Source organism: Oncorhynchus kisutch, unplaced genomic scaffold (genome assembly GCF_002021735.2).
Source record: "Oncorhynchus kisutch isolate 150728-3 unplaced genomic scaffold, Okis_V2 scaffold4040, whole genome shotgun sequence".
Taxonomy (NCBI): Eukaryota; Metazoa; Chordata; class Actinopteri; order Salmoniformes; family Salmonidae; genus Oncorhynchus; species Oncorhynchus kisutch.
In genome coordinates this window covers 163,404-220,869 of record NW_022265985.1, presented here as the reverse complement: position 1 = coordinate 220,869, position 57,466 = coordinate 163,404, and the positions used below count along the sequence as shown (strand labels likewise).

Sequence of the window (57,466 nt, the reverse complement as noted above, 5' to 3'; positions counted from 1 at the left end):
TGTATAGGCTTGGCTGCCTGAGGCGGTTCTCAATCAGCTGTCAGGTGATTCTCGTTGCCTCTGATTGGGAACCGTATTTAGGTAGCCTGAGTTTCACTTTGTATTTCGTGGGTGATTGTTCCTGTCTCTGTGTAGTGTTCACCAGATAGGCTGTAATAGGTTTCACGTTCCGTTTGTTGTTTTCGTATTTATTTATTTATTTCATGTATCGCCGTTTTCTTTATTAAAGATCATGATTAACCACCACGCTGCATTTCGGTCCGACTCTCTTTCGACAAACGAAGAACGCCGTTACAGGGTGTGTAATCGGTGGCAGGGAAGTCAGACACAGGAGAGCAGAACTATAGCCGGAGCAGTTTAATAGCAAAACCCACGGCATAAAAATAACAAGAATAATTGGGTACAAAAACCCCTCGCGCACCAAACAACACGTGCACAAGCACTTACAATAAACAATCCCACACAAAGACATGGGGGGAACAGAGGGTTAAATACACAACAAGTGATTGAGGGGATTGAAACCAGGTGTGAGGAAAAACATGACGAAACACATGGAAAATGAAAAGTGGATCGATGATGGCTAGAAGACCGGCGACGCCGAGCGCCGTCCGTACATAGGAGAGGACCCGACGCCGAGCGCCGCCCGTACATAGGAGAGGACCCGACGCCGAGCGCCGTCCGTACATAGGAGAGGACCCGACGCCGAGCACCGCCCGTACATAGGAGAGGACCCGACGCCGAGCGCCGCCCGTACATAGGAGAGGACCCGACGCCGAGCGCCGTCCGTACATAGGAGAGGACCCGACGCCGAGCGCCGTCCGTACATAGGAGAGGACCCGACGCCGAGCGCCGTCCGTACATAGGAGAGGACCCGACGCCGAGTGCCGCCCGTACATAGGAGAGGACACGACGCCGAGCGCCGTCCGTACATAGGAGAGGACACAACGCCGAGCGCCGTCCGTACATAGGAGAGGACCCGACGCAGAGCGCCGCCCGTACATAGGAGAGGACCCGACGCCGAGCGGAAGCTGTGACAACTCCTGTGTTCCAAGGGCACGTTGTGTTTGCTCATCCAAGTTTATCATTTTAAAAGGCTAATTGATCATTAGAAAACCCTTTTGCAATTATGTTAGCACAGCTGAAAACTGTTGTTCTGATTAAAGATGCAATAAAACTGACCTTCTTGAAACTAGTTGAGTATCTGGAGCGTCAGCATTTGTGGGTTCGATTACAGGCTCAAAATGGCCAGAAACAAAGAACTTTCTTCTGAAACTCATCAGTCTATTCTTGTTCTGAGAAATTAAGGCTATTCAATGCGAGAAATTGCCAAGGAACTGAAGATCGCGTACAATGCTGTGTACTACTCCCTTCAAAGAAAGACGCAAACTGCCGTTGTGCACTGGGGCCTCCCACTCCCAACTGAGCAAGATGACAAGTACATTAGAGGGTCTAGTTTGAGAAACGGACACCTCACAAGTCCTCAACTGGCAGCTTCATTAAATAGTACCCGCAAAACACCAGTCTCAACGTCAACAGTGAAGAGGCGACTCCGGGATGCTTGCCTTCTAGGCAGGAACGCTGCTAAGATAAACACAATGCAAATGTACCTCTTGGTCAGATGGTTGACTGGGGTGCTGGGGCTGGCAGGGACGGGCTGGCAGGGACAGGCTGGCAGGGACGGGCTGGCAGGGACGGGCTGGCACAGCTCCGACTGCAGGCTGTGGTTAGCATTAAACAGACAGAGGGAGATGGATGTTAGAGAGAGAGAGAATTCTACCAAATTTGATATTGTCAAATCATTTAGATGTTTGACATTGGTAAACTTCTAACCATGGTGACAGTGTCAGTAGATTTGAGACAGCTCAGAACCTCTCCACACAGTGTGTGTGTGTGTGTCCCACTTACTCCACTAGCTCCTCCTCCTCCTCCATGCTGCGTCTGATCCAGCAGTTGTCTTTCAGCAGACTGGTCTTCTTCCTGCTGCTGTCAACGATGTTCTGACTGGCACTCATCTCCTGACTCCATCTGACAGGCTTCGACTTCTGACTGAAAACAGACATCGCAGAAAGCAGGCGAGGATGTTCCAGTCTGTGCTAGAAGAAACATGAAATGTAACAGAGATATTGGTGTGATGAACACTCACAACCTGGGTCACCTGCTACGTTTCAACATTCCAATGACCTGTCCTGAGGACATACCTGAATGTGGATGGATCTGTTTTATGACGAACACTTCCTGATGTGGTTAAGAATGGCATGCTAGATGGTATGTTTGATTACGCAATAATGTTCAACACAATCACAATGATTGAACAATCACAAACTTAAATGGTTGAGAACAGCAGACTTTGTTTCACTGTGGCTTAATAGTGTTGCTATGGCTTAATAGTGTTGTTATGGCTTAATAGTGTTGCTATGGCTTAATAGTGTTGTTGTGGCTTAATAGTGTTGTCAGGGCTTAATAGTGTTGTCATGGATTAATAGTGTTGTTGTGGCTTAATAGTGTTGCTATGGCTTAATAGTGTTGCTATGGCTTAATAGTGTTGTCATGGCTTAATAGTGTTGCTATGGCTTAATAGTGTTGCTATGGCTTAATAGTGTTGCTATGGCTTAATAGTGTTGCTATGGCTTAATAGTGTTGTCATGGATTAATAGTGTTGTTGTGGCTTAATAGTGTTGTTATGGCTTAATAGTGTTGCTATGGCTTAATAGTGTTGCTATGGCTTAATAGTGTTGTTGTGGCTTAATAGTGTTGTCATGGATTAATAGTGTTGTTGTGGCTTAATAGTGTTGCTATGGCTTAATAGTGTTGTCATGGATTAATAGTGTTGTTGTGGCTTAATAGTGTTGTTGTGGCTTAATAGTGTTGCTATGGCTTAATAGTGTTGTCAGGGCTTAATAGTGTTGCTATGGCTTAATAGTGTTGTTATGGATTAATAGTGTTGTTATGGCTTAATAGTGTTGTTATGGCTTAATAGTGTTGTTATGGCTTAATAGTGTTATGGCTTAATAGTGTTGCTATGGCTTAATAGTGTTGTCAGGGCTTCATAGTGTTGCTATGGCTTAATAGTGTTGCTATGGCTTAATAGTGTTGTCAGGGATTAATAGTGTTGTTAACGATTAATAGTGTTGTTATGGCTTAATAGTGTTGTTGTGGCTTAATAGTGTTGTTATGGCTTAATAGTGTTGCTATGGCTTAATAGTGTTGCTAGGGCTAAAAGGGTGTTATTAGGGCTTAATAGTGTTGTTAACGATTAATAGTGTTGTTATGGCTTAATAGTGTTGCTATGGCTTAATAGTGTTGTCAGGGCTTAATAGTGTTGTCAGGGTTAATAGTGTTGTTATGGCTTAATAGTGTTGTTGTGGCTTAATAGTGTTGTTATGGCTTAATAGTGTTGCTATGGCTTAATAGTGTTGTCAGGGCTTAATAGTGTTGTCAGGGATTAATAGTGTTGTCAGGGCTTAATAGTGTTGTTAGGGCTTAATAGTGTTGTTAGGGCTTACTGGTGTTGTCAGGGCTTACTAGTGTTGTCAGGGATTAATAGTGTAGTCAGGGCTTACTAGTGTTGTCAGGTCTTACTAGTGTTGTCAGGGCTTACTAGTGTTGTCAGGGCTTACTAGTGTTGTCAGGGCTTACTAGTGTTGTCAGGGCTTAATAGTGTTGTCAGGGCTTAATAGTGTTGTCAGGGCTTAATAGTGTTGCTAGGGCTAAAAGGGTGTTATAGGGCTTAATAGTGTTGTCATGGCTTAATGGTGTTGCTATGGCTTAATAGTGTTGCTATGGCTTAATAGTGTTGCTATAGCTTAATTGTGTTGCTAGGGCTAAAAGGGTGTTATTAGGGCTTAATTGTGTTGTCAGGGCTTAATAGTGTTGTCATGGCTTAATAGTGTTGCTATGGCTTAATAGTGTTGTCATGGCTTAATAGTGTTGCTATGGCTTAATAGTGTTGCTATGGCTTAATTGTGTTGCTATGGCATAATAGTGTTATGGCTTAATAGTGTTATGGCTTAATTGTTTTGCTAGGGCTAAAAGGGTGTTGCTAGGGCTTAATAGTGTTGCTATGGCATAATAGTGTTGCTATGGCATAATAGTGTTGTGGCTTGCAGCTTTTGAGAACTGTGGTAACAGAACACTGACCATGCCATAACCCATCCTTAACAAACAAAGTTAAACATCTCAGAAAAACACACAGGGATATGGAAATCCCAGCTACCAACTGCTCTTAATGATGCATCTCTCAATCAATATCATGTAGGATCATTTCAAACAGTGAAACTCAGCAACGATACGAGACCACTACCAAAGAGACCACTACCAAAGAGACCACTACCAAAGAGACCACTACCAAAGAGACCACTACCAAAGAGACCACTACCAAAGATGTGCCCTCTTTATAGAAAATGATAGATGTATCTGTTTAACTCACCGTGAAGAAGACCAGTGTTCACAATAGTGGCTGATGGTCGTGGAATAGAGGATTTTCTCTCTCTCTGTCTCTCTCTCTCTCTCTCTCTCTCTGTCTCTCTCTCTCTCTCTCTCTCTCTCTCTCTCTCTCTCTTTCTCTCTCTCTCTGTCTCTCTCTGTCTCTCTTTCTGTAACTCACTCTGTCTCTCTGTCTGTCTCTGTCTCTCTGTCTGTCTCTCTCTCTCTGACGCTACCCTTTCTGTCCTGAAGGGTAAGGATAGGGGTCAGGGAGGGAGGTGTGTCATGCTCTGAGCCAGAACAGTACACACATGTAAACCTGAAAGGTGAGTTACCTGAGTTGACTGTTATCAGTGAGACTAGAAAACCACTGGAGGATGATCATAAAGAACTGATCAGGACTAAACTCAATGAGCTGCTCTACAAAGCAACAACAGTGGTGATCATAAAGAACTGATCAGGACTAAACTCAATGAGCTGCTCTACAAAGCAACAACAGTGGTGATCATAAAGAACTGATCAGGACTAAACTCAATGAGCTGCTCTACAAAGCAACAACAGTGGTGATCATAAAGAACTGATCAGGACTAAACTCAATGAGCTGCTCTACAAAGCAACAACAGTGGTGATCATAAAGAATTGATCAGGACTAAACTCAATGAGCTGCTCTACAAAGCAACAACAGTGGTGATCGTGGATGTGTGGCTGCCATTATTAAGGGATGTAGTAATGGCTACATGTTTCTGTTTTGAATCCTGTGTATTGTGGCATTGCGACTGACCTGAGGCAACCTTGGCCTTTTCAGTATCTGTCAAGTGTGTGACACTTAATATACATGCCATTAAACAAAGAGAGTGATGTCATCTTTGATTGAAGTCATTACACTATTCGTGAAAAAAAAGTTACACACTTTGTCATAATCAACACATAATGTAATAACTAACTGTAGTAACTATTACATTATGCTCGAAAATGTTATTACGTTATGCGTTCAGCATATTTCTTACACATTATTGGCAATGTATTACATTATCAGCATTTATAAAATGTTCAATGTAAAAGTTATCACATTATTACCAGATATTCCATTATTGTCAGTTATTACATTATCTGTCGCTAGATGACGTATCCACCCTGATTATGCATGCAAGTGTTGTTGATGAGCACTTGCACTGTGTCTATCACACTCCAGCCCGCAACGGAGCTGAAATGCTTCTTGACGTTGGTTTGCACACCGCCATTCAAATGAAGAAGAAAAAGAAGATGGCCTTAAAAAGTTTTACACAGAGTTGGAAAATATTATATTATGACATATTTAATTATCTATCATAAAATTCCCCGTAAATTGTTTTTAAAATACACACATTTCATTGATATATGTATAAAAAGCACACAAAGTATCTGGTAACTTTCACAATAGAATATGAATCAGATATGATCCGTCACAAGAAACCCCGGGAATGTTTTTATCTTCCCTCCCCCCACGTGTGTACATCGGTCTCGGGTGGAATGTTTGTTGATGTACACCTATGAGTAGAAACGTATCAAAATTACTGTTGTAATATATATATATCGGAGTAATGTTGAAATCAAAAACTTTCGTAAAGAAAACCCGATCAGGCGGGATCATGAAAATAGTCCGTGAGCATTACCTGCGAGACGATATTTGGTGCGGAAGTGAAGTTTGTACAGAATGCAAGCAAGAAGAGACTGTGTTGCAGAAAGACACTTACATTGAAAGCAACTTGTGTTCTTTCCCACACTATTTACTCCCAGACACAAATATTGTGTTGAGCCAGGTAAGTTACTGTGCAATAATGTCTAACGTAAACGTTATTATTGACAACAAATCAATACAAAACAAGTACATGTCTAAAGTTAACGCTAGATTTTCCCACCGCATCACTACAGTTTTAGATGTCTGACACGCCTCTAGTGAAAGTGTGAACCCCACTTATCGAGCTCAGGGTTTCGCAAACTCGGTCCTGCCCCCGTCCCCCTGTGGCACGTTCTGTTTTTTTCCCTACCCAGCTGATTAAAATAATGAAAGCTTGATAATGAGTTGAATATTTGAGTCCGCTATGTAGTGCTGGGGCAAAAACCCAAACGTGCAGGATCAAGTTTAGGAAACCCTGATCTAGCTAACACTAATTTGACTAACTTTCAGGTGTGACATTCTACCACGCTGAGTCAGTATCCCTTTTAATGTCTGTAGATTGATATCCTGGAGGATCCCTTGATCAAGAACGTGATCATTCTGCAGACTGTACTCCAAGAGGTCCGCCACAGGAGCGCTCCCATCTACAAGCGGTTGAAAGACATCCTTCACGACAAGGAAAAACACTTTTACACTTTCACTAACGAACATCACAGGTAGAAAATAGATATACTGTTTGCCTTAGATAACTGACTGTTTTGTAGTGATTTAAGAGGGTGCAGCCTAACTTGGTTTTGAATCAGTGACCCTTGGGGTTATCCCACCACTGACGCCAATGTAGCAATTGACTGAAATAAGTTGGAGCAAGACTGAAGTCAGCATGTTTCCCAACCAAAACAGTTTGGGAGACTTTGCGTATATTAAACGACAAACAACATTTAGTTTGTTTTCGTTTGTTTTTTGGACTTTGGACTTTTTGAAAAATTGCGTGACTAAGATCTCCTAGGCAAAAAAGTAAATTTAGCTCAGGCTAGTCGCCAGCCGAACTGAAGCATGCTGACTCCTTAACTGTCCATCCATTTGTGATCAATGCTTTTCAAAGCGACGTATGGTTGTATTCTTCTGTTCCAGAGAAACGTATATAGAGAGAGAGCAGGGGGAAAGCGCCAACGATCGTAATGACAGAGCCATCCGCATATCTACCAAGTGGTACAGCGATCACCTGAACAACACCCCCACGGACAAGAGGTTAAAGGTTGTTTTGCTGACCAATGACCGGGGCAACAAGGAGAAAGCAGAGGAGTCCGGCCTGCTCACATACAGATGTAAGAAACAACACACCACAGTTACCTCAGTACCCCAAGATGAGACCGCTGTTCTTACCTCAGTACCCCAAGATGAGACCGCTGTTCTTGTCTTTAATATCACAATATCTGTTACCTCAGTACCCCAAGATGAGACCACTGTTCTTGTCTTTAAAAATCACGATATCTGTTACCTCAGTACCCCAAGATGAGACTGCTGTTCTTACCTCAGTACCCCAAGATGAGACCGCTGTTCTTGTCTTTAATATCACAATATCTGTTACCTCAGTACCCCAAGATGAGACCGCTGTTCTTGTCTTTAAAATCACAATATCTGTTACCTCAGTACCCCAAGATGAGACTGCTGTTCTTACTTCAGTACCCCAAGATGAGACCGCTGTTCTTGTCTTTAATATCACAATATCTGTTACCTCAGTACCCCAAGATGAGACCGCTGTTCTTGTCTTTAAAATCACAATATCTGTTACCTCAGTACCCCAAGATGAGACCGCTGTTCTTGTCTTTAACCTTAAACACAAGGTCACAATACTAGGTGTGTTCAACATGTCGACTACATGTTTACTCTAGTAGATGTGGACTACATGTTTACTCTAGAAGATGTGGACTACATGTTTACTCTAGTAGATGTGGACTACATGTTTACTCTAGTCGATGTGGACTACATGTTTACTATAGTAGATGTGGACTACATGTTTACTCTAGTAGATGTGGACTACATGTTTACTCTAGTAGATGTGGACTACATGTTTACTCTAGTCGATGTGGACTACATGTTTACTCTAGTCGATGTGGACTACATGTTTACTCTAGTAGATGTGGACTACATGTTTACTCTAGTAGATGTGGACTACATGTTTACTCTAGTAGATGTGGACTACATGTTTACTCTAGAAGATGCCATCTACATCCATCCTCTGTTCCACACAGGTGAGGAGTACGTCAAGAGTCTGATAGCCAACCCTGAGCTGGTGGATCGACTGGCTTTGACCAACGATGACAAGGTAGCTCATATCTACACAATATCACATTTACACATATGTACTTTCTACAGCAGCTATTTTATATTCCTATTCGGTTACGACAGAGCCTGGGCGCGAACCCAGGGACTCTGGTGGCACAGCTGGCGCTGCAGTACAGCGCCCTTAACCACTGCGCCACCCGGGAGGCTGCAGATCTGCATATTCATAGAGAAAGTTAGATCTGCATATTCATGGTTATTCCTGTAATTTATCCCTTTCATTTCTCTCTCCCTCCCCCAGAATGAGATCACCAGCAGTAAGGTGTTGTTCCCGGAGCACCTGCCCCTGTCTAGGATCCAGTCTGGGATTAAGAGTGGGACCTTCCAACAGGGAACGTTCCGGGCTAGCAGAGACAACTACCTGGAGGCTACTGTGTTTGTCCACGGAGAAGGAGATGACAGTACAGAGGTGAGTGCTGCTGAAGCATAGCTCATGGTCATTTGTGGATTCTGGCCGTGTAACCTGCCATAGAAGTATGGAACATTCTTTAAGTCCTCCAACAGTTGCTGAATATTTCCTCATGGTTAGTTAACTCCTCTGTTCATGTACCTGGTTAGTTAACTCCTCTGTTCATGTACCTGGTTAGTTAACTCCTCTGTTCATGTACCTGGTTAGTTAACTCCTCTGTTCCTGTACCTGGTTAGTTAACTCCTCTGTTCATGTACCTGGTTAGTTAACTCCTCTGTTCATGTACCTGGTTAGTTAACTCCTCTGTTCATGTACCTGGTTAGTTAACTCCTCTGTTCATGTACCTGGTTAGTTAACTCCTCTGTTCCTTTACCATTGGATGGGAGTGGAGAATATTTGATGCTGTTCTAAGTGCCAGCCGGCGAGATGGGGATGAGGGAGTGATTGGATGGGAAATGTGGGAAATGTAAACGAAGCAGTGTTGGTTACCATGGTAACACTTCCTCTTCCCGCCCCTCAGGTTCTGATCCAAGGCCTGCAGAACCTGAACAGGGCTGTCCATCAGGACCTGGTTGCTGTGGAGATCCTGCCTCTGAACCAATGGGTGGCTCCGTCCTCTGTGGTGCTGCAGGACGAGGGGCCCAAGGAGGATGATGTCACAGAGGAGGAGGAGGAGGCAGAGTTGAAGAGTGGTCCGTCTGGGGCGGCGTCACGGAAGCCCACAGGCAGGGTGGTGGGCATCATCAAGAGGAACTGGAGACCCTTCTGTGGCATGCTCTTCCTGTCCCAAATCAAAGAGGTAACTAGCATCACCTCGCTCTGCTCTGTCAATCAACACATCAATCAAATCAAACCCTTCAGAAATCCTACACGAGTATTTATCCATATGGATGCGTATACCACCATGCTTTGGTTTCTCTTGTGATTATTTTTGTCGTCTGTCGTACTTGTTTTGTGCTGACGAAGATATCTCATTGTTCCTGGTCTGTTATACCCCGTCCTCCCCTTCCCAGGCGACCCGTCACCTCTTCACTCCAGCCGACCGCCGTATCCCCAGGATCCGTATAGAGACGCGCCAGGCGGCCACGTTGGCAGGACAGAGGATCATGGTGGCCGTCGACGGCTGGCCCAAGCACTCCAGATACCCTAATGTATGTGTCTCTCAGGTCCTCTTGATTACAGTTGGGCTGCTCAGATGATCACGTATCATTATGGGATATCAATGCCTGGAGAAGTGTGTGATGTACATGAGATGTGCAGCTCGACTGCAATGAAGAGGACCTGGAACCCACCTCAATCATAACGGCTCATCTCTCCTCTTTCGGTCTTTGAGGAACTAGCAGAGACTAGACACCATTCTCTCCTCACCTTTCCTTTCTCCTTCTCTCCCTCTCTCCTCACCCACCCCTCTCTCCCTCTCTCCTCACCCACCCCTCTCTCCCTCTCTCCTCCTCTCCCTCTCTCCTCCTCTCCCTCTCTCCTCCTCTCCCTCTCTCCTCCTCACCCACCCCTCTCTCCTCCTCTCCCTCTCTCCTCCTCTCCCTCTCTCCTTCTCTCCCTCTCTCCTCCTCTCCTCCTCTCCTTCTCTCCCTCTCTCCTCCTCTCAGGGCCATTTTGTTCGTAGTCTGGGAAGTGCAGGGGACAAGGAGACGGAGACGGAGGTGCTACTGCTGGAGCATGATGTCCCTCACCAGGACTTCTCACAGGCCGTCCTCAGTTTCCTCCCCAAGATGCCCTGGAACATCACAGAGGAGGTAACTGCACCGCACAGGGGGGGTTCTGTTATGGCGGCCATTTTGTGTCAAGACATATATATCAATGGTTGTCAGCTGGTGGCTACATTGTTGTAGCTATACCAATCAACAATTTGGTAACACTACTTAAAGCCTGTTGGTATAATTGCATTATGGTGTGGTTATAATACTTTATAAAGGCTCATAACATGCTTATAACAGGTAATAATGCATCACTAAACCTTATTTGATCTCCTATCAGGACATGGCTGTGAGAGAGGACCTGAGGAACCTGACCGTCTGCAGTGTGGATCCTCCTGGCTGTACGGACATAGATGATGCTCTGCACTGTAGAGACCTGCCCAATGGAAACCAAGAGGTAGGACACTGAGGAACTAACACAGTTTACCACAGCATTTCATTGGGACGGGTGAATTTTTGGATGAGGTAACAGAATCTATTTTAATTGGTAATACGGTGGAACAGAATTGAAAGTTGAGAAGTCATCGTGTGTGTGTGTGTTTCTTTGTGGGTTGAAGGTTGGTGTCCACATTGCTGATGTGAGCCACTTCATCCGGCCAGGCAACGCTATGGACCTGGAGGCTGCTAACAGAGGAACTACAGTCTACCTGACTGGAAGGGTACAGACCATCTGTTTCATCACATAGTGACCTTGATGACCCCTAGCTAGCTCTTTTAGTTCGTCTTAAACGGCACCCTATTCACTATATAAGTGCACTACTTTCTTTCTTTCTTTTTTACCAGAGCCCGGGTCAAAAGTAGTCCGAAATATATTTTTATTTCACCTTTATTTAACCAGGTAGGCTAGTTGAGAACACCTTTATTTAACCAGGTAGGCTAGTTGAGAACACCTTTATTTAACCAGGTAGGCTAGTTGAGAACACCTTTATTTAACCAGGTAGGCTAGTTGAGAACACCTTTATTTAACCAGGTAGGCCAGTTGAGAACACCTTTATTTAACCAGGTAGGCTAGTTGAGAACACCTTTATTTAACCAGGTAGGCTAGTTGAGAACACCTTTATTTAACCAGGTAGGCTAGTTGAGAACACCTTTATTTAACCAGGTAGGCCAGTTGAGAACACCTTTATTTAACCAGGTAGGCTAGTTGAGAACACCTTTATTTAACCAGGTAGGCTAGTTGAGAACACCTTTATTTAACCAGGTAGGCTAGTTGAGAACACCTTTATTTAACCAGGTAGGGCTAGTTGAGAACACCTTTATTTAACCAGGAAGGCTAGTTGAGAACAAGTTCTCATTTACAACTGCGACCTGGTCAAGATAAAGCATAGCAGTGTGAACAGACAACAACACAGAGTTACACATGGAGTAAACAATAAACAAGTCAACAACACAGAGTTACACATGGAGTAAACAATAAACAAGTCAACAACACAGTTACACATGAAGTAAACAATAAACAAGTCAACAACACAGAGTTACACATGGAGTAAACAATAAACAAGTCAACAACACAGAGTTACACATGGAGTAAACAATTAACAAGTCAATAACACAGTAGAAGGGAAAAAAATAGTCTATATACATTTTGTGCAAAAGGCATGAGGAGGTAGGCGGATAATTACAATTTAGCAGATTGAAGTGGTAAATGATCAGATGGTCATGTGCAGGTAGATATAGGGAATAGGATTCCACTTCAGTGTTGTATTGCTAACACAGATGACTGTCTCCCACAGAGGATCGACATGGTTCCTGAACTGCTGAGCTCCAACCTGTGTTCTCTAAGGTCCAGTGTGGAGAGGTGACTTTAAGACTTCCTGAAGACATCATATATGTTGTTGTTGTTATTTACCGTTAGTGATGTTCATGGTGTCTTCTCTCTGTAGGCTGGCCTTCTCTTGTATATGGGAGATCAACGACAAGGCTGAGATAGTCAAGACCAGATTCACTAAAAGTGTCATCAACTCCAAGGTAGAGGGAGAGGAAACTCACACATTTGACAATGTAACAGTTGTGATTGAGACAATATAATAAATGCCCCTCAGGGATCAATAAAGTTTATTGAATTGAAAGACAATTCTTCCTCCAGGCCTCGCTGACGTACGCCGAGGCCCAGATGAGGATTGATGACGCCAACATGAATGATGACACCACCAAGAGCTTACGAGGCCTGAACAGACTAGCCAAGATCCTGAAGAAACGGAGGATAGAGAAAGGGTGAGGTTACTAGACCTGAACAGACTAGCCAGGACCCTGAAGAGACAGGATAGAGAAAGAGTAAGAGGTTACGAGGCCTGAACAGACTAGCCAGGACCCTGAAGAGACAGGATAGAGAAAGAGTAAGAGGTTACGAGGCCTGAACAGACTAGCCAGGATCCTGAAGAGACAGGATAGAGAAAGGGTGAGGTTACGAGGCCTGAACAGACTAGCCAGGATCCTGAAGAGACAGGATAGAGAAAGGGTGAGGTTACGAGGCCTGAACAGACTAGCCATGATCCTGAAGAGACAGGATAGAGAAAGGGTAAGAGGTTACGAGGCCTGAACAGACTAGCCAGGACTCTGAAGAGACAGGATAGAGAAAGGGTAAGAGATTACGAGACCTAAACAGACTAGCCAGGACCCTGAAGAGACCGAGAATAGAGGAAGGGTAAGAGGTTACGAGACCTGAACAGACTAGCCAGGATCCTGAAGAGACCGAGGATAGAGGAAGGGTAAGAGGTTACGAGGCCTGAACAGACTAGCCAGGACCCTGAAGAGATGATAGAGAAAGCGTAAGAGGTTACGAGGCCTGAACAGACTAGCCAGGACCCTGAAGAGACAGGATAGAGTAAGAGGTTACTAGACCTGAACAGACTAGCCAGGACCCTGAAGAGACAGGATAGAGAAAGGGTGAGGTTACGAGGCCTGAACAGACTAGCCAGGACCCTGAAGAGACAGGATAGAGAAAGAGTAAGAGGTTACGAGGCCTGAACAGACTAGCCAGGATCCTGAAGAGACAGGATAGAGAAAGGGTGAGGTTACGAGGCCTGAACAGACTAGCCAGGACCCTGAAGAGACAGGATAGAGTAAGAGGTTACGAGACCTGAACAGACTAGCCAGGACCCTGAAGAGACAGGATAGAGAAAGAGTAAGAGGTTACGAGGCCTGAACAGACTAGCCATGATCCTGAAGAGACAGGATAGAGAAAGGGTAAGAGGTTACGAGGCCTGAACAGACTAGCCAGGACCCTGAAGAGACCGAGAATAGAGGAAGGGTAAGAGGTTACGAGACCTGAACAGACTAGCCAGGATCCTGAAGAGACCGAGGATAGAGGAAGGGTAAGAGGTTACGAGGCCTGAACAGACTAGCCAGGACCCTGAAGAGACCGAGGATAGAGGAAGGGTAAGAGGTTACTAGACCTGAACAGACTAGCCAGGACCCTGAAGAGATGATAGAGAAAGCGTAAGAGGTTACGAGGCCTGAACAGACTAGCCAGGATCCTGAAGAGACCGAGGATAGAGGAAGGGTAAGAGGTTACTAGACCTGAACAGACTAGCCAGGACCCTGAAGAGAGGATAGAGAAAGGGTAAGAGGTTACGAGGCCTGAACAGACTAGCCAGGGATCTGAAGAGATGAAAGGATAAGAGGTTACGAGGCCTGAACAGACTAGCCAGGACCCAGAAGAGATGATAGAGAAAGGGTAAGAGGTTACGAGGCCTGAACAGACTAGCCAGGATCCTGAAGAGACCGAGGATAGAGGAAGGGTAAGAGGTTAGGAGGCCTGAACAGACTAGCCAGGACCCTGAAGAGACCGAGGATAGAGGAAGGGTAAGAGGTTAGGAGGCCTGAACAGACTAGCCAGGACCCTGAAGAGACAGGATAAAGGGTTTGTGACTATGTGATGTCAGTAGTTGATAACCATTTCCCTAACTGTTGAAAGAGACGGATCGTTAGAACTGTGGCAGATTGATGTATTCCCGAAGGTGATTAGTTGGTTGATGGATTGATTGTGTTTATTGATCTGGTTGCTGGTGTCATTAATCTATATGTTGTACTCTGTGTGGAATGTATAAATACATGTCTTTGTTGGTAATCTAACATGGTGGTTTTCCGTTGTGTGTTTCAGTGCGTTGACTCTCTCCTCGCCCGAGGTTCGCTTCCACATCGACAGTGAGACTCACGACCCCATAGACCTACAGACCAAGGAACTCAAGTACGTTGTTAGGCTTTTAGAATGTAGAATTTAAAATAAGGCTTTTAGAATACAGAATTTAAAATAAGGCTTTTAGAATGTAGAATTTAAAATAAGGCTTTTAGAATGTAGAATTTAAAATAAGGCTTTTAGAATACAGAATTTAAAATAAGGCTTTTAGAATGTAGAATTTAAAATAAGGCTTTTAGAATGTAGAATTTAAAATAAGGCTTTTAGAATGTAGAATTTAAAATAAGGCTTTTAGAATATAACATTGAAAATAAGGTTCTATTCATGGGGCTTGAAACTGTGCTGTCGTTTTGACCCTGACTAACGTGGTTTAAACTTCAACAAGTTCAGCTGAATTCACCTGAATATTGACAGGCTTTTTGTGGCCTGTCAAAGCATCCTGCTGTTTCCAGTTTTACCTTGTCACTGGGTTATAACACCCAGCAGTAGATCTCTGCTCAGAGACTTGATGTTCACGCTGTATCGGTGGGTTCAAATTCAAATAACTTTATTGTTCCTCAGGGAGACCAACTCGATGGTGGAGGAGTTCATGTTGCTGGCCAACATCTCAGTAGCTCAGAAGATTTATGATGAGTTCTCAGAGTGCGCTCTTCTCAGGAAGCACCCTGCCCCTCCTCCATCCAACTACGACATCCTCAACAAGGCTGCCAAGTCTAAGGTACATCTACGTATTCAGACTGACTAGACATCAACATCTAAAACCAGTCTAATGACATCTATATATTCAGACTGACTAGACATCAACATCTAAAACCAGTCTAATGACATCTATATATTCAGACTAGACTTCTAAAACCAGTCTAATGACATATATATATTCAGACAGACTAGACATCAACATCTAAAACCAGTCTAATGTACATCTATATATTCAGACTAGACATCTAAAACCAGTCTAATGACATATATATATTCAGACAGACTAGACATCAACATCTAAAACAAGTCTAATGTACATCTATATATTCAGACTAGACTTCTATAACCAGTCTAATGACATCTACATATTCAGACAGACTAGACATCTATAACCAGTCTAATGACAGGTACATCTATAGACAACACTTCTATCTATAACCAGTCTAATGACAGGTACATCTATAGACAACACTTCTATCTATAACCAGTCTAATGACAGGTACAATTGTTCCTTTCCGGGTCGAAGGACAACGAAATAGACGTAGGACCTTCAGTCTAATGTAGTCCTAACGTTGTTGTTTCTGACATCAGTCTAATGTAGTCCTCACGTTGTTGTTTCTGACATCAGTCTAATGTAGTCCTAATGTTGTTGTTTCTGACATCAGTCTAATGTCCTAACGTTGTTGTTTCTGACATCAGTCTAATGTAGTCCTCACGTTGTTGTTTCTGACAGTCTAATGTAGTCCTAATGTTGTTGTTTCTGACATCAGTCTAATGTAGTCCTAATGTTGTTGTTTCTGACATCAGTCTAATATAGTCCTAACGTTGTTGTTTCTGACATCAGTCTAATGTAGTCCTCACGTTGTTGTTTCTGACAGTCTAATGTAGTCCTAACGTTGTTGTTTCTGACATCAGTCTAATGTAGTCCTAACGTTGTTGTTTCTGACATCAGTCTAATGTAGTCCTAACGTTGTTGTTTCTGACATCAGTCTAATGTAGTCCTAACGTTGTTGTTTCTGACATCAGTCTAATGTAGTCCTAACATTGTTGTTTCTGACATCAGTCTAATGTAGTCCTAATGTTGTTGTTTCTGACATCAGTCTAATGTAGTCCTAACGTTGTTGTTTCTGACATCAGTCTAATGTAGTCCTAACGTTGTTGTTTCTGACATCAGTCTAATGTAGTCCTCACGTTGTTGTTTCTGACATCAGTCTAATGTAGTCCTAACGTTGTTGTTTCTGACATCAGTCTAACGTAGTCCTAACGTTGTTGTCCCTCCCCTCAGGACATGGTGATCCACACGGACTCGGCCAAGGCTCTAGCTGACTCTCTGGACGCGGCCCAGGTGGACGGCTTCCCTTACTTCAACACCTTGCTGCGTATCCTAGCAACACGCTGCATGATGCAGGCTGTGTACTTCTGCTCCGGGATGGACAGTGACTTCCACCACTATGGACTGGCCTCTCCCATCTACACACACTTCACCTCACCTATCAGACGGTGAGAACACACACTTCACCTCACCTATTGGACAGTGAGAACACACACTTCACCTAACCCATCTGTAGGTCCACACTCTCTCTCTACTGGTCCACCCCCCCCCCCCCCTCTCTACCTCTGACTGGACCACACCCCTCCTCTACTCCTGACTGGTCCGTCCACACCCCCCCTTCCTCTACCCTGACTGGTTCTGATGTGATTGTAACCTCTACAGATACTCTGACATCATCGTGCATCGGCTGCTGGCTGTAGCCATTGGAGCAGACAGCACTTACCCAGACCTGATGGACAAACACAAGCAGTCTGCCCTCTGCAACAACCTCAACTACAGACACAAGATGGCCCAGTACGCACAGCGAGCCTCTGTAGCCTACCACACACAGGTACTGGACTCACCCAACACACTGACCTGTTAGAGCCTCTAGCCTTCCACACACAGGTACTGGACTCACCCAACACACTGACCTGTTAGAGCCTCTAGCCTTCCACACACAGGTACTGGACTCACCCAACACACTGACCTGTTAGAGCCTCTAGCCTTCCACACACAGGTACTGGACTCACCCAACACACTGACCTGTTAGAGCCTCTAGCCTTCCACACACAGGTACTGGACTCACAACTATTTAACCAGGAAGTCCCATTGAAGACGAGGGACCCATTTTTACAAAAGGACAACTAGGTCATATTCATTAGTGCACTGTAGCAAAATGCTTTGCAACGGAAATTGAAAAATAACATTTCTTACTGGACATTTCCGGGCAGTCTCTCCCTGTTTCCATCTGTTTGACGAGATAATGTGTTGTTTCCTCCAGCTGTTCTTCAAGAGCAGAGGCATCCTGAACGAAGAGGGCTTCATCCTGTTTGTGAGGAAGAACGCCATCATCGTCCTCATCCCTAAGTTTGGTCTGGAGGGAACGGTGTTCTTTGAGAACAAAGATAAACCCAGCCCCAAACTGATCTTCAACGAAGAGGTACCCTCGCTGTGTGTCAGAGAAAATTAAAGCTTTTTTGGTGTGTGTATGGATCAACTGTAACTGTGTGTGTGTGTGTGTGTGTGTGCAGGCTCCTAGTCTGACGGTGGAGGGCCACTCCTTCAACATGTTTGACAAGGTCAAAGTGACCATCAGTCTGGATGCGTCCAACGTCCAGCACCAGAAGATAAGGATGTCCCTGGTCGAACCTGTGGTACGTTTGTTGTTTCAAACTGAATCTCTCTGTAATTACAGAGATCCTATAGTGGTAATTTCCATGAAGTTATGAACTAAAACCATGTTCAGGTAACAGTTTGTGTCCGACGAGGTAAAATAGCCTTCTGTCGTGTCAAATCACTCATTTCAGGCTTGGACATGTAACTAATATTGTTGTTTTCTAGATCTCTGGAGTGAGTGTGGCACCGTCTGAACCAGAACCAGAGGTCAAGAGAGCTAAACTGGACCGTTGAACAACACCATCCTCAGACTGAAACTTTTCTCCGAGCTCAGTTTAGAGTTATTTTAGCGTTTAGCGTTCTTTTTTCTACATTACAATCACAGAACATCCTGTGGTTAATATGTTTATGATTTTAAAACTTTTAGTCAGAAGCTTTTTTCCTTGAATGTCATCTTTCCAGGTAAATGTTAATGGGATGCCAGTAACCTATAGAATGTTAATGGGATGCCAGTAACCTGTAGAATGTCATCTTTCCAGGTAAATGTTAATGGGATGCCAGTAACCTATAGAATGTTAATGGGATGCCAGTAACCTATAGAATGTTAATGGGATGCCAGTAACCTGTAGAATGTCATCTTTCCAGGTAAATGTTAATGGGATGCCAGTAACCTGTAGAATGGGATGATATACTGTGGCAAGACATAATGATATATTGTATTTCTAGTCCTGACCCATGGGGTTTGTACGGTCTATTCTGGAAGGAATGTTACCTTGTACAACTCTCAATAAAGCTCTTGGTTTTAGCCAATATTCCTTTTCTCATCTCTTTGGCTAGTCTCTGTTTTGTGATTGGAGTAGGTGCCTTTAATTCACATGTAGCCAGGAAACTGAAGAGTAGCCCAGTTGTACAACATTTAATGTGTCTCAGTGGTCTAGTCAGAACATAGAGCCTCTAGCCTTCCAGTTGTACAACATTTAATGTGTCTCAGTGGTCTAGTCAGAACATAGAGCCTCTAGCCTTCTAGTTGTACAACATTTAATGTGTCTCAGTGGTCTAGTCAGAACGTTACACTCATTCAATAACACTTCCTCCATAAAACGCTTTGATTAAAGGGGAGCTCTGCAGTTATACAAATATTTATAACAATGTACAATAAAAACCCTTTATCACAATTCACATTCCTGTAATTGTTTAACTGATTAAAAATAATGCTAAATTCACAATCAACAAGAATATAAAATACATAACTGAAAGTCAAGTTTCATCTGTCCCTTGTTCATGTCAACACTAAGTTTTCCAAAACAGCACCTTATTCCCTATATAGTGCACTACTGACCAACGCCCACAGGGCTAGTGCACTATATAGGCTGCCATTTCAACTCCACTACGAGGGATAGCTAGCGCCAATAGGAATTCATTTCAAGGTTCATTTGTGCGAATGGCGGCATCTTAACATTGTCACTTAGCCGGGGTGTTATTCAGTACACGATTCACTCTAAATAAAAGTGTTTGGCAACAGTTTGTTTCTATTGGACAAATTCAGGTAGGTTCCATGTCTAGAGTAAAGGGTTTCCAACAGAATCCGACTAATGAATACACCCCGACACGGCCGCTTTAAAACATGGCAAAACATCATCATTAGCTTCAGCTGGGAGGTTGAAGGTGGGAGGGGCTTCCTTGTGTTCTCCTCCAATCAGCTCACTCAATGGGGTTGAGGAAAAACAGTCTGGAAAACAAAAAAGGATTGTCCATAAGCTGTACCACGACAAATCATGGTTGAGCAACGTGTAAACACACATTAAATACCATTAATTCTGGTGTCAGAGGAAAGACCTAAACATTGTCAAAGACTCCAGCAATCTAAGTTATTCTCTCTGCTACACAGCAAGAGGTACCGGAGTACCAAGTCTGGGACCAAAAGTCTCCTGAACAGCTTCTACCACCCAGGCCGTCAGACCGCTGAACAGCTTCTACCCCCAGGCCGTCAGACCGCTGAACAGCTTCTACCCCTCAGGCCGTCAGACTGCTGAACAGCTTCTACCCCCAGGCCGCCCGTCAGACTGCTGAACAGCTTCTACCCCCAGGCCGCCCGTCAGACTGCTGAACAGCTTCTACCCCTAGGCCGTCCGTCAGACTGCTGAACAGCTTCTACCCCCAGGCCGCCCGTCAGACTGCTGAACAGCTTCTACCCCCCCGGCCGCCAGACTGCTGAACAGCTTCTACCCCCAGTTACGTTACCTCGGTGTGTCTGCTGTGGGTTCCGTTACCTTGGTCTTAGTGTGTCTGCTGTGGGTTCCGTTACCTAGGTCTTAGTGTGTCTGCTGCGGGTTCCGTTACCTCAGTGTGTCTGCTGCGGGTTCCGTTACCTCAGTGTGTCTGCTGCGGGTTCCGTTACCCCAGTGTGTCTGCTGTGGGTTCCGTTACCCCAGTGTGTCTGCTGTGGGTTCCGTTACCCCAGTGTGTCTGCTGTGGGTTCCGTTACCCCAGTGTGTCTGCTGTGGGTTCCGTTACCCCAGTGTGTCTGCTGTGGGTTCCGTTACCCCAGTGTGTCTGCTGTGGGTTCCGTTACCCCAGTGTGTCTGCTGTGGGTTCCGTTACCTCAGTGTGTCTGCTGTGGGTTCCGTTACCTCAGTGTGTCTGCTGTGGGTTCCGTTACCTCAGTGTGTCTGCTGTGGGTTCCGTTACCTCAGTGTGTCTGCTGTGGGTTCCGTTACCTCAGTGTGTCTGCTGTGGGTTCCGTTACCTCAGTGTGTCTGCTGTGGGTTCCGTTACCTCAGTGTGTCTGCTGTGGGTTCCGTTACCTCAGTGTGTCTGCTGTGGGTTCCGTTACCTCAGTGTGTCTGCTGTGGGTTCCGTTACCTCAGTGTGTCTGCTGTGGGTTCCGTTACCTCAGTGTGTCTGCTGTGGGTTCCGTTACCTCAGTGTGTCTGCTGTGGGTTCCGTTACCTCAGTGTGTCTGCTGTGGGTTCCGTTACCTCAGTGTGTCTGCTGTGGGTTCCGTTACCCCAGTGTGTCTGCTGTGGGTTCCGTTACCCCAGTGTGTCTGCTGTGGGTTCCGTTACCTTGGTCTTAGTGTATCTGCTGTGGGTTCCGTTACCTTGGTCTTAGTGTATCTGCTGTGGGTTCCGTTACCTTGGTCTTAGTGTGGGTTCCGTTACCTTGGTCTCAGTGTGTCTGCTGTGGGTTCCGTTACCTTGGTCTCAGTGTGTCTGCTGTGGGTTCCGTTACCTTGGTCTCAGTGTGTCTGCTGTGGGTTCCGTTACCTTGGTCTCAGTGTGGGTTCCGTTACCTTGGTCTCAGTGTGGGTTCCGTTACCTTGGTCTCAGTGTGGGTTCCGTTACCTTGGTCTTAGTGTGGGTTCCGTTACCTTGGTCTTAGTGTGGGTTCCGTTACCTTGGTCTTAGTGTGGGTTCCGTTACCTTGGTCTTAGTGTGGGTTCCGTTACCTTGGTCTTAGTGTGGGTTCCGTTACCTTGGTCTTAGTGTGGGTTCCGTTACCTTGGTCTTAGTGTGTCTGCTGTGAGGGAAGACCTCGTCGGGGTTGTGTGCTGCGTCAAACGACTCCTTACTCTGGCTGTCTGAACTCATGGCATCTATCAGGCTGGCGGTGCCAGCGTATGTGTTGTACCCACTGTCCACCTACACAGAGCAAACAGGCAGTTCAAATCACTCCCATTAACATGGTCATCAAAAATAGAAGAATAATTCAAAGTACGTGATCCATCTGTGTACATTCAACCCAATAACATTTTAGTGCAAAATAATGTGTCAAAAACACAGTCATTGTAACATACATGTCAGTGTAACTCTTCCCCAAAAAATTATAAACATGAAAATGCCTTTTCTGAAATTTAAAATTGGTGTCCAGCTTGTCAGAGGTCTATTCTGTTGTGATTAGAGCGGTTTAGTCAGTAGACGGCCGTCAGGATACAGACCTGCATGCTGTTATCATAAGGGATGCTGCTTCCTTCAGCTAGCAGAGACACAAACAGATGAGACGCCTCCGCTGCCATCACGCTCGCCCCCACACGGGAGCTGGTCAACCGGACACCAACAGGAGTCACACCTCCTTCCTCCTCCTCCTCTTCCACAGGGATGTCCACTTCCACCTCGCCGTTCTCCTCCACCTCCTCCTCCATCTTCACTGAGTCCAACAGAGGCTGGTCCATCCCCGAACCCCCCTCACACAGCCTCTCCATCCCCAGCAGACCCCCACTGGTCCTGGGTACACACGGCACCGGAGAGGGGGAACAGGAGCCCATCTCCATGGGTGGTAGTGAAGTAGAAGGACATATATTGCCCTGGTCCAGGAGGGAAGGGTTGGGGGAGATGGTTGGGGGTGAGGCCCAGCAGTGGGCTCCGGGTCTGAGCTGAGGGTTGACCTGGGTCCGGCCCGGGGGCTGGAGGGAAGGGTTGGGGGAGATGGTTGGGGGTGAGGCCCAGCAGCGGGCTCCGGGTCTGAGCTGAGGGTTGACCTGGGTCCGGCCCGGGGGCTGGAGGGAGGAGCAGAAGCGGATGGGGGAACAGCCATCTACATAGGGGCTCTCTGTACAGGAGTTGATGTCCATGTCTAGGGGAACACCTTCAGGGGTCACGAAGCTCAGCTTCCTCCTCTCTCCTAGACGAGAAAGACAATCACGGCATCACTCAAATGACCAACAACATGGATATCTTTCCTCCTCTCTCCTAGACGAGAAAGACAATCACAGCATCACTCAAATGACCAACAACATGGATACCTTTTCACCTAATGACTTGACTCAACAGGTCGAGGTCCGTAAAAGATGACTGTGCAAATCTGCACAGACGTATTCAATCAGTTTCCATAGATACTGTCTCCAAAGCCGCATCAGATTTATGGTATAACAAGAACATTTAAGACACATTATGCCATTAAGGACGTAAAACACCTCTTTAACAGACTCGTATACCTGCTACGGGTGTCTGTGTGAACTGGGGCCCGATGGGGGACAGGGCAGGGGACTGGAAGCCAGCAGGAGAAGACCGCTCAGGGCACAGGGGGCTGGTGACACTTCCCAGGCTGTAGGTTCGGTAACGACCCTGGATAGGGCTGGACGAGAAAAGACCCTTTGAAACAAAGAGAGAGAGGAAACGAGTGGTTATGTCTTTATTTGAAATCCTTTGTGATTCTTCCTCACACAGATTCCCTCCTAGATGTTATACACAGTACCACTTTAGAAGGAATATAGCATCTGCTATAGCAGAGCTGTCCTGTTCCCGGAGAGCTACCCTCCTGTAGGTTTTAACTCCAACCCTGTTCCTGGAGAGCTACCCTCCTGTAGGTTTTCACTCCAACCCCGTTCCCGGAGAGCTACCCTCCTGTAGGTTTTCACTCCAACCCCGTTCCCGGAGAGCTACCCTCCTGTAGGTTTTCACTCCAACCCTGTTCCTGGAGAGCTACCCTCCTGTAGGTGTTCACTCCAACCCTGTTCCCGGAGCGCTACCCTCCTGTAGGTGTTCTCTCCAACCCTGTTCCTGGAGGGCTATCCTCCTGTAGGTGTTCACTCCAACCCTGTTCCTGGAGAGCTATCCTCCTGTAGGTGTTCACTCCAACCCTGTTCCTGGAGAGCTACCCTCCTGTAGGTTTTCACTCCAACCCCGTTCCTGGAGAGCTACCCTCCTGTAGGTGTTCACTCCAACCCTGTTCCTGGAGAGCTACCCTCCTGTAGGTTTTCACTCCAACCCTGTTCCTGGAGAGCTATCCTCCTGTAGGTTTTCACTCCAACCCTGTTCCTGGAGAGCTACCCTCCTGTAGGTTCACTCCAACCCTGTTCCTGGAGAGCTACCCTCCTGAAGGTTTTCACTCCAACCCCGTTCCCGGAGAGCTACCCTCCTGTAGGTTCACTCCAACCCTGTTCCTGGAGAGCTAACCTCCTGTAGGTTTTCACTCCAACCCTGTTCCTGGAGAGCTACCCTCCTGTAGGTTCACTCCAACCCTGTTCCTGGAGAGCTATCCTCCTGTAGGTTCTCACTCCAACCCCAGTTGTAACTAACCCGACCCAGTGAAAACCTTTTGGATGGCAGCTCTCCAGGAAAAGGATTGGGCAGCCCTGTGATAATAACAACCCATGCTTAGAACCAAAGCAACAAACCACATTTGCTGCATGTTTCCCTTAAACTGTAATTGTACACACTGGTCAGACACCATTCACATTGAATAGTGGCACACTTACAGTGGAGGGGGTCAGGGCAGACATGCCAGACAACGGGCAGGACAGAGGAGAGGCACTCATGGGTGAGAGGAAATCTCTATCCCCTCCCCCAGGGGGCTCTCCCTCCCCTCCTCCTCCTTCTGGGCTGGGGGGGTTAGAGGACTCCGAGCCACTCCCTTGGCCGTCCAGAAACAACTTCCGTCTCAGAGACGAGGAGCTCAGGGTCTCCTGAACCTGATCCTGCTGAGACACCTCCTTCAATCTGTAGTATTCTCCTGGGGTGGGCGAGGGACAGCCGAGAGAGACACAGACAGAGACACAAACAGAGACAGAGACACAAACAGAGACACAGACAGAGACACAAACAGAGACAAACAGAGACAGACAGACAGAGACACAAACAGACAGACAGACACACAAACAGAGACAGACAGACAGAGACAGACAGAGACAGACAGACAGAGACAGACAGAGACAGACAGAGACATAAACAGAGACAGACATAAACAGAGACAGACAGAGACATAAACAGAGACAGACAGAGACATAAACAGAGACAGACAGAGACATAAACAGAGACAGACAGAGACATAAACAGAGACAGACAGAGACACAAACAGAGACAGACAGAGAGGTTATTTGAGACCTGATAAGTTGTATCTGCACAGAGATAAATATGACGTGTATGGAGTGTTCACGGACGTGTAAAGGTTTACCTAATATTTTGTCCAGGTGGAAGTCCACAGGTAAGGACAGGACTGTCTGGCAGCCTACTGTGGTTTTTTTAGTTGGTAGTGGCTCTTCTAGTATCAGTGGGGACATGGAACCTGAAGATAGAAACATTTACACATTTTTAACATCCATAGAAATAGCTGAACATAACAGTTATTCAGGAAATAGAAAATAAAACACTATAATGTGTGTGTGTGTGTGTGTTGGTGAGTGAAAAGCGACTCAACTCCAACTCATTGGATTCACTTACTCTTCCCAAAGTGCATCTGTGCTGATTTCTGTTTGCTTGTTGGTTCGGTCCATGGTGAAGGCACAATGGCGCCTTTAGTGAAAAACTGCTCGATGGCATTCTGACGTTTCTCCTCGATGTCAGAATCCATCCTGGATGTTTTCAAAAAAACAAAGCTGTTACCAGACCAATAAACCAATACCCCCAACCTCTCAGCAGCGGTTCTATTTCAAAGTGCTCCCCATTTGTCTTGTGTGCATTGTGAACCTTAACCTGGTCAGAGTTCCTCACCTGGTCTGACTGCAGTACATGGACTGGTCCGACCTAGGTACAAGGACTGGTTACTAGTTCCTCACCTGGTCTGACCTAGGTACAAGGACTACTTACTAGTTCCTCACCTGGTCTGATTGCAGTACAAGGACTGGTTACTAGTTACTCACCTGGTCTGACTGAGGTACATGGACTGGTTACTAGTTCCTCACCTGGTCTGACTGCAGTACAAGGACTGGTTACTAGTTCCTCACCTGGTCTGACTGCAGTACAAGGACTGGTTACTAGTTCCTCACCTGGTCTGACTGCAGTACAAGGACTGGTTACTAGTTCCTCACCTGGTCTGACTGAGATACATGGACTGGTCCGACCTAGGTACAAGGACTGGTTACTAGTTCCTCACCTGGTCTGACTGCAGTACAAGGACTGGTTACTAGTTCCTCACCTGGTCTGACTGAGGTACATGGACTGGTTACTAGTTCCTCACCTGGTCTGACTGCAGTACAAGGACTGGTTACTAGTTCCTCACCTGGTCTGACTGCAGTACAAGGACTGGTTACTAGTTCCTCACCTGGTCTGACTGCAGTACATAGACTGGTTACTAGTTCCTCACCTGGTCTGACTACAGTACATAGACTGGTTACTAGTTCCTCACCTGGTCTGACTGCAGTACATGGACTGGTCCGACCTAGGTACAAGGACTGGTTACTAGTTCCTCACCTGGTCTGACTGCAGTACATGGACTGGTTACTAGTTCCTCAACAGGTCTGACTGCAGTACATAGACTGGTTACTAGTTACTCACCTGTTCTGACTACAGTACATAGACTGGTTACTAGTTCCTCACCTGGTCTGACTGCAGTACATGGACTGGTCCGACCTAGGTACAAGGACTGGTTACTAGTTCCTCACCTGGTCTGACTGCAGTACATGGACTGGTTACTAGTTCCTCACCTGGTCTGACTGCAGTACAAGGACTGGTTACTAGTTCCTCACCTGGTCTGACTGCAGTACAAGGACTGGTTACTAGTTCCTCACCTGGTCTGACTGCAGTACAAGGACTGGTTACTAGTTCCTCACCTGGTCTGACTGAGATACATGGACTGGTCCGACCTAGGTACAAGGACTGGTTACTAGTTCCTCACCTGGTCTGACTGCAGTACAAGGACTGGTTACTAGTTCCTCACCTGGTCTGACTGCAGTACAAGGACTGGTTACTAGTTCCTCACCTGGTCTGACTGCAGTACATAGACTGGTTACTAGTTCCTCACCTGGTCTGACTACAGTACATAGACTGGTTACTAGTTCCTCACCTGGTCTGACTGCAGTACATGGACTGGTCCGACCTAGGTACAAGGACTGGTTACTAGTTCCTCACCTGGTCTGACTGCAGTACATGGACTGGTTACTAGTTCCTCAACTGGTCTGACTGCAGTACATAGACTGGTTACTAGTTCCTCACCTGGTCTGACTGCAGTACATGGACTGGTCCGACCTAGGTACAAGGACTGGTTACTAGTTCCTCACCTGGTCTGACTGCAGTACATGGACTGGTTACTAGTTCCTCAACTGGTCTGACTGCAGTACAAGGACTGGTTACTAGTTCCTCACCTGGTCTGACCTAGGTACATGGACTGGTTACTAGTTCCTCACCTGGTCTGACTGAGGTACAAGGACTGGCGGTGGATATCCTCAGCGTCTATGTCCACAGGAAGCAGGCTAGACATCTCATCTATGTCCCATTTAAACTTGGCTGGTGTCTGAAAACAATGATCAAGAAAACATTGAAAATAACAATTCAGGTAGTGATTGAAGGAACGTCACCAGGTGGCTCTGTAAAACAGGTGATTACGTTCACAAGAGGACAATGACAGGACTTCTGAAGGAGACAAACATGTTAACTGACTTGCTGATCATGTCCTTCAGGCTATCGAAGTGGGTGAACTACACAAGATATGTATGAGACCAGACCATAAATGTGTACAAAATATTAGGATGACAGACTGACCAGGTGAAAGCTATGATATTTTATTGAAGTCTCTTTTTAAATCCACTTCAATCAGTGAAGATGGAGGGGAGGAGACGGTTAAATAAGGATTTGTAAGCCTTGAGACATGGATTGTGTATATGTGCCATTCAGAGGGTGAATGGGCAAGACAAAAGATTTAAGTGCCTTTGAACAGGGAATGCTAGCAGGTGCCAGGGGCACCTGTTTGAGGGTGGCCAGAACTGCACCACTGCTGGGTTTTTCACTCAACAGTTTCCCGTGTGGATCAATAATGGTCCACCAACCAAAGGACATCCAGCCAACTTGACACACCTGTGGGAAGCATTGTAAGTCAATATGGGCCAGCTTCCCTGTGGAACGCTTTCTACACCTTGTAGTCCATGCCCCCGACGAACTGAGGCTGTTCTGATGTCAAAAGGCAACTCAATGTTTTGTACACTCAGTGTAGGTTTACACCTACGGTTGCAGAGGTCTTGGAGGACTTGAAGACAGAGGGGCTGGGGACCACGGATTCTTGCAGGCGATGGTAGTCGTTGGGGCTCTCGAAGGGGTTACGGATAGCTGCCCTCCCTGGAGTCTCAGGAGTGATCTGGACATCTGGAAGATCTCCCATAGTATGGCCACAAACCTGAACCCATTGATGCAGGAATTCAAACATGAATCAGCTTTGATCCAGTATAAATAGTATGTTAATCTAAGTACTAGAGAAAGCCAAACAATTACTGTAATACTATCAAGAGAACAAACCTTACTTACGTGAAAGAGTAGCTAGCTAACGTTAGCTAAACTAGCTGGCTGTTGGTCCCACAATCTAGTACATACTAGCTATCCCAAACGTTTCGTTAAATGCCTGGCTAGCTAAGGCTTCGGCAACTATTCTGAGAGGTTCATTTGATAGATCTATTCGATATGTTATTTTATATTAGAGCCCTGATACTTACAGCAGCTGCAGAAGTTTTCAACACAACCAAAATAAGGTTCCAGAGTCAGTTGTTTCAAACGTTAATTTCAATTTTCCCACAACCCCCATTGACCAATAGAAATGAACAGGAAGTGCCTGATAACCAATCCGATTGAAGATTTCAGAACGCTCTAAATTTACATCAACGTCACTTCCTTTTGCTTGTGTGGTCGTTAGTAAGCTAACTAGCAAAGTATATACTCATGGTAGACTTTATCAACAAATGTACTATTTCTAATTTATCCAAATGACGGGGTTGTGATAGTAGAAGTATTTTTGTAAATCAGCTTGAACTGTTGAAGTTGCTGTTGAGTTACTCTCGGAGGTCCCACACGAATTGATCATGGCTAGCAGTGCTAATGCTAACAACATGAATGCTGTCCGAGAAACGATGGATGGTGAGTTAGCTAACGTTAGCTTGCTAGGTTATGATAATGTCTGTTGTAGAACCTAGATATGTGTTTTTACCAATGTGACACACTATTGATTGCAATGCCTCAAGATTGGCTTGACAGTAAGGTAGTTAGCTAGGTAACTTTAGCTAGCTAGCTATTTATCACATTTCGTTCTGTACCCATGGCAACAGTCCACCACACAACAGTATTAGTGAGGACACTTATCTTGAAAGGCGACATGGTTTAAACAATACAGCTCGTTATGTGCCAGACAATGGGTAGCTAGGGTACCAATTTCATGTTGTTATTTTCTCTCCTACTTTTCCCCACAAGTGCTGCTGGAGATCTCTAGGCTATTGAACACAGGACTGGACATGGAGTCTCTGTCTATCTGTGTCAGGCTGTGTGAGCAGGGCATCAACCCAGAGGCCCTGTCCTCTGTCATCAAGGAGCTACGTAAAGCCTCCGATTCACTAAAAGTAAGGCCATGTTCAGGGGACAGGGATAGGTACTTACAGAATGGAGTCAATAGAGACACAATAGAACAAGGTTGCCCACACTTTTGAGAACCAAATATTGTCTGGACCAAGTTTCTCCCGTGGGCCCTGCTATAGAGACTCAATGGGACTAGGACTAAATGGACTCTGCTCTGTACAGGACCGTAGCTCTCCAGGAACAGGGTTGGAGGGCCCTGTATTAGACTCTGCTCTGTACAGGACCGTAGCTCTCCAGGAACAGGGTTGGAGAGCCCTGTATTAGACTCTGCTCTGTACAGGACCGTAGCTCTCCAGGAACAGGGTTGGAGAGCCCTGTATTAGACTCTGCTCTGTACAGGACCGTAGCTCTCCAGGAACAGGGTTGGAGAGCCCTGTATTAGACTGCCCTGTACAGGACCGTAGCTCTCCAGGAACAGGGTTGGAGAGCCCTGTATTAGACTCTGCCCTGTACAGGACCGTAGCTCTCCAGGAACAGGGTTGGAGAGCCCTGTATTAGACTCTGCCCTGTACAGGACCGTAGCTCTCCAGGAACAGGGTCGGAGAGCCCTGTATTAGACTCTGCCCTGTACAGGACCGTAGCTCTCCAGGAACAGGGTCGGAGAGCCCTGTATTAGACTCTGCCCTGTACAGGACCGTAGCTCTCCAGGAACAGGGTCGGAGAGCCCTGTATTAGACTCTGCCCTGTACAGGACCGTAGCTCTCCAGGAACAGGGTCGGAGAGCCCTGTATTAGACTCTGCCCTGTACAGGACCGTAGCTCTCCAGGAACAGGGTCGGAGAGCCCTGTATTAGACTCTGCCCTGTACAGGACCGTAGCTCTCCATGAACAGGGTTGGAGAGCCCTGTATTAGACTCTGCCCTGTACAGGACCGTAGCTCTCCAGGAACAGGGTCGGAGAGCCCTGTATTAGACTCTGCCCTGTACAGGACCGTAGCTCTCCAGGAACAGGGTTGGAGAGCCCTGTATTAGACTCTGCCCTGTACAGGACCGTAGCTCTCCAGGAACAGGGTCGGAGAGCCCTGTATTAGACTCTGCCCTGTACAGGACCGTAGCTCTCCAGGAACAGGGTCGGAGAGCCCTGTATTAGACTCTGCCCTGTACAGGACCGTAGCTCTCCAGGAACAGGGTCGGAGAGCCCTGTATTAGACTCTGCCCTGTACAGGACCGTAGCTCTCCAGGAACAGGGTCGGAGAGCCCTGTATTAGACTCTGCCCTGTACAGGACCGTAGCTCTCCAGGAACAGGGTTGGAGAGCCCTGTATTAGACTCTGCCCTGTACAGGACTGTAGCTCTCCAGGAACAGGGTTGGAGAGCCCTGTATTAGACTCTGCTCTGTACAGGACCGTAGCTCTCCAGGAACAGGGTTGGAGAGCCCTGTATTAGACTGCCCTGTACAGGACTGTAGCTCTCCAGGAACAGGGTTGGAGAGCCCTGTATTAGACTCTGCCCTGTACAGGACCGTAGCTCTCCAGGAACAGGGTTGGAGAGCCCTGTATTAGACTCTGCCCTGTACAGGACCGTAGCTCTCCAGGAACAGGGTTGGAGAGCCCAGTATTAAACTCTGCCCTGTACAGGACCGTAGCTCTCCAGGAACAGGGTTGGAGAGCCCTGTATTAGACTCTGCCCTGTACAGGACTGTAGCTCTCCAGGAACAGGGTTGGAGAGCCCTGTATTAGACTCTGCCCTGTACAGGACAAGGTCAATTGCTGTGGTTATCCTTCACATAACTGGCACTGTTTTAATGAGTCCATTATGCTTCAATCTGATAGGCTAGGTGTTTTCTGACTGGATCTCAGTACCTCCATCTCTGCCTCACCACTGTGTTGCACCTGTAGTCACAAACTTAGTCACAAACTTCATGTGTAAAAAATCTGCCAATATTTGTCTGCCTTCTGTTCCAGGCCTCTGACAACTGAAGATCTGAGACGGATCCCAACAAAACAATTCTGCTGAGCGGAAGTCTTTTCACGCAGTCAAATTTCACAATATTGCCAAATAGTGAGCGTCTATTACCCTGACCTATTCCTCGTGCCTCTGGATTTGATCCCCGGCTTCATTTGAAGAAATATGGTGTGTGTTTTAACATTTGGTCTGGCAACATCAGTGGCCAATTCTCCTTGTGTTCCTGTCATCAGCTTGGTGTGCAATCTGACAATATTAATGACTGCAATGCCCTGATATCCAGTGTTTCAGTACCCCTCCCTCCCTCAATCATATAGGTTGTCAGTTCAGTCGTCTTTCTTCTGACTGAAGGAAGCCTAATGATTGGCACTCCCCATCACACAGTGCTACAATGATGGGTTGTTTTCGATTCCTTCATGGCTTTTTGGATGTGTAAAAAAAAAAGTCTTATTTATTGCGAATTGTGTGTAGTTTTATATTAATTTAATGTCAGTTTTTTTCCTTCAATGTCTGGCATGTCAAAGTTATTTTTTCTCTCTCTCGAAGTGTCCAGGATTGTCAATGATGGATGGAACTCAATATTAAAAGTAGTTGCATTTTATATCCACCAGGTGGCAGTGTTTCTTTACTTACTCATTAGATCATGATATGATAATTCAGAAGTACTACACAGTTTTCCAGTAGAAAAGTTTACCTAGTTAAATTAAAAAGAGTCATAAATAGGTGTAGATACTATATCCTCCAAGTCCTCTGTCTGCAATGTTCTTCTGTTGAGGAATTCTCTGAAAAGGACACCTGGACACCTGAGTGGCGCAACGGTCTAAGGCACTACATCTCAGTGTAAGAGGTGTCACTACAGACCCTGGTTCGATTCCAGGCTGTATCACAACTGGCTGTGATTGGGAGACCCATAGGGCAGCATCCACAATTGGCCCAGTGTCATTAGGGTTTGGCCGGGGTAGGCCGTCATTGTAAATAAGAATTTCCTCTTGACTTGCCTAGTTAAATATCTTTCAATTGGAGATCTCAGGAAAATGTCTCTGCACAAGTAATAAGAACAAAGAAGGTAGGGAACTAGCGGGTAACTAGCCCCCCCCCCCCTAAGAACGATGTCTAATTGCTGACACAAAAAAGCTACATTTGGAGAAAGCATTGTATGTGGATGAAGGTCATGCTTTGGTGAATTAACTAGAAAGGGAAATAAATGGCTATTGTTCACTTCTTTAGTTGAGTTATTTCATGAAATGTTTTTAGGAAAGGGGTGTTTTAAAGTGCCTGCGGTGCCAGTTACCCCGGTAGCAGATTGTGCCAGTTACCCCGGTAGCAGATTGTGCCAGTTACCCCGGTAGCAGATTGTGCCAGTTACCCCGGTAGCAGATTGTGCCAGTTACCCCGGTAGCAGTTTGTGCCATAGGGTTTCACACAAGAGTGTTAAAATCCATTTAATCAGTTTAATTTAGACATTCTTTAGTAAGTAATACTGGAAATCTAAGTCTAGTTGTTTTTATTTAAATTATTTAAATAAAATATGTGGGGGGGGGGGGGGGGGGATGGTGTCACCATTAATATTAAGTCCCTCTTTTTAACTCACCTGCACATTCATTTTCTTTGCTCTTTGTTCCTTTTCAATACAATCCATGATGTACAATTGCACTAAATATGATTTGAATAATGCAAGGTTTTAAATCCCAACCGTCTTTAACATTTCATTCAGGATCAAAAGGTTTTTCAATAGTTGTTTTTAATTAATACATTTTTTAAAAATTGGAATGAATATAACTAATAATATAAAATGACAATAGGGTATAACATTTAATAACTTAACTAATTAATTCAGTGTAACATTGATGTGGCAGCTTATGTTCTGCTATTGCATTTGTACATACAGTACCTGTCCAAAGTGTACATACAGTACCTGTCCAACGTGTACATACAGTACCTGTCCAACGTGTACATACAGTACCTGTCCAAAGTGTACATACAGTACCTGTCCAACGTGTACATACAGTACCTGTCCAACGTGTACATACAGTACCTGTCCAAAGTGTACATACAGTACCTGTCCAAAGTGTACATACAGTACCTGTCCAACGTGTACATACAGTACCTGTCCAACGTGTACATACAGTACCTGTCCAACGTGTACATACAGTACCTGTCCAAAGTGTACATACAGTACCTGTCCAAAGTGTACATACAGTACCTGTCCAACGTGTACATACAGTACCTGTCCAACGTGTACATACAGTACCTGTCCAAAGTGTACATACAGTACCTGTCCAACGTGTACATACAGTACCTGTCCAACGTGTACATACAGTACCTGTCCAAAGTGTACATACAGTACCTGTCCAAAGTGTACATACAGTACCTGTCCAAAGTGTACATACAGTACCTGTCCAACGTGTGGACACTCCGACTCATTCAACGGTTTTTCCTTTATATTCACTATTTTCTGCATTGTAGAATATTTTTTTTAAATTTATTTTACCTTTATTTAACCAGGCAAGTCAGTTAAGAACAAATTCTTATTTTCAATGACAGCCTAGGAACAGTGGGTAAACTGCCTGTTCAGGGGCAGAACGACAGATTTGTACCTTGTCAGCTCGGGGGTTTGAACTTGCAACCTTCCGGTTACTAGTCCAACGCTCTAACCACTAGGCTACCCTGCAAAGGGTGGCTACTTTGAATAATCTCAAATATAAAATATATTTTGATTTGTTTAACACTTTTTTGTTTACTACATGATTCCATATGTGTTAGTTCATAGTTCTGATGTCTTCACTATTATTCTACAATGTAGAAAATAGTCAAAATAAAGAAAAACCCTTGAATGAGGAGGTGTGTCCAAACTGTTGACTGGTAGTGTAGGTCACAAATAAAGCGATCCCCAGTCAAATTGGAGCACAACTCATGAGTCCAACTCCTGCACTGCTCAGACCTAATCCAGTCCCCACCTGTGACTGAAAACAGGGGGAGAGATGCCAATTTAAAAACTGCTGCAGTCATCCAACATATTACTACTTTACAAAAAAATTATCTACATGTTTCTCTCTTGATTATTTATCTTAAGGCTCTCCTACTTGTACATTTAAACAACAATTATAGATCTAACTATATTCATATATATCTACAACATTTCAAATAATTTAATCAACTTATCACAAAATCGTTTTGTTGAAATATCTCCAAAAGTTGCGATGAGGACATTTTTGTTGTTGAGTAAGAGCAGTGACAGACTAGGGAATGTGTTGGGGGGGCAGTTACCCCCTGCTGCCTTAATCTTGGGTGGGTGTTGTTGTTTTTTAAGGGTGCAGGATGAACTGTTAACAAGGCTACTGGTTGCAGGTAGTTGTTCCCTTCAGCAGGGCCCTTCCAAGGTGCCCTGCACAGTGGCTGAACATTTGTTTCCTGTGTTGTGGGAGCAGTAAGACACATGTGGTCTATCAAATACAGTCAGGCATTTAATAGATACATCTACCCAGGCAAACCGTATGTAGTGTATTGGCATCTCTGGGTTGGGGCCCCCAGTCTATCATCAAGACAAATGATGGGCATCACAGACTCGTTTTAATCTCCATAACAAGAGACTCACTGTGTTGGAAATTAATGAAAACAAGATTGTCTTTCATTTGAGTTGATGTGAAACGCGCAGGCAGCCAGCTGCTAAATGTGGAGGAATGAAGAAGAGAAGAAAAATCAACATTTAGCTTCGGTAGGTGAGAAAAGACTTCCATTTGTTCCCCGCCGCTGGCTCGGAGATAAATTAGCTTGTTTGTCTACCAGCCATCTGTTTGGTATTTGATATGTGCTGCGCACGGGACCCACGGTATCGAATACGGCGCGAGATGAACAGCATCATCATCATCTTGAGGCTGTAAATACGAGAGTTTATCATCATCATGTTGTAGGCTACAATAATAGTTGATGACCAATGGGGATGTTTGGATACAGCCAGCTGTGGCTGCTGAGACTAACCATATTACAATCAATGATGATTACATTACAAATATATTGTAGGCCTACAGTTAATGATGGAAATCAGACCTGTCTTTGTTATCATCACATTTCCAAATAGCTCAATCGTCTGCTTGTAAAGCGGCAATCAGCAGTAGAAACGATAACAAAGCGCCCCCCCCCCTGTTTCGGTAAAAGGCTGAGGGATGGGGCTGGAGAAATTTCACCGATCTACAGTTTATAGTTAGAGCTATTGATGCAAGGACTGACCATCCAGGATATCAACATGTTCATTTGAACCATGTTTCATATCGTGTTTGTTTACATGTACTTTGTTTATAAACACTGGAGTAAAACAGGCTTATATTTTGGGTTCTGACGGGGTACGACAGTTGAACTGAGTTCATGAGGCATTAATACTTTATATTCTTCAAGAATCAATGGGTACATATCATTAATTTATACAAATTAAGTCCAAAAATGGATGTAGCAACTGCTGATTTCCCCTTTAAACATTGTGACCTTAGTATCGGTTACTCAGTATACAGTGTACTTCCTAGAAGCCTTTTTCCATAGGCACAGTGAACGTTACAGCATTTACTTCAACCCTGGGCCTGTAGTCAGATCAACAACGAGTGACTCTTCCTCAGGAACACAGCCTAGCAACTCCGTTACCATTAGTTGACTGAAGAGGAGAGCAGTAAGGTCTGACAGCAGTTACTTCAGTCCTGGGCCTGTAGTCAGATCAACAACGAGTGACTCTTCCTCAGGAACACAGCCTAGCAACTCAGTTACCATTAGTTGACTGAAGAGGAGAGCAGTAAGGTCTGACAGCAGTTACTTCAGTCCTGGGCCTGTAGTCAGATCAACAACGAGTGACTCTTCCTCAGGAACACAGCCTAGCAACTCCATTACCATTAGTTGACTGAAGAGGCGAGCAGTAAGGTCTGACAGCAGTTACTTCAACCCTGGGCCTGTAGTCAGATCAACAACGAGTGACTCTTCCTCAGGAACACAGCCTAGCAACTCCGTTACCATTAGTTGACTGAAGAGGAGAGCAGTAAGGTCTGACAGCAGTTACTTCAACCCTGGACCTGTAGTCAGATCAACAACGAGTGACTCTTCCTCAGGAACACAGCCTAGCAACTCCATTACCATTAGTTGACTGAAGAGGAGAGCAGTAAGGTCTGACAGCAGTTACTACGACCCTGGGCCTGTAGTCAGATCAACAACGAGTGACTCTTCCTCAGAAACACAGCCTAGCAACTCCGTTACCATTAGTTGACTGAAAAGGAGAGCAGTAAGGTCTGACAGCAGTTACTTCAGTCCTGGGCCTGTAGTCAGATCAACAACGAGTGACTCTTCCTCAGGAACACAGCCTAGCAACTCCATTACCATTAGTTGACTGAAGAGGAGAGCAGTAAGGTCTGACAGCAATTACTTCAACCCTGGGCCTGTAGTCAGATCAACAACGAGTGACTCTTCCTCAGGAACACAGCCTAGCAACTCCGTTACCATTAGTTGACTGAAGAGGAGAGCAGTAAGGTCTGACAGCAGTTACTTCAACCCTGGGCCTGTAGTCAGATCAACAACGAGTGACTCTTCCTCAGGAACACAGCATAGCAACTCCGTTACCATTAGTTGACTGAAGAGGAGAGCAGTAAGGTCTGACAGCAGTTACTTCGACCCTGGGCCTGTAGTCAGATCAACAACGAGTGACTCCATTACCGTTAGTTGACTGAAGCGGAGAGCAGTAAGGTCTGACAGCAGTTACTTCAGTCCTGGGCCTGTAGTCAGATCAACAACGAGTGACTCTTCCTCAGGAACGCAGCCTAGCAACTCCATTACCGTTAGTTGACTGAAGCGGAGAGCAGTAAGGTCTGAAAGGTGTCCTTGCCTCTGTTTTTAATCAAGCCTAATACAATTAAAGTGTGTGTGTTTCTGTCAATAAAAAGAACCCGGGTTTGGAGCGGAGCTGAGCTGGCCTTGACTCCTGCTGTTTGCTTTGTTCATTAACAGGAGATGAGCAGATGGCTGCTGGTCTGACGGTCGTTCTGCCTCTCCTCTAACCTGTCTGTCTCCTCTCTCTACCCTGTCTGTCTCCTCTCTCTACCCTGTCTGTCTGTCTCCTCTCTCTACCCTGTCTGTCTGTCTGTCTGTCTGTCTGTCTGTCTGTCTGTCTGTCTGTCTGTCTGTCTGTCTGTCTGTCTGTCTGTCTGTCTGTCTGTCTGTCTGTCTGTCTGTCTCCTCTCTCTACCCTGTCTATCTGTCTCCTCCTCTTCTACCCTGTCTGACTCCTCTCCTTTCTCCTCTTTCCTGCCTCTCTCTAGCCCCGTTTATGACTGCCGCTTACATGTTTCCTTTGTTCTGATCTTGTCCTGATCTTATCCTGATCTTGCCAGTTTACACATGTAAAATCTGATCAAAATCAAAATCACAAAGGGCGCATGTTAGAACCAGCTATAAATGTGGCTAATGTCTCGGTCTGTCTGTCTCTCTCTCATTGCTGTCTCTCCCTCCCTCTCTCTCATTCCTGTCTCACCCTCCCTCTCTCTCATTCCTGTCTCTCCCTCCCTCTCTCTCATTCCTGTCTCACCCTCCCTCTCCTCCCTCCCTCCCTCCTCTCTCTCATTCCTGTCTCACCCTCCCTCTCTCTCATTCCTGTCTCACACTCCCTCCTCTCTCTCATTCCTGTCTCTCCCTCCCTCTCTCTCATTCCTGTCTCACCCTCCCTCTCTCCCTCCCTCCCTCTCTCTCATTCCTGTCTCACCCTCCCTCTCTCTCATTCCTGTCTCACCCTCCCTCTCTCTCATTCCTGTCTCACCCTCCCTCTCTCTCATTCCTGTCTCACCCTCCCTCTCTCTCATTCCTGTCTCTCCCTCCCTCTAGCTCATTCCTGTTTCACCTCCCCTCTCTCTCATGCCTGTCTCACACTCACCTCCCTCTCTCTCATTCCTGTCTCTCCCCCTCCTCTCTCATCTCAGTCCTCTCACCCTCCCTCTTTCTCATTCCTGTCTCACCCTCCCTCTCTCCCTCCCTCCCTCTCTCTCATTCTGTCTCACCCTCCCCTCTCTCATTCCTGTCTCTCACTCCTCTCTCTCATTCCTGTCTCTCCCCTCCCACTCTTCCCTCCCTCTCCTCATTCCTGTTCTCCCTCGCGCTCTCTTCTCATTCCTGTCTCAACCCTCCATCTCTCCCTCCCTCCCTCTCTCTCATTCCTGTCTCACCCTCCCTCTCTCTCATTCCTGTCTCACCCTCCTCTCTCTCATTCCTGTCTCTCCTCCCCCTCTCTCTCATTCCTGTCTCACCCTCCCTCTCTCCCTCCCTCCCTCTCTCCCTCATTCCTGTCGCACCCTCCCTCTCCTCTCATTCCTGTTCTCACCCTCCCTCATCTCTCATTCCTGTCCTCTCGCCTCCCTCTCTCTCATTCCTGGCTCTTCCCCTCCCTCTCTCTCATTCCTGTTTCACCCTCCTCTCCTCTCATTCCTCCCTCCCTCCCTCCCTCTCATTCCTGTCTCTCCCTCCCTCTCTCTCAATTCTGTCTCGTCTCCTCCCTCCCTCCCTCCTCCCTCCCTCCCTCCCTCCCTCCCTCCCCTCCCTCCCTCCCTCCCCCTCCCTCCCTCCCCTCCCTCCCTCCCTCCGCCCTCCCTCCCTCCCCCTCCCTCTCATTCCTGTCTCACCCTCCCTCTCTCTCATTCCTGTCTCTCCCTCCCTCTCTCTCATTCCTCTCACCCCTCCCTCTCTCTCATTCCTGTCTCACCCTCCCTCTCTCTCCCTCCCTCCCTCTCTCTCATTCCTCCCTCCCTCCCTCCCTCCTCTCATTCCTGTCTCTCCCTCCCTCTCTCTCATTCCTGTCTCTCCCTCCCTCCCTCCCTCCCTCCCTCCCTCCCTCCCTCCCTCCCTCCCTCCCTCCCTCCCTCCCTCCCTCCCTCCCTCCCTCCCTCCTCCCTCCCTCTCATTCCTGTCTCACCCTCCCTCTCTCTCATTCCTGTCTCTCCCTCCCTCTCTCTCATTCCTCTCACCCTCCCTCTCTCTCATTCCTGTCTCACCCTCCCTCTCTCCCTCCCTCCCTCTCTCTCATTCCTGTCTCACCCTCCCTCTCTCTCATTCCTGTCTCTCACTCCCTCTCTCTCATTCCTGTCTCTCCCTCCCGCTCTCTCATTCCTGTTTCTCCCTCCCTCTCTCTCATTCCTGTCTCACCCTCCCTCTATCCCCCATCGGTCTCTCTCTCTCCCTCCATTACACTTCTACAGCACAATGTGACCAGGCAGGCAGGGTGTGTGTGTGTGTGTGTCTGTGTGTGTGCGTGTGGATCCAGCTGTTCGGAGGGCCTGCCTGGACAGAGACGTCAGCCCCTTTCCCCTAAATACACACACACACACACACACACACACACACACACACACACACACACACACACACACACACACACACACACACACACACACACACACACACACACACACACACACACACACACACACACACACACACAACACACTGCGGCCCCTGCACCTGGGCCTTGTTAAAGAGGTAATGACGGTAGCTACAGGGTAAACAACTATAAAGTGCTGGTGCTGATTGGTGATTGGCTGAACAGGAGCAGGAAGTCTGACTGAAGTCTTGATACTTGTGTTTGTTCCTGGGGTTGTTTTGCTGTTTCTATGCCCCTTCGGGGACAATAAAGATATATTGAATTTAAATTAATTTAATTTAATGAGAGCTGTCAGTGTGGATGAAGTAGATTTAATATATATATTCTGAGCTTTGAATTGAGAAACGGCAGTATGAAAGTGGACAGTTTATTACCAAGACGTCTGTGTCATTGAGTGAATAGGATGGGCTGCAGTACAATGATATGTTTCAATAGAAAACCTTTATGAAAGGGTTGGATTTCACTGAGCCCAAGTCCAACATAATAACACTCCTCTCATTCTCTTTCTCCTATTCAACATTCTCTTTCTCCTATTCAACATTCTCTTTCTCCTATTCAACATTCTCTTTCTCCTATTCAACATTCTCTTTCTCCTATTCAACATTCTCTTTCTCCTATTCAACATTCTCTTTCTCCCTATTCAACATTCTCTTTCTCCTATTCAACATTCTCTTTCTCCTATTCAACATTCTCTTTCTCCTATTCAACATTCTCTTTCTCCTATTCAACATTCTTTCTCCTATTCAACATTCTCTTTCTCCTATTCAACATTCTCTTTCTCCTATTCAACATTCTCTTTCTCCTATTCAACATTCTCTTTCTCCTATTCAACATTCTCTTTCTCCTGTTCAACATTCTCTTACTCCTATTCAACATTCTCTTTCTCCTGTTCAACATTCTCTTTCTCCTATTCAACATTCTCTTTCTCCTATTCAACATTCTCTTTCTCCTGTTCAACATTCTCTATCTCCTATTCAACATTCTCTTTCTCCTATTCAACATTCTCTTTCTCCTGGCTTTGATTGACACTTTAACCTCATTCTGAATGTGTAAAATGCTATAGCTTACCATGTTTCACTGCTAAGGTGTGATAATGCTGTGTCAACATGTTTCACCGCTAGGGTGCGATAATGCTGTGTCACCATGTTTCACTGTCACGGCGCGATAATGCTGTGTCACTGCGTTTCACTGCCAGGGTGTGATAATGCTGTGTCAACATGTTTCACTGCTAGGGTGTGATAATGCTGTGTCACCATGTTTCACTGCTAGGGTGTGATAATGCTGTGTCAACATGTTTCACTACCAGGGTGTGATAATGCCGTGTCACCATGTTTCACTGCTAGGGTGTGATAATGCTGTGTCATGTTTCATTGCTTGGGTGTGATAATGCTGTGTCAAAATGTTTCAGTGCTAGGGTGTGATAATGCCGTGTCACCATGTTTCACTGCTAGGGTGTGATAATGCTGTGTCACCATGTTTCACTGCTAGGGTGTGATAATGCTGTGTCAACATGTTTCACTGCTAGGGTGTGATAATGCCGTGTCACCATGTTTCACTGCTAGGGTGTGATAATGCTGTGTCACCATGTTTCACTGCTAGGGTGTGATAATGCTGTGTCATCGTGTTTCACTGCTTGGGTGTGATAATGCTGTGGCATCATGTTTCACTGCTTGGGTGTGATAATGCTGTGTCATCATGTTTCACTGCTTGGGTGTGATAATGCTGTGTCACCATGTTTCACTGCTAGGGTGTGATAATGCTGTGTCACCATGTTTCACTGCTAGGGTGTGATAATGCTGTGTCATCATGTTTCACTGCTTGGGTGTGATAATGCTGTGTCATCATGTTTCACTGTGTGGGTGTGATAATGCTGTGTCATCATGTTTCACTGCTTGGGTGTGATAATGCTGTGTCACCATGTTTCACTGCTAGGGTGTGATAATGCTGTGTCACCATGTTTCACTGCCAGGGTGTGATAATGATGTGTCGCCATGTTTCACTGCTAGGGTGCGATAATGCTGTGTCACCATGTTTCATTGCTTGGGTGTGATAATGCTGTGTCATCATGTTTCACTGCTTGGGTGTGATAATGCTGTGTCATCATGTTTCACTGCTTGGGTGTGATAATGCCGTGTCATCATGTTTCACTGCTTGGGTGTGATAATGCTGTGTCACCATGTTTCACTGCTAGGGTGTGATAATGCTATGTCACCATGTTTCACTGCTAGGGTGTGATAATGATGTGTCGCCATGTTTCACTGCTAGGGTGTGATAATGCTGTGTCACCATGTTTCATTGCTTGGGTGTGATAATGCTGGTTCAGCATGTTTCATTGCTTGGGTGTGATAATGCTCGCTCTCTCTTGTTCTCTCTCTTTCTTTTTCTTTCTCTCTCACTCTGTTGATATCGTCTATGTGCTAGTTTTTAGAAACTGGGCACAAATCAATGGCCTGATCTCCACACCAATCCCCCCTTCATACAGAATAAGGCTCTGTGCTTTCAGAGGGATGTTAGAAATGGCATTAAAAAGAACAATAATGATACTGCTTTCATCTGAGTGTTGCATTCATGCTGCCAGTGATAGGTAACTTGTCCTTGACTTGTCATTCATGCTGTCAGTGATAGGTAACCTGTCCTTGACTTGTCATTCATGCTGTCAGTGATAGGTAACCTGTCCTTGACTTGTCATTCATGCTGCCAGTGATAGGTAACCTGTCCTTGACTTGTCATTCATGCTGCCAGTGATAGGTAACCTGTCCTTGACTTGTCATTCACGCTGCCAGTGATAGGTAACCTGTCCTTGACTTGTCATTCATGCTGCCAGTGATAGGTAACCTGTCCTTGACTTGTCATTCATGCTGTCGGTGGTAGGTAACCTGTCCTTGACTTGTCATTCATGCTGTCAGTGATAGGTAACCTGTCCTTGACTTGTCATTCATGCTGCCGGTGATAGGTAACCTGTCCTTGACTTGTCATTCATGCTGTCAGTGATAGGTAACCTGTCCTTGACTTGTCATTCATGCTACCAGTGATAGGTGACCTGTCCTTGACTTGTCATTCATGCTACCAGTGATAGGTAACCTGTCCTTGACTTGTCATTCATGCTACCAGTGATGGGTAACCTGTCCTTGACTTGTCATTCATGCTGCCAGTGATAGGTAACCTGTCCTTGACTTGTCATTCATGCTGCCAGTGATAGGTAACCTGTCCTTGACTTGTCATTCATGCTGCCAGTGATAGGTAACCTGTCCTTGACTTGTCATTCATGCTGTCAGTGATAGGTAACCTGTCCTTGACTTGTCATTCATGCTGCCAGTATTAGGTAACCTGTCCTTGACTTGTCATTCATGCTGCCAGTGATAAGTAACCTGTCCTTGACTTGTCATTCATGCTGCCAGTGATAAGTAACCTGTCCTTGACTTGTCATTCATGCTGCCAGTGATAGGTAACCTGTCCTTGACTTGTCATTCATGCTATCAGTGATAGGTAACCTGTCCTTGACTTGTCATTCATGCTGTCAGTGATAGGTAACCTGTCCTTGACTTGTCATTCATGCTGTCAGTGATAGGTAACCTGTCCTTGACTTGTCATTCATGCTGTCAGTTATAGGTAACCTGTCCTTGACTCATCATTCTCAGGAGCAATAAACTAACACGTGGTTGTTGTCATTCAAATGTATTGAGGGACTGATGGGTTTTGTAGGACTGATGGGTATTGAGGGACTGATGGGTTTTGTAGGACTGATGGGTATTGAGGGACTGATGGATATTGAGGGACTGATGGGTATTGAGGGACTGATGGGTATTGAGGGACTGATGGATATTGAGGGACTGATGGGTATTGAGGGACTGATGGGTATTGAGGGACTGGTGGGTATTGAGGGACTGATGGGTATTGAGGGACTGATGGTATTGAGGGACTGATGGGTATTGAGGGACTGATGGTATTGAGGGACTGATGGGTATTGAGGGACTGATGGGTGTTGAGGGACTGATGGGTATTGCGGGACTGATGGGTATTGAGGGACTGATGGGTATTGAGGGACTTATGGGTATTGAGGGACTGATGGATATTGAAGGACTGATGGGTATTGCGGGACTGATGGGTATTGAGGGACTGATGGATATTGAAGGACTGATTGGTATTGAGGGACTGATGGGTATTGCGGGACTGATGGTATTGAGGGACTGATGGGTATTGAGGGACTGATGGATATTGAAGGACTGATGGGTATTGAGGGACTGATGGATATTGAAGGACTGATTGGTATTGAGGGACTGATGGGTATTGAGGGACTGATGGGTGTTGAGGGACTGATGGGTATTGAGGGACTGATGGGTATTGAGGGACTGATGTGTATTGAGGGACTGATGGGTATTGAGGGACTGATGGGTATTGAGGGACTGATGGGTATTGAGGGACTGATGGGTGTTGAGGGACTGATGGTATTGAGGGACTGATGGGTATTGAGGGACTGATGGGTGTTGAGGGACTGATGGGTATTGAGGGACTGATGGGTATTGAGGGACTGATGTGTATTGAGGGACTGATGGGTATTGAGGGACTGATGGGTATTGAGGGACTGATGGGTGTTGAGGGACTGATGGGTATTGAGGGACTGATGGGTGTTGAGGGACTGATGGGTATTGAGGGACTGATGGGTGTTGAGGGACTGATGGGTATTGAGGGACTGATGGGTGTTGAGGGACTGATGGGTATTGCGGGACTGATGGGTATTGAGGGACTGATGGGTATTGAGGGACTTATGGGTATTGAGGGACTGATGGATATTGAAGGACTGATTGGTATTGAGGGACTTATGGGTATTGAGGGACTTATGGGTATTGAAGGACTGATTGGTATTGACCATTAGAAGACATAAGACTGAGACAGATGAGAATGTTTGTATTCTTTTTTCATCTAGCTGATCTACTGCATTACAATACACAATACAATCTCTTTACTTTATGTACATATCATTCCATGGGTCAGGAATCCTTTCCCTTTCATCTCATATACAACAATGGCCAAGGCCTAACTGTCATTTTTCATCACTAGAATAAACAGCAAAAACAAATATTGTAATGAAACATTGTATCAATTTATGTACAGAAATAACGTAATAAATTAACCTCTAGATTTACCGACCTTCGTGACATTATGCTTTAAAACGTTGAAATCTTATAAAACTTGAGACAGGAATACAAGTCAAACATTGGAAGTGGATTTGTCCTTCTCTGAGCATTCAGGCTGGTTTAAATCAAGTAGAAAAATCTCTCCTTCAGTTCCACTTTGCTGTGATTGTGTTTCTGTGAAAGACATTGGTATTGCACGGAACACTGTTATCACAATTCTTTGATTATTTGTTCTGTGTTGTGTATTGTCAGTCTTTTATGACAGTGACACGTCCATGATGTTGCTGCTGCAAGTCCCTGGAATCTCTTCAATGGTGCTCGAATCGATCTTCTCTTCTCTCCATGTTGTCTTCAATACATCACTGTGGTTTTCAGGAAGAGTCTTCCATCTGAGAAACAACAGGTGAAAATCAAATATGATGAGCAAAGATAGTAAACTAAGATGATGAGCAAAGATAGTAAACTAAGATGATGAGCAAAGATAGTAAACTAAGATGATGAGCAAAGATAGTAAACTAAGATGATGAGCAAAGATAGTAAACTAAGATGATAAGCAAAGATAGTAAACTAAGATGATAAGCAAAGATAGTAAACTAAGATGATAAGCAAAGATAGTATACTATAAGATGATAAGCAAAGATAGTATACTATAAGATGATAAGCAAAGATAGTAAACTAAGATGACCAAAGATAGTAAACTAAGATGACCAAAGATAGCAAACTAAAATACACAAGAGTATTGTTCTGTATATATAAATCCAACAAGTATGTTTTGTTTTCTAGGGCCTCTTGTCTGTTAAAAACGCTCTTTGGAAAGATTTATTACTGCATGTAAGTTATGCAAATGATGTCTATGCAAATACATCAGGAGGACAATTAAGACAGCCATTAATTACGGGGCCTTGCTCTTTTTTTTGCTTCACTGACATTAAATTAAATTTCCCTTTTAAACGGTTTAGATGTTTGATCTGCTAACAAAGAGGGAGCAAGTCCCTGTCGGGGAACTCTGCAGCAGAGAGAGAGGAGGGGTAGATGGGGACTGGAGCAGAGAGAGAGAGAGAGGGAGAGGGGGTAGATGGGGACTGGAGCAGAGAGAGAGGGGGAGAGGGGGTAGATGGGGACTGGAGCAGAGAGAGAGAGAGAGAGAGGGGGGGTAGATGGGGACTGGAGCAGAGAGAGAGAGAGAGGGAGAGGGGGTAGATGGGGACTGGAGCAGAGAGAGAGAGAGAGGGAGAGGGGGTAGATGGGGTCTGGAGCAGAGAGAGAGAGAGAGGGAGAGGGGGTAGATGGGGTCTGGAGCAGAGAGAGAGAGAGAGGGAGAGGGGGTAGATGGGGTCTGGAGCAGAGAGAGAGAGAGAGAGAGAGAGAGGGAGAGGGGGTAGGGTCTGGAGCAGAGAGAGAGAGAGAGGGAGAGGGGGTAGATGGGGACTGGAGCAGAGAGAGAGAGAGAGGGAGAGGGGGTAGATGGGGACTGGAGCAGAGAGGGAGAGGGGGTAGATGGGGTCTGGAGCAGAGAGAGAGAGAGAGGGAGAGGGGGTAGATGGGGACTGGAGCAGGAGAGAGAGAGGGAGAGGGGGTAGATGGGGACTGGAGCAGAGAGAGAGAGAGAGGGAGAGGGGGTAGATGGGGACTGGAGCAGAGAGAGAGAGAGAGGGAGAGGGGGTAGATGGGGACTGGAGCAGAGAGAGAGAGAGAGGGAGAGGGGGTAGATGGGGTCTGGAGCAGAGAGAGAGAGAGAGGGAGAGGGGGTAGATGGGGACTGGAGCAGGAGAGAGAGGGGGGGGTAGATGGGGACTGGAGCAGAGAGAGAGGGAGAGAGAGAGAGAGAGGGGGTAGATGGGGACTGGAGCAGAGAGAGAGAGAGAGGGGGTAGATGGGGTCTGGAGCAGAGAGAGAGAGAGAGGGAGAGGGGGTAGATGGGGTCTGGAGCAGAGAGAGAGAGAGAGAGAGAGGGAGAGGGGGTAGATGGGGACTGGAGCAGGAGAGAGAGAGTGGGGGTAGATGGGGACTGGAGCAGAGAGAGAGGGAGAGAGAGAGAGAGAGGGGGTAGATGGGGACTGGAGCAGAGAGAGAGAGAGAGGGGGTAGATGGGGACTGGAGCAGGAGAGAGAGAGAGGGGGTAGATGGAGACTGGAGCAAAGAGAGAGAAGGGGTAGATGGGGACTGGAGCAGAGAGAGAGGGAGAGAGAGAGAGAGAGGGGGTAGATGGGGACTGGAGCAGAGAGAGAGAGAGGGGGTAGATGGGGACTGGAGCAGAGAGAGAGAGAGAGGGGGTAGATGGGGACTGGAGCAGAGAGAGAGAGAGAGGGGGTAGATGGGGACTGGAGCAGAGAGAGAGAGAGAGAGAGAGAGGGTAGATGGGGACTGGAGCAGAGAGAGAGAGAGAGAGAGAGAGAGGGGGTAGATGGGGACTGGATCAGAGAGAGAGGGAGAGAGGGGGTAGATGGGGACTGGAGCAGAGAGAGAGAGAGAGAGAGAGGGGGTAGATGGGGACTGGAGCAGGAGAGAGAGAGAGGGGGTAGATGGAGACTGGAGCAGAGAGAGAGGGAGAGAGAGAGGGTAGATGGGGACTGGAGCAGAGAGAGAGAGAGAGGGGGTAGATGGGGACTGGAGCAGAGAGAGAGAGAGGGGGTAGATGGAGACTGGAGCAGAGAGAGAGAGGGGGTATATGGAGACTGGAGCAGAGAGAGAGGGGGTAGATGGGGTCTGTGGGGGGACTGCAGCAGAGAGAGAGAGGGGGTAGATGGGGACTGGAGTAGAGAGAGAGAGAGAGGGGGTAGATGGAGACTGGAGCAGAGAGAGAGAGAGAGAGAGAGAGAGAGAGAGGGGGTAGATGGGGTCTGTGGGGGGACTGCAGCAGGAGAGAGAGAGAGAGAGAGAGAGAGAGAGGGGGTAGATGGAGACTGGAGCAGAGAGAGAGAGAGAGAGAGAGAGAGAGGGGGTAGATGGGGTCTGTGGGGGGACTGCAGCAGAGAGAGAGAGGGGGTAGATGGGGACTGGAGTAGAGAGAGAGAGAGAGAGAGAGAGAGAGGGTGTAGATGGGGTCTGTGGGGGGACTGCAGCAGAGAGAGAGAGGGGGTAGATGGGGACTGGAGTAGAGAGAGAGGGAGTAGATGGAGACTGGAGCAGAGAGAGAGAGAGGGGGTAGATGGGGTCTGTGGGGGGACTGCAGCAGAGAGAGAGAGGGGGTAGATGGGGACTGGAGTAGAGAGAGTGAGAGAGAGAGAGAGAGGGTGTAGATGGGGTCTGTGGGGGGACTGCAGCAGAGAGAGAGAGGGGGTAGATGGGGACTGGAGTAGAGAGAGAGGGAGTAGATGGAGACTGGAGCAGAGAGAGAGAGAGGGGGTAGATGGGGTCTGTGGGGGGACTGCAGCAGAGAGAGAGGGGGGTAGATGGGGACTGGAGTAGAGAGAGAGGGGGTAGATGGAGACTGGAGCAGAGAGAGGGGGGGTAGATTGGGGTCTGTGAGGGGGACTGGAGCAGGAGAGAGGGGGTAGATGGGGTCTGTCGGGGAACTCTGCAGCAGGAGAGAGAGAGAGAGAGAGAGAGAGAGAGAGAGAGGGGGTAGATGGGGACTGGAGCAGAGAGAGAGAGAGGGGGTAGATGGGGTCTGTGGGGGGACTGCAGCAGAGAGAGAGAGGGGGTAGATGGGGACTGGAGTAGAGAGAGAGAGAGAGAGGGGGTAGATGGAGACTGGAGCAGAGAGAGAGAGAGAGAGAGAGAGAGAGGGGGTAGATGGAGACTGGAGTAGAGAGAGAGAGAGAGAGTGGGTAGATGAAGACTGGAGCAGAGAGAGAGGGGGTAGATGGGGTCAGTGAGGGGGACTGGAGCAGGAGAGAGGGGGTAGATGGGGTCTGTTGGGGAACTCTGCAGCAGGAGAGAGAGGGGGGTAGATGGGGTCTGTGGGGGGACTCTGCAGCAGGAGAGAGAGGGGGTAGATGGGGTCTGTGGGGGGACTCTGCAGCAGGAGAGAGAGGGGGTAGATGGGGTCTGTGGGGGACTCTGCAGCAGGAGAGAGAGGGGGTAGATGGGGTATGTGGGGGGACTCTTTAGCAGGAGAGAGAGGGGGTAGATGGGGTCTGTGGGGGACTCTGCAACAGAAAGAGAGAGAGGGGGTAGATGGGGGTCTGTGGGGGACTTCAGCAGGAGAGAGAGAGGGGGTACATGGGGTCTGTGGGGGACTTCAGCAGGAGAGAGAGAGGGGGTAGATGGGGTATGTGGGGGGACTTCAGCAGGAGAGAGAGAGGGGGTACATGGGGTCTGTGGGGGACCCTGCAGCAGAGAGAGAGAGGGGGTAGATGGGGTATGTGGGGGGACTGGAGCAGGAGAGAGAGAGGGGGTAGATGGGGTATGTGGGGGGACTTCAGCAGGAGAGAGAGAGGGGGTAGATGGGGTCTGTGGGGGACTCTGCAGCAGGAGAGAGAGGGGGTAGATGGGGTCTGTGGGGGGACTGGAGCATGAGAGAGAGGGGGTAGATGGGGTCTGTGGGGGACTCTGCAGCAGGAGAGAGAGGGGGTAGATGGGGTCTGTGGGGGGACTTCAGCAGGAGAGAGAGGGGGTAGATGGGGTCTGTGGGGGACTCTGCAGCAGGAGAGAGAGGGGGTAGATGGGGTCTGTGGGGGACTCTGCAGCAGGAGAGAGAGGGGGTAGATGGGGTCTGTGGGGGACTCTGCAGCAGGAGAGAGAGGGGGTAGATGGGGTCTGTGGGGGGACTGGAGCATGAGAGAGAGGGGGTAGATGGGGTCTGTGGTGAACTCTGCAGCAGGAGAGAGAGAGGGGGTAGATGGGGTATGTGGGGGGACTGGAGCAGGAGAGAGAGAGGGGGTAGATGGGGTCTGTGGGGGACTCTGCAGCAGAGAGAGGGGGGGTAGATGGGGTCTGTGGGGAACTCTGCCTCTAGATCGCTGCCACACAGACCAACGGCGTTAGTTTAACTCAACGTAAACAACCGGACATTTAGGCAACTAGGATGGATGAGCCATTCAGAAGCTGCCGTACCTTGTATCGCTGCCTCTGCGTCAGTCCTGCCGTTACCTTGGTTACCGTTGTCTACCTCCTGGGTCAGTGAGTCTGATTGGAGGGTAATGATGACGGAGAGGCAGGAGTTTAGTCATTAATTATCACACCTAATTACTAGTAAATGAGAAGTAAAAGGCCAATACATTCATTTCCACAAAGGAACATAAATGACAACGGAAAACTGCACCATGAAGTCAAAATGAAGAATAAAGAGTCAAATTTAAATTAAATTAAATGTAAAAACTTTTATTTTTTATTTTACCTTTATTTAACCAGGCAAGTCAGTTAAGAACAAATTCTTATTTTCAATGAGGGCCTAGGAACAGTGGGTTAACTGCCTGTTCAGGGGCAGAACGACAGATTTGTACCTTGTCAGCTCGGCGGTTTGAACTTGCAACCTTCCGGTTACTAGTCCAACGCTCTAACCACTAGGCTCCCCTGCCGCCTCTACACTCTAACCACTAGGCTCCCCTGCCGCCTCTACACTCTAACCACTAGGCTACCCTGCCGCCTCTACACTCTAACCACTAGGCTACCCTGCCGCCTCTACACTCTAACCACTAGGCTCCCCTGCCGCCTCTACACTCTAACCACTAGGTTACCCTGCCGCCTCTACACTCTAACCACTAGGCTCCCCTGCCGCCTCTACACTCTAACCACTAGGCTCCCCTGCCGCCTCTACACTCTAACCACTAGGCTACCCTGCCGCCTCTACACTCTAACCACTAGGCTACCCAGCCGCCTCTACACTCTAACCACTAGGCTCCCCTGCCGCCTCTACACTCTAACCACTAGGCTCCCCTGCCGCCTCTACACTCTAACCACTAGGCTACCCTGCCGCCTCTACACTCTAACCACTAGGCTACCCTGCCGCCTCTACACTCTAACCACTAGGCTCCCCTGCCGCCTCTACACTCTAACCACTAGGTTACCCTGCCGCCTCTACACTCTAACCACTAGGCTCCCCTGCCGCCTCTACACTCTAACCACTAGGCTCCCCTGCCGCCTCTACACTCTAACCACTAGGCTACCCTGCCGCCTCTACACTCTAACCACTAGGCTACCCAGCCGCCTCTACACTCTAACCACTAGGCTCCCCTGCCGCCTCTACACTCTAACCACTAGGCTACCCTGCCGCTTCTACACTCTAACCACTAGGCTCCCCTGCCGCCTCTACACTCTAACCACTAGGCTACCCTGCCGCCTCTACACTCTAACCACTAGGCTCCCCTGCCGCCTCTACACTCTAACCACTAGGCTACCCTGCCGCCTCTACACTCTAACCACTAGGCTACCCAGCCGCCTCTACACTCTAACCACTAGGCTCCCCTGCCGCCTCTACACTCTAACCACTAGGCTACCCTGCCGCCTCTACACTCTAACCACTAGGCTCCCCTGCCGCCTCTACACTCTAACCACTAGGCTACCCTGCCGCCTCTACACTCTAACCACTAGGCTCCCCTGCCGCCTCTACACTCTAACCACTAGGCTACCCTGCCGCCTCTACACTCTAACCACTAGGCTCCCCTGCCGCCTCTACACTCTAACCACTAGGCTACCCTGCCGCCTCTACACTCTAACCCACTAGGCTACCCTGCCGCCTCTACACTCTAACCACTAGGTTACCCTGCCACCTCTACACTCTAACCACTAGGCTCCCCTGCCGCCTCTACACTCTAACCACTAGGCTCCCCTGCCGCCTCTACATTCTAACCACTAGGCTCCCCTGCCGCCTCTACACTCTAACCATTAGGCTCCCCTGCCGCCTCTACACTCTAACCACTAGGCTCCCCTGTAATGTAGCCTGGAGACTTACCACAGAGGGCTCTGTCTGACGCTACAGTCTGCTGCAGAGTCTGCTCAGCATGGTCTCTCAGTTTACACTCAAACTGCAGAGCCTCCTGAAGTTTCCTCTTACTCTTCTTCTCTTTCTTCAGACGCTTCTGGATCAGCACTGAAATACACACAACCGTTGAGAATTGTGAGGAATTGCAGTGCTTGTTATCAGGGCTCACTAGAAACAGAGATGAGTAGTATGGTGTGTCGGTGGGTTGTGGGTAATGTAGTGTAGTATAGTGTGCAGTGTGTTGTGGGTAATGTAGTGGTAACCGACCTCTGTTTTCTGCTCCATAGTGAGCTGTCTCTCCAGTGTCTCTCTTAGCTCCCTCTCTCTGAACAGTTCACTGTGGGTAATGTAGTGTAGTGTGCAGTGTGTTGTGGGTAATGTTGTGGTAACCGACCTCTGTTTTTCTGCTCCATGGTGAGCTGTCTCTCCAGTGTCTCTCTTAGCTCCCTCTCTCTGAACAGTTCCATCTTCAGCTCTGACTTCTCCGTCTGCACCTGCTTGTCCTGAGCGCGCGTGTTGTCTATGGCAACCTTCAGCAAGCCCTGCTTGGAGGGCACAGAGTAAGACACACATCAAGAGGCTGTTACACTAAATCCATACATCACTGTAGTGTGTAGTCTCTACATCTCTAATCTAAATCTATACATCACTGTAGTGTGTAGTCTGATGTAGTGTGTAGTCTCCACATCTCTAATCTAAATCCATACATCACTGTAGTGTGTAGTCTCTACATCTCTAATCTAAATCTATACATCACTGTAGTGTGTAGTCTCTACATCTCTAATCTAAATCTATACATCACTGTAGTGTGTAGTCTGATGTAGTGTGTAGTCTCTACATCTCTAATCTAAATCCATACATCACTGTAGTGTGTAGTCTCTACATCTCTAATCTATACATCACTGTAGTGTGTAGTCTCTACATCTCTAATCTATACATCACTGTAGTGTGTAGTCTGATGTAGTGTGTAGGCTATACATCTCTAATCTAAATCCATACATCACTGTAGTGTGTGGTCTGATGTAGTGTGTAGTCTGTAGTCTCTAAATTTGTTATCTCCAGTCAAAATGTTTACTTTAATTTTTAAAAATTCAAAACAAATATGCTGGAGGTAGAGTTGAGGTTTAAATAATGATTGGTGATCCTCAAGAGACACAGATAGAGAGATGAGATGAGGTGGAGCCCAGAGACACAGATAGAGAGATGAGGTGGAGCCCAGAGACACAGACAGAGAGATGAGATGAGGAGGATCCCAGAGACACAGATAGAGAGATGAGATGAGGAGGAGCCCAGAGACACAGATAGAGAGATGAGATGAGGTGGAGCCCAGAGACACAGACAGAGAGATGAGATGAGGAGGAGCCCAGAGACACAGATAGAGAGATGAGATGAGGTGGAGCCCAGAGACACAGACAGAGAGATGAGATGAGGAGGAGCCCAGAGACACAGATAGAGAGATGAGATGAGGAGGAGCCCAGAGACACAGACAGAGAGATGAGATGAGGAGGAGCCCAGAGACACAGACAGAGAGATGAGATGAGGAGGAGCCCAGAGACACAGACAGAGAGATGAGATGAGGAGGAGCCCAGAGACACAGACAGAGAGATGAGATGAGGAGGAGCCCAGAGACACAGACAGAGAGATGAGATGAGGAGGAGCCCAGAGACACAGATAGAGAGATGAGATGAGGAGGAGCCCAGAGACACAGATAGAGAGATGAGATGAGGTGGAGCCCAGAGACACAGACAGAGAGATGAGGTGAGGTGGAGCCCAGAGACACAGATAGAGAGATGAGATGAGGTGGAGCCCAGAGACACAGACAGAGAGATGAGGTGAGGTGGAGCCCAGAGACACAGACAGAGAGATGAGATGAGGAGGAGCCCAGAGACACAGACAGAGAGATGAGATGAGGAGGAGCCCAGAGACACAGATAGAGAGATGAGATGAGGTGGAGCCCAGAGACACAGACAGAGAGATGAGGTGAGGAGGAGCCCAGAGACACAGATAGAGAGATGAGATGAGGTGGAGCCCAGAGACACAGACAGAGAGATGAGGTGAGGTGGAGCCCAGAGACACAGACAGAGAGATGAGATGAGGAGGAGCCCAGAGACACAGACAGAGAGATGAGATGAGGAGGAGCCCAGAGACACAGATAGAGAGATGAGATGAGGAGGAGCCCAGAGACACAGATAGAGAGATGAGATGAGGTGGAGCCCAGAGACACAGACAGAGAGATGAGGTGAGGTGGAGCCCAGAGACACAGATAGAGAGATGAGATGAGGTGGAGCCCAGAGACACAGACAGAGAGATGAGGTGAGGTGGAGCCCAGAGACACAGACAGAGAGATGAGATGAGGAGGAGCCCAGAGACACAGACAGAGAGATGAGATGAGGAGGAGCCCAGAGACACAGATAGAGAGATGAGATGAGGTGGAGCCCAGAGACACAGACAGAGAGATGAGGTGAGGAGGAGCCCAGAGACACAGATAGAGAGATGAGATGAGGTGGAGCCCAGAGACACAGACAGAGAGATGAGGTGAGGTGGAGTCCAGAGACACAGACAGAGAGATGAGGTGAGGTGGAGCCCAGAGACACAGACAGAGAGATGAGATGAGGAGGAGCCCAGAAACACAGATAGAGAGATGAGATGAGGAGGAGCCCAGAGACACAGACAGAGAGATGAGATGAGGTGGAGCCCAGAGACACAGACAGAGAGATGAGATGAGGTGGAGCCCAGAGACACAGACAGAGAGATGAGATGAGGTGGAGCCCAGAGACACAGATAGAGAGATGAGATGAGGTGGAGCCCAGAGACACAGACAGAGAGATGAGGTGAGGTGGAGCCCAGAGACACAGACAGAGAGATGAGATGAGGAGGAGCCAGAGACACAGACAGAGAGATGAGATGAGGAGGAGCCCAGAGACACAGATAGAGAGATGAGATGAGGTGGAGCCCAGAGACACAGACAGAGAGATGAGGTGAGGAGGAGCCCAGAGACACAGATAGAGAGATGAGATGAGGTGGAGCCCAGAGACACAGACAGAGAGATGAGGTGAGGTGGAGTCCAGAGACACAGACAGAGAGATGAGGTGAGGTGGAGCCCAGAGACACAGACAGAGAGATGAGATGAGGAGGAGCCCAGAAACACAGATAGAGAGATGAGATGAGGAGGAGCCCAGAGACACAGACAGAGAGATGAGATGAGGTGGAGCCCAGAGACACAGACAGAGAGATGAGATGAGGAGGAGCCCAGAGACACAGACAGAGAGATGAGATGAGGTGGAGCCCAGAGACACAGACAGAGAGATGAGGTGAGGAGGAGCCCAGAGACACAGACAGAGAGATGAGATGAGGAGGAGCCCAGAGACACAGACAGAGAGATGAGATGAGGAGGAGCCCAGAGACACAGATAGAGAGATGAGATGAGGTGGAGCCCAGAGACACAGACAGAGAGATGAGGTGAGGAGGAGCCCAGAGACACAGATAGAGAGATGAGATGAGGTGGAGCCCAGAGACACAGACAGAGAGATGAGGTGAGGTGGAGTCCAGAGACACAGACAGAGAGATGAGGTGAGGTGGAGCCCAGAGACACAGACAGAGAGATGAGATGAGGAGGAGCCCAGAAACACAGATAGAGAGATGAGATGAGGAGGAGCCCAGAGACACAGACAGAGAGATGAGATGAGGTGGAGCCCAGAGACACAGACAGAGAGATGAGATGAGGAGGAGCCCAGAGACACAGACAGAGAGATGAGATGAGGTGGAGCCCAGAGACACAGACAGAGAGATGAGGTGAGGAGGAGCCCAGAGACACAGACAGAGAGATGAGATGAGGAGGAGCCCAGAGACACAGACAGAGAGATGAGATGAGGAGGAGTTACTCATCCAGATGTGTGATAACAAACTGTGAGTAGAGAAAGAAGATACAGCCTCCAATATCAAAACATGGTTCAGTAAAACATGGTTCAGTAAAACATGGTTCAGTAAAACATGGTTCAGTAAAACATGGTTCAGCAAAACATGGTTCAGTAAAACATGGTTCATCAAAACATGGTTCAGTAAAACATGGTTCAGTAAAACATGGTTCAGCAAAACATGGTTCAGTAAAACATGGTTCAGTAAAACATGGTTCAGCAAAACATGGTTCAGCAAAACATGGTTCAGTAAAACATGGTTCATCAAAACATGGTTCAGTAAAACATGGTTCAGTAAAACATGGTTCAGCAAAACATGGTTCAGTAAAACATGGTTCAGCAAAACATGGTTCAGTAAAACATGCTTCAGCAAAACATGGTTCAGTAAAACATGGTTCAGCAAAACATGGTTCAGCAAAACATGGTTCAGCAAAACATGGTTCAGCAAAACATGGTTCAGTAAAACATGGTTCAGTAAAACATGGTTCATCAGAACCTGGTTCATCAAAACATGGTCACCGTTACACCTTCTGGGACGATTCAGTAGAGAACAGAGAGTAGAGCCCCACCTGGATGTTAGTGAGCAGAGTCTCTATTGACGACAGCCCTCAGGGAAGATAAAGGGCCCGGGGAACCCTGGAGGAAGCTTCTGCCCCGAGAACGACAGCCTCTCATAGCCATCTCCGATGGTTCTCTGACTGCTCTCTGAATGACTCTCTGATTGGTTCTCTGACTGTCTGGGTGCTCAGGGAACCACAGTCATCTTGCGGAGAGACAAAAGAAGATAGCAGAGAAGTCATCAGAATGCATTTACCGTTGTGTTGGGCTCTTCTGGGGAAAGACAAAGAGAGAGCGTGATGGTGATATTAATTATTCAGAACATGCAAAGTAGAGGAAGATTGTGATTGGCTGTGTCCACGACTAAACTACAACTGACAAACACAAGAAACACACCCACTCTGAACACCAACCTTTTCAGTGTGGCACCACTGAAGACACACAGATGGACACACACACTGTCCCTGAGTATACTGTAATACTGTGTTCACAGATGTCTGTTCTCCTGCACTACTGATAACTATGTCATGGCCAAGTTTAAATCACACTCTTTGTCTTGCTCCTCTCACTCTTCACAGACAGACGCCTGCTATCTCTGCCAGTTGGCATAAAGGCAACAGCTGCTCTGTTTCTTTAATTAGTTTCCGTGTCTCTACAGATCAGATTGTGTTGTTTAACCTCCTCTACAGATCAGATTGAGTTGTGTTGTTTAACCTCCTCTACAGATCAGATTGAGTTGTGTTGTTTCACCTCCTCTACAGATCAGATTGAGTTGTGTTGTTTAACCTCCTCTACAGATCAGATTGAGTTGTGTTGTTTAACCTCCTCTACAGATCAGATTGAGTTGTGTTGTTTAACCTCCTCTACAGATCAGATTGAGTTGTGTTGTTTAACCTCCTCTACAGATCAGATTGAGTTGTGTTGTTTAACCTCCTCTACAGATCAGATTGAGTTGTGTTGTTTCACCTCCTCTACAGATCAGATTGAGTTGTGTTGTTTAACCTCCTCTACAGATCAGATTGAGTTGTGTTGTTTAACCTCTACAGATCAGATTGAGTTGTGTTGTTTAACCTCTACAGATCAGATTGAGTTGTGTTGTTTAACCTCTACAGATCAGATTGAGTTGTGTTGTTTAACCTCCACAGATCAGATTGAGTTCTGTTGTTTAACCTCCTCTACAGATCAGATTGAGTTGTGTTGTTTAACCTCCTCTACAGATTAGATTGAGTTGTGTTGTTTTAACCTCCTCTACAGATCAGATTGAGTTTGTGTTGTTTCACCTCCTCTACAGATCAGATTGAGTTGTTGTTGTTTCACCTCCCTCTACAGATCAGATTGAGTTGTGTTGTTTCACCTCCTCTACAGATCAGATTGAGTTGTGTTGTTTTTACCTCTACAGATCA

The 57,466-nt window shown here is 47.0% G+C and overlaps 3 protein-coding genes and 1 pseudogene across 4 annotated transcripts; 2 read left to right on the top strand and 2 right to left on the bottom strand.

Moving 5' to 3' along the window:
• The first annotated feature begins 6,002 nt into the window (after positions 1–6,002).
• On the top strand, positions 6,003–18,859 carry LOC109881797 (exosome complex exonuclease RRP44-like). Its single transcript, XM_031821971.1, has 20 exons — positions 6,003–6,221; positions 6,638–6,795; positions 7,211–7,404; positions 8,332–8,405; positions 8,664–8,831; positions 9,352–9,630; positions 9,845–9,982; positions 10,439–10,585; positions 10,827–10,943; positions 11,104–11,205; positions 12,280–12,344; positions 12,430–12,514; positions 12,633–12,760; positions 14,649–14,735; positions 15,246–15,402; positions 16,669–16,883; positions 17,098–17,266; positions 17,699–17,857; positions 17,949–18,071; positions 18,259–18,859. Exons 1-20 carry the CDS (start codon positions 6,003–6,005, stop codon positions 18,325–18,327), a joined length of 2,853 nt encoding a protein of 950 aa, XP_031677831.1. The 3' UTR covers positions 18,328–18,859.
• A 74-nt stretch (positions 18,860–18,933) lies between these two features.
• On the bottom strand, positions 18,934–28,484 carry LOC109881798 (protein aurora borealis). Of its 2 annotated transcripts, none has more exons than XM_031821973.1 (10): positions 28,388–28,484; positions 27,907–28,074; positions 27,092–27,198; positions 25,191–25,321; positions 24,925–25,035; positions 24,230–24,483; positions 22,967–23,123; positions 21,971–22,653; positions 21,534–21,674; positions 18,934–19,762 (listed from the first exon to the last, which is right to left on the bottom strand). In XM_031821973.1, the coding sequence occupies exons 2-10, from the start codon at positions 28,057–28,059 to the stop codon at positions 19,739–19,741; spliced, it is 1,761 nt and encodes a 586-aa protein (XP_031677833.1). In that variant the 5' UTR covers positions 28,060–28,074; positions 28,388–28,484; the 3' UTR covers positions 18,934–19,738. The 2 variants fall into 2 exon arrangements, with proteins under 2 accessions (XP_031677833.1, XP_031677834.1); XM_031821974.1 differs by having other exon boundaries at positions 28,203–28,390.
• Positions 28,485–28,537: 53 nt separating this feature from the next.
• On the top strand, positions 28,538–31,806 carry LOC116373412 (mitotic-spindle organizing protein 1). Its single transcript, XM_031821976.1, has 3 exons — positions 28,538–28,805; positions 29,136–29,281; positions 31,199–31,806. The coding sequence occupies exons 1-3, from the start codon at positions 28,751–28,753 to the stop codon at positions 31,211–31,213; spliced, it is 216 nt and encodes a 71-aa protein (XP_031677836.1). The 5' UTR covers positions 28,538–28,750; the 3' UTR covers positions 31,214–31,806.
• Positions 31,807–44,481: 12,675 nt separating this feature from the next.
• Positions 44,482–57,466, bottom strand: part of LOC116373410 (dachshund homolog 1-like) — an 81,332-nt pseudogene continuing 68,347 nt past the window's right edge.

What these genes read in the sequence shown, in the direction of transcription:
- LOC109881797 (XM_031821971.1), top strand. Translation starts at nt 6,003, where the DNA reads ATGTTGAAATCAAAAACTTTCGTAAAGAAAACCCGATCAGGCGGGATC. An exon ending in TGCCCAATGGAAACCAAGAG is followed by an intron (nt 10,944 to 11,103) that starts GTAGGACACTGA and finishes TGTGGGTTGAAG; the next exon opens with GTTGGTGTCCACATTGCTGA. An exon ending in CTAAGGTCCAGTGTGGAGAG is followed by an intron (nt 12,345 to 12,429) that starts GTGACTTTAAGA and finishes TTCTCTCTGTAG; the next exon opens with GCTGGCCTTCTCTTGTATAT.
- LOC109881798 (XM_031821973.1), bottom strand. Translation starts at nt 28,059, where the DNA reads ATGGGAGATCTTCCAGATGTCCAGATCACTCCTGAGACTCCAGGGAGG. An exon ending in TTGTACCTCAGTCAGACCAG is followed by an intron (nt 25,322 to 27,091) that starts GTGAGGAACTAG and finishes GAAAACATCCAG; the next exon opens with GATGGATTCTGACATCGAGG. An exon ending in ACAGATGCACTTTGGGAAGA is followed by an intron (nt 25,036 to 25,190) that starts GTAAGTGAATCC and finishes TTCTATCTTCAG; the next exon opens with GTTCCATGTCCCCACTGATA.
- LOC116373412 (XM_031821976.1), top strand. Translation starts at nt 28,751, where the DNA reads ATGGCTAGCAGTGCTAATGCTAACAACATGAATGCTGTCCGAGAAACG. An exon ending in TGTCCGAGAAACGATGGATG is followed by an intron (nt 28,806 to 29,135) that starts GTGAGTTAGCTA and finishes TTTCCCCACAAG; the next exon opens with TGCTGCTGGAGATCTCTAGG.